This window comes from Andrographis paniculata, unplaced genomic scaffold (genome assembly GCF_009805555.1).
Source record: "Andrographis paniculata isolate CXL003 unplaced genomic scaffold, ASM980555v1 Contig21END, whole genome shotgun sequence".
Lineage (NCBI taxonomy): Eukaryota > Viridiplantae > Streptophyta > Magnoliopsida > Lamiales > Acanthaceae > Andrographis > Andrographis paniculata.
The window spans coordinates 2376567-2448655 of NW_026137502.1; the positions used below are offsets into that span (position 1 = coordinate 2376567).

Sequence of the window (72089 nt, forward strand, 5' to 3'; positions counted from 1 at the left end):
AGTTCATGCAGCTAACGTAATTTCATCCGTAATTCCGTCTCTAATGTCATTAGTAACGGAAAAAGTGGATTTAACGACGAAAAAATCTCGTTACAGAAATGATATTTTTCTTGTAGTGTTTTATGTTCTTGTATGATTATTTCCTATTTTTCTTAAATTTCTAATTTCCGCAACAAATCGTTATCTTGATAAATTTAATTTTAGAGTTGTCACGGCTTCCAATTGTCTTTTCTTGAAGCTATATTGATAATTTATGATATATGTTCAATTTGCTTTTGTAATCCTTACTTTAATGTGAGAGAGGAATGTTACAAATATTTTTTTTTCATAATTATTTATATATATATGTATATCTATAAACATATAAGATGGTTTTATTTGTTTATTTTTACATAAAAAAATATATATATATATATGTACATGTCACAAAAGTCGCCTATTGAATTTATTAGTTTTTGTCCGCATTTATTTATTTTGAAAGTTCATATGTGATTTTTTTTATTAAAAATTTATAAATTAAAAAATGGTATGAACAACTCGATTTAGTCTCTTATTGTAAAACTAATAAAAATATGCACATACTGCCAGCGACGGAACTAACATCTAAATTCCCAGGGCAAAATATTATAATTTATTTATTACTTAACTAATAAATTTAAATAAAAAATAAAAATTTAGATAATTTTGGAGAGGTAAATTGTATATAAACATATAAAAATTAATATTTTTAACACTTAAAAAAATCATACAAAATTGGACTTGAGGTCCAAGCCTTAGTGTAGTTCTATCCCTGCTGCCTCTGTTAGAATTACTTGGGTAATAGAACCAGAAAAAAGAGGCACAATTTTAAGAACTAACCTGGGTATGGAAAAATCTAACATGAACTTTCAAAATTGGCCCCAAAAAATTTCGGGCCAGGCCAACCCAATTGAAAAACCATGTTGGCCTGGGCCTGTACTCTTGGATTTTCAAGAATAAAATATTTCGAAAAATTCAGATATGACCTAGTCCGAAGTATCAAATTTTTAAAACATATATCTTCAATTTAGATAATTTTAAAATAGGGTAATAATAATATAGATATCTTCATTTTATTTCATATAATTTTTAATAAAAATATATTACTTCCTTTTATAAAACTATCATGTTACTATTTATTCAAATCAAAACCAAATATATTTATTTTTTTCAAATATATCATTCTTTATTTATTTTTGTGGGAGAGATGCGATAATTACTATTACTATTATTATTATTATTATTATTATTATTATTATTATTATTTCAACCTCGTGAATCAAAAAAAAAAAAAAAAAAAAACCGAAACAAAACAAAACCATTTTCTGCATTAACAATTCGAGTTAGCCAAATGAGTTAAAGCCTACTCTTGTCAATTGTTGTTCCAGCCGTCATAGTTGTAGAGAGATCAATTGGGTGCAGGGTTTGAGAGAGACCATCGGCTTTCACGCACGCAAGAAAATCGGCAAGCAAGAGAGAATTTCTTTAACTCGGTTCCGATCAACGGTCTCGTCATCTTCGAAAGTTCCTTTTGGTATCGTTGATTTCTCACTATTTGTTTGGATTCGATTTTGAATCTTATTGAGTCGGGTGATAGGCCTAGTGGTTTTTCCTTCGCTTTGAAGGAGTTTTCCACATTAAAAGTTTTGGTGTCTCCTATTATTATTTTCGTTGTTTATTGGTGGTTATCATTCATCGTACTTTGACACAATTGAGAATTGATTAAAGGGAAAGGTTTTGATAAAACAGATTGAACACCTTGCTTAAGCGTGACCACGCTTAAACAGTACGTCGAATCTAATTTTGATTTGCATTTTGTTCTTCTTTCGGTATTCTCCCAACAATAAGAAATCTTTTCGAATTATTAAGTATTAATAAAAATATAATTTATCATAATTTAATCCATTCAAAACTAAAATAATTTATTTTTGAATCAATATTATATAAATTATAAAATTAAACAAAATTTCATTAATAAAATATTATATTAACTCTCCATAAGTAAGTATCAATTTTTTATTTTTTTTTTATATGTCGAACTTTAAATATTACTCTTTTTATCCCATCTTTTTGTCCACTATTTATTTTTGTCTTTCTCACTTCATTTGTCATTTATTTTAGAAAATATAATTATACATTGTAATCACATATATAGTTTTTTAATCTTTATTATACTATTTAGTTATTTTAATTTTAATCTATAATTAATTTTATTATACAATAATTATTTTACTAATACACTGCTTAAGCTTTTAAAGAAATGCATCATTAATTTATTTATTCGCAAACGAAAATCCCAACATAAACCAAAGAGATAGGGCTTTGCAAACAATAATATTAAGCAAAAATTGACACATCACAAGGGAACATGTTACACTTATTCGAAACCTCAAACACTCTCTTGCGCATTCAAAAAATAAACATACAAACACAAAATGAAATTCCAATCCATCAAACCTTTCCATCCCACAACAAGACAATCACACACAAGACACTAAAATTAACAAAAAAAAACAAAAAAAACCCCATTGTAGTAAACGACATTTTTTAGAGCCTAGAGTAGTCTAAAGCCATGATTGTGGAGAGATTGAGGGGTTTCATGTAGTTGTTGTCGCCGGCCATTATCTGGCTAACTATAATCCGGTTCGCCCTTTCGGAGGGATGAAATGGATCCCAAAATGCATAAATGTCCCTATTCGGGCACAAGTTCGATGCCGGTGTGCATAGCCCAACACCATTGTATGGCCCTTGTCCACAACATGCTATCTTAGAAGTGACAAATCCTGATCAAAACAAAACCATTTATATATATATATATATTATTTCTCCTTAACCAATATCAAGGGATGATAGAAAACCCTAATAATGTGTTCTTTTGTGAGTTTTACCGTAAGTTTTTACTATTCAGATTCTTTTTTTTCTTTTAAAAATATCAAATCAAACAATTACTTTTCTTTTTTTTTTTAATATTATACTACAAATTTATTTTACATTCAAAACATCACATCAACCTTTATTTATACCAGATCAAACCACTACTCAACTTTTTACTATTTAAAAATTTAAACCCAAAAACTAAAACCCACAAATAAACAGAGACATAGCTTAATTAATTATTTTAGCTTAGAAAGTAAATATATGAATCCCTAATTCTTGTATAGAAACAAAAGACCTTACCATAAGCTCGAGGGTTTGAAATGAAGTCCATATGCATTTGGTATGTGTTAGCTGCAACAAAGACATGCAAACCTATCTCGTGGTTGAGGTCTTCCAACATTCGCGACAATTGTGGATTGAACATATGGGCTGCCCGTGTTAACTCTACTGCGCATTCTCCAGTCCGGCTATGCTGCGCTAGCTCAGCCGGCACACACCCCATTGGCCCGGTACCCGTTACCAAAACCCTCCTCGCGCCTAAATCGAACAACTTCTGCATTTTACAAGTTAGACAAGGTAGTGATTATAAGTAACAAATAATAGAGAAAAATTATATATGTTGTACCCTTGTTTTAACATAGATGTATAAATACACTCATATAAATTTTACTGCAAAATCTTAATTTTACAGAGTGGTTGAAAGTAGAAAAAGACAATATGTCCCGACATTTTGACTTTGCCACTAATTCTATCTACAGTTTTGGCCTACACAAGGGTGAATAACATCACAAAATTTATAGAGTGTTTTGTACATTTATACGTAAGTACGAGTAAGGAATATATAATTTACCAATTTATAAGACATTGTGTCTTTATTGCAAATCATGTAGCATTACCCTTGTGAAAGGATTATAGCTCAAGTGGTTGAGCTATTCCTTGGTATCCTTAAGATCGAGGTGGATCCTCATTGGACATAATAGTGCGAAAAATAATAATAATAATAATAATAAATTAAAAATTGTGAAAATTAAATAAAAAATATATATATATATATCATTACCCTGAGAATTTTATGATACTCGGAGATGAGGTACTCCACGTAATCCGGGAGTGCAAATTGTCGCGATCTAGCGGAGAATGGGATCAAATAGTAATTGTTGACGAAGTCATTGCCTCCGAGAGTGATGAGCACGAGAGCCTGATTAACGAGTGCCTTAGTGTGCTTGGCTCCTATAAGGCTGCTTACGCGAGTTTGGTACTGTTGGAAGTATTCGAGTTGTTTGTCGATTCGAATAATATTCATCTGCAATGTATTAAAAGATCAGTTTACTAACTACATGATGTGCACAATTTTATTGCTATTGTTTTTATTCTTATTTTTATTTTCTAGTACTACAATAAATGCCTTAACATTTATAAATGAGGCAAAAGGGATTTGGGAAATTATGGTTGTACTTTTTAATATTTATAGTAATCATCTTTTGAACTCAAAAATTATATAAACCATTGGACTAGTATTTTCTCGATCGATAGGTATAACCATTTATAGACTGAATATTAATATTGTTTTGCTCTAATTTTAATTAAGTTTCCTTTGTGAACTACTTTCCTTTTATAGTGTTTACTTGTATCTGGATTTCATGTGGAGGCTCAAACTGTACATTTGTTTAAACATGAAATGAAATCATAAAGATTCAATAAAGATTATAGTTGGCTTACTCGTTATACCTATAAATAAAATAACACTTAAATAGTAACAATAAAATACATAATAGTACTGTTTGCTCACTATAAATTTTTTTCATTATTTTTATTATTCAATCTTTAAATTTTTTTTTAAAGAAAAATATCACATCGAATAAGTACTTCAAAGTAAAAATTATCAGAACAAAAACTGAAGAAAATTTGAGGAACTAAACTCATTGCCTTTTAACATATACTATAGAACATTTAAAAAAAATTAAAATAAATAAGCTAAAATCATATCTGCATACATAATAAGAGGAATTATTTAATTTTTTTTAAAAGAAAAATTCCATGTATCAAATTGAACACTGTAAATAATATATACCCTGAAATTAATGGTTTCTTAAGTTAAGCTAGAGCATAAACAAATAAACTTATAAAAATTAAAGATGCAAGGTTTAGGGTTTGAAATTTAGAGTTACGAACTTACGAACTGGATTCCAGTGTCGTTAAGAATTCCAACCCCCGCCGAAGCAAAGTTAGCCCCAACAAGAAGCTTTTTACCCTTGAGATGTGGGCTCAAGTATGGCATTGTAGGTTCCATCCCAATATGCTCACCTGATGAAATTAATTCAATCGAAAAATAAAATAAAAATAAAGAATTCAAACTTATTTAAATGTATGTGTTAACAATGATTTTTATAGAAATTATTTTTTAATGGAATATAATTATTCGATGAGATTAATTTTTTTTTTTAGGAGTGGAAAAACAAATAGTTTACTATAAAGTATATAGTACGATAACAAAGTTGAAAACATAAATAATATCATAAGAAATAAAGAGAAGTGTCCACATTGCTAACGACGAGAATAGTTATCTTGGCATACTAATGATATCAGCAATGTTGAGGCCATTAGAAAAGCGTCCGGTGGGGCGATGAGACGGATGATCAATGCCATATGGAGGGGCATCAGCTCGCGCGCTAGTGATGAGGTAGTTATTGTTGCCATTGTCGACAAGTGAGTCCCCGAACACAAAAAAAGGTCGCGCCTCAGTTCTTGGAGCAAATGCAAGCAGAGTTAGTGTTAGAAATGAACATAGTGTAGTAGCAGATGTAGCGAAGAAGGATGATGAAGATGCCATAGTCGAAGAAGCTCGACAATGACTGTGAACCATTTAAATCAAGGCTTTAGTGTGGTTTGAGAATTGGCCAAGTGAATAGCTTCTTATATAAGGTCTCTCCAATGGAGTCTACTTGAAAACTAGGGGTCTAAAAAAAGCATTGGTGCAGTTATGATTCACTTCTTCAAAAGGAAAGCAAGTTATGCATCATCACATACAGTTAGGCTGTTGGGATTTCTATATATTTATTCAATTTTTTATTTTCGATGAAATTCCACAATTCGTTTGGTTGCAGTGATTAGTGTTAAATTAACGTGAATGATCGTCTCACTTGAAAGTTTAAACTGTTAGGGATATGTATTAATCTACAAACGGGAGTCCACCAATACACCCCTTCATGTGCAAGGAGATAAACATCACCAAATGAAACTTGCACATGGACAAAACCTAAAACTCTGATACTATGTTAGATTAACGTAAACAATGGTCTCACCTAAAAAAATTTAAACAGTTAGAGATACGTATTAATCTACAAACGAGAGTCCACCAACAATTAGGGTTAAAGATAAATACTTCATCAAATTCATTATTTTCTTCTGGCAATGTGATAAGTTTCAAACATTTTCAAAGTTGGTAGTAGATTTCAAATCTACCTTCTTTAATCTTTCAAAACTCTTAATATTATGACAATTCAAATATTTCTTGTAGACTTATTTATATAAAATCCATTCTCAAATATTCAGATTCATCCAATCAAACATGTCCTAAATTAGAGAAAATAAAGGAGTAAAAAGCACTATAAGGTGTTCTATTGGTTATTTTTGTGTGTGTTTCATATTTTAATATTTATTAAGTTAAATAATTGTCTGATATAATTTGTGCGAAAAAATTAGTTTTACAAGTGATTTTTTTGGGATAATTGTGAGAGATTTCATAATAAAAAATTTGGAAAAGATTTCAGAAAAAAAAAAAAAAAAAAAAATCTTGAAACAATAAATACAATTATACTATGTATAGTAAGAAATATTTTTAAAAATATTTTTTATTATTAACTTTGAAAACATTAAATTCAACACATTCAAAAAAACAATTAAGTTGGTTTTGTATGGATCCATATTCACTGCATTTTTTTTAAAATGACATTTTCGACCAATTGAATTGCATCTTTTCTTTTTGAAAAATCCATCAATTTCCAAATTTTGTTCTTTTCGATATTTTTTATTTTTCATCATCCATAAAATTTCCTCGTATTTTTCTTCTTTCACTACTTCTTTTAAACGCTGTGAATCACAACTAAACAATACAATGTCATATGAATTACATAAATTTTATTAAATAAGAATGGTACCATATTGGTTGATTCTCTTGTTGTGTTGTGAAGTCCACTACAAAAAAGTTAAAATTTAATTACAAAAAAAATTATATCAAAAGGTAATAAATTTGTAGTAAAAAAAAATATTTTCGAGACGAAATGGGTTTCGTCACCTATACCACGTTGAAAATGGAACAAATTTGACTTTTGTAAAGAAAAATAAATTTTTTGCACGGAAAGTTAAGAAAAGAGATACTCTTTTGGTACAAAAATAAAAATTCATAACAAATGAATTTTAACAACAAAAAATTCTTTTTCTATGAAAATGACTGACTCCATTCACGCAACGTTTGTTTTCAAATGGATTGATTTTTATTTTTTTTGTGATATGAAAAATTGTATCAAATATATAAAATATATTATTTTAAATTAAATATTTGACTTTTTATAACGAGTGTTTGAAATTTTTTTTTTTACTTTCTTTATTTTTGTAAAAACAATTCTATTATTTATTATTAGTTTTTGGGAATCGCAGTTTTAAATTTGTGTTGGAAGAACAAATTGAGTATTTTCTAAAAAAAGAATTTTAGTAACAAAATTAATTTTATAGTACATAGTTTATTTTTAGCGACAAAATTATTTTTATTGTTGCATAATACATTTTAACTACAAAAATATTTTCATAGTTAAACTACATTATAGATAATTAGATATTTTTTTTTGTAGTGTTGGGATCTTTTCAAACACTTTGGATCATAGATCAGTAGGGTGTTTACTCAAAATACCTATATATATTTGCTTTACTCTATTTGAAATTAAGATCGAAATATACTAATAAAAATATTTGATTTGATCGCTCTTAAACATGAGTTCGTCAAATTGATAATAGTCTATTGAGGTGATGGCATTGATAAAAGTTGTTCAAGCTCAATAGAAGCTTATGTTGCCAACATCTCTTAAAATTTGATGAAGCTTATATAGTTGATAATATTTTGACTTATCGCTATATTAAATAAAGATTGATGTAACAATGTAACAATGTCTTCTTACTTTTGAGTAGACTCTATAGAAAAAATAAATAAATTATCAAGTCAATTTAAATATATATATATATATATACATATAATTTTGACTAATAAATTGCAAATTTATTTTATCAGTAAAAAAAAATTCAATCAAAATTTTTTTGAATTTTTTTACAATTTGACTGAAAATTTGTAAAAATGTTTGTCAAAAAAATTTTCAGTCATATTTTTTTTTATAATACTCCTTTTTCATTTAGTTTTTTTTTTTTAACAATTTTGACTAATAAATTGTAAAATTTATCAACGATTTTCTTTATTGATAAATTGTTAAAAAAAAATAAAAAAATAAAAATTTTGTCAAAATAAAATTTTAAAATTTGATCAACAAGGCATTGTGACAAGTCCAACACCAGAGGATTATTTTAACGAAAAACTTTTAGTTGCAATACTATTACCGGATCCATTTCTAAAATGATAAGTAGTAATGTTGTGAAACTAAAAAAAAACAGTTCGCTCTCAGTTTTATTTTCAATATTTTTTCTTTCCGGACCCCTCAGCAAGAATTCATTCTTTAAATTTTATAATCGCAACAAAAAAATTCATCCAAGTAAATTTAGTTTTTATTTTTATTTCCACATTATTATTTATATATATAAATGTATATTTTCAAATTTTTGTTCTTTTTTCCAATTACTTGTATTATATTATATGTTATTAAAATTCAAGTAGTATTTTATTTGATATTAATATTTTTATTATTTATGTTTTATTAAAGATAAATTACATTTAATTTTTAGTATAATTTTATATTATTTATATTGTGTTAAAGTTTGCAACTATATTTTATTTACCAATTCAAATTAATTTTTTTATTGTTGATTTATTTAATAAAATCAATTTATATTTATATTTTAAATTTTAAATTAATAAAATATTTAATATGAGTATTATTTTATAAAATATAAAATTTTATAAATTATTTATATACCGCATGAAATACTAAAGTATAGTTATGAGACAATTAAGACATCATGGTAAAAATACAAATATTATCATGTGATAGATTTGTGGTAATCAACCTTCAAATTCTTCTTTTTCGAATATACTTTTGGTCAATGTCGAAGCTTGAAATCGATAAAACATAGAGATGAAACCACCAAGTTTGAGAGCATTTTGGATAATTTCTCTCAATAAAATACCATAAATTAATATTTAAAATATTATTATGAATTAAACATTAAAAATAATAAAATATTGAGTTATACTTGTAAAATTAAAAAATAATATAAAATGATATATAAAAGAGAATATGTATGAAATATTCTTTTGACACTATAAAAAATAGAAGATATAGTTGGAGATGAATAAAAATAGAAAAATATACTGTAAGAGATTGAAGATGGTCTTACAATATAAGAGTATTTTTATTAGGGATAGCAATGGGTAAAGACTCGACCCGAACCTGATCCGAACCTGACTCATTATTTGGGGTGAGTCCAATTATTCGGATATGAGTCGAATATTGCATATCCTTGGTTCGGATTGAGTCTCGGATCTAAGAGTAGACCCTATCCGAACTCAATTAATCTATTAATAATATATCAATTATGAAAAAATAATTTTTAACGATATAAATTATATTAAAATATTTTTTATTTAATATATTTGTTTTTATTATTTTATTATAATATTTTTGAATAAAAAATATATAAATTTTAATATATGCCAAATTCGGGTCTAATAAAAAAAATTAAAATTATAAAGTGTAATAGTTTCTTGTGGGTCTATCGGATTTATCGGATTTTTTGTCGTTTTTTGTCGGGCAATGTTTAAGTTGGATCCGAATATAGTCGAATCTGAGTATAGTCGGGTCTAATTCAGATCTCAAGTTCAATAATATGTGTTTGGATCGGGGCTCCGGTCCGACTAGATTCGAGGCATACCCAACTCATTGATATCACTAATTTTATACTTTTTAGAATTTGATTTTTTTTTTAATAAAATTTTGAAATGACTGCTCCAGTAAAAAATTAAAATTAAATTTATAGAAGAATAGTTTTGTTCTTTCTCTTTTTTCTCTCATGGTGTTTAAAAAATATTAATATACTATAAGCATTCATTATTTATAGGGTAAATTATTTTTTTAGTCCCGTAACTTGACCCCTTATCATTTTAGTCTCGTAAGTGGAGTCTGTCACAAACTAGTATCATAAGTGAAAATTTTTTGTTGTTTTAGTCCTCCGGCTCCAGAAACGCCTGCGTGGCTCGCCGGAAACCACATGTCCGCCAGGTGTCCCGCCAGGTTAACGACATCTGGTGGGCATGTAGATTTTATTTTATTTTATTTGTTTAAATTTTTTTCAATTTGACCAAATAAAAAAAATTAAAAAAGGCAAACAAAATTAAAAATCAATTTTTAAAAAATGAAAAAAAAAATAAAAATAATAAAATCCACGTGTCCGTCAGGTGTCGCTGACGTGGCGGATACGTCGCTTCCGGCGAGCCACGCGGGCATCTCCGGCGCCGAATGACTAAAACAGCGAAAAATTTTCACTTACGAGACTAATTTACAACAGACTTCACTTACATAACTAAAATAATAAGGGATCCAGTTACCGGACTAAAAATAATTTACCCTTGTTTTTATATGATTTCTTACATGATTTCTTATACTTCATATAAAAAACATCTCTTTTTTAATATTCTAACAAAACAAAAAATATTAAAATAAAATAATAGTTAATTTAAAATACTCTACACATATATTTTTATCTTTCAAATATAAAATATTATTTTATTAATTTAATCAACATATAAATAATAGTCAATATATCTATTTTTTATGAATATATTTCAAATTTCTTGTCAAGATCCTCTTTTGGTAATTAAAATAAAAACGAGTTCCACTATAATTCATAGTTAACCAACAGTTTTCTCAGCTCAACCTTATCTTCGATCATGAACAGTCACTATCTTTACCGATTCTTTTAATTGACACGTGAATATTGTGCCCAATTCTTTCATTTATCATTGCTAGAACTTGTTTTTTTTGTGTGTGAATACTCGTTCTTTTTTCCAATATTGTTTTTCAATTGCAATTTTCCAAAAAAAATAATAAAATATACAAAATATATTATACAAAAATCAAAAAAGACTTCAAATAATTATTATAAAAAGTCATTACAAAAAGTCAAAAAGTTAAATATTCAATCTAAAATAATCCTTCATCGGTCCTCCAATTTTTTATGCTAATTTGACACGAGTTTTAAGAGAAATATAAATTTTTACTTTCTAGGATAAAAAAAATAGAAAAAGTTGTATTTTTTACTAAAAAAATAAAACTGAAATAAATTTAGATAACAACCAATAAAATAATTGACACAATTCCATATACCACATACAAAAAATCATTTCATCTAAAAACGATGGGTCAACAGAGGCCGTAAGTAACTAGGCTTGAAAAGTATTATTAAAATGTCATTAAGACATTAGAAAACTATTAACCGATAAATATGTGTGTTTATTATTTGTACTAAAATATACAACAAATTCGACACCCTTTATACGTAAAAAATTTAAATAAACTCTGATGTGTTCACTTGTAGGCTTTTATTCGATTTTTACTATAAAAGATGTCTTAAAAAAAAGATCAAATTAAATACATGTGTTTTATATTTTATATTAGGTCAAAATTCATGCTTATTCAAATTATCAAATTAATACATATTTAATTATATTACATCAAGCAACTTTTTAATTTAAATAATTTTTTTATTCTTAACTCAAAACCCAAAACTTAAATTCCATTAACGAAAAAAGTCTCAACTTTAGTAAAGTTTGATTAAATTTATTTAATGTCACATTGCACTTAAAACATTCTTTGAATGACAAACTACTCCAATAAATGGCGTGATCAACAATGTCGAATTATGATCGAAGTTATTAAGAGTTAAAATATATGCATGCGTGCTTCAACATGTAATGCCTAATCTTTCATCGACATTTAGTAAAATCACATTTTAATTTAATGTTAACTCTTTAATCTTCGTAAAGAAAAGTTCGATATCTCGAATACTTTGGTTAGTTCGAATATCTGACCTTTGAAAACTTACAAAACATGTTACTTAAAATTTTATCCAAAATAAGAGTAAAAATTTAACAAAAGCTCCATTAGAAATAATAATTATTCCTAAACATGTTTTCATACTTTAAAAATATTTAATTATATCATTTATTCATTGTATTTTAATATATATATATACATAATAATTATTATAGTAAATATATACTTGTGTGTTAGTTTTTTTTTTTTTAATTAATTTTATAATGTTAAAATAATTATTGAATTTTATGTCTAGTATAATATAATACTTTTAGATATGTATATAACAAAAAAAAAAAAAAAAAAGAGGTAAATTGAATGATAGAAGAAATGCTTTTTTATAAGTTTTAAAAATAATATCAAAAGGCAACATCACAACAACAACAATTATGATAAACTTACGAACTTATTTTGTAACAATTATGAAAAACCTACTCTCGATTGTCCCCATTCATGATAAACCTATGAATTACACCTACTCTTGATTATGCCATTTTTATTTTAAAAAAAAATAAAAAAATAAAAAAAATAAAAAAATAAAAAAAAAATTGTTAAATTAGTTTAATTGCAAGAAACAAAGAAATAAATGGTAAAATTAGTGCGTTATTATTATTATTATTATTATTATTATTATGTTTTGGTTTTTGTTGTATTTATGTAAATTAATAGTTGAATATGATGTTTTGTATTAAAATAAAAAAAATAAAAAATCATACTATCTTCGTCCTGTTCTAATAGTTTCATTTACTTTTTGCATATTGATCTTTAAAAATTAATTATTATATGAAAAGGCAATACAAATGAAGGGAAAAATGCAAAAATACTATTATAATAACATTTGTACTAAAAGTTATACCAAGATAAGAATATTTTTAATATTAATTACAATGACGCAAAAGGTAAATGTGACCCTTAAAGCCGGACGGAATGAGTATATATATTTTTTTATTGAAAATAAAAAATGGAATTGTTTGGTTTCCATTTCAAATTCAAATGACTATTATTCACTCAAATAGTTTTCAATAAAAATAAATTATTTCCACTCACAAAATATCAAATCAAAATACCCCCTCCATCCAGCTTCAATGTCTCATTTACCTTTTGCGTCATTATACTTAACATTAAAAATATTTTCATATTTGTATAATTATTTTCAAAAATGTCATTATAAGACACTAATTGAAATATTTTTGTTATTTTTCATTGTTTTGTACTGCGTTTTCATATAATAATTAATATTCAAATATAAATTGGACCCTTAAAACCGGACGGAGATAATATTATTTAAATAAAAATTCAAATCACATCTGATTTCAAATCAATTTCAAACTAGAACCAAACAATCCCGAACCATCTTCTTTTCTTGGCTCATAAATAGTAGAAGTACTTTCACCTTCATTTTGTTGCTCATCAATGTAGTAATTAAATCGACTGTTGAAAGTAGGTAATATATAATTAATATATAGTTATTACTACCATAGAAGAACAAAAATGGAGTCTCACATGGCCAACACACGAATTTGCAGAAGTTTTCTACTGCTTTATGGTAACATTTTCCTTACATGCATATATATATATATATATATAATTAAAATTAAACTTAAAATTTAATATGTATAGTTAATAGTTTACTGCTTTTTTCGTCTATGACAAAATTAAAATTTCAGCTTGTATTAATTTTACTTGCATACATTAATAAATAAAGACAGCAACAGTTCACCAAAGTGGTTAATTCTTGCCCCAAAAAGAAGAAAAGAATAAGAGATAAAAGTTGAGAAGATCCATCATCTCCTCGATCACTTCAAAGAAATAAATTTTGAGGAGTAGTTTATTATTTTAGTCACATTGTTTTTTTATTTTTTTCATAATTTGCAAATATGCTGCCGCTACTCAACGATGGCGCTCTGGTAAACTCTCGATCGAATCTAATGGCTTGTAAATGAGGTCCGACAAGATAAGTTGCACTAGACGAACTATGTATAGTAGGCGAGACCTATAGGCGTCGGGGGTTTGAACTCATGACCCTCGCGGTCATGAGTCCACACCCATTATTTATTTTTCTTTAATAACGTGGGACGCGCAGCCGCTACCCGAAAGTGTGCACTGGATAAATCCTCTGCCGAACTCTAATACGCTGTAATTTAGGCTTGACAAAGTAAGTCACACTACACGAATCATGTGTGGCAGGTGAAGTTGGGGTGTGAGTCCAAACCCATTATTCAATGTACAATGTATTGTTTTACTTAAAAAAAAAAAAAAAAAAAAAAGTGTTAAAATCTCACTATCAAAAAAATTAGACATATGTTGCAGTGGTTTCAATATAAATTAGTGGCCTTTTACTTAAAAAAAGTCATAGAAAAAATATAGGACCATTTTTTCTAAATTGATATTATTTTTGATAATTAGTTGATAGCTTTTAACATTCAATTAGTTAGTTTGACTAGTTGATTCAATTAGTTATTTACATTAAAGTATTTGGTAAAATAACTATTTGATATTGTATGTTATGAAATAACGGACATTTACATTATTCTTTTTAAAATATTCGATTGTATTGTTTTGTGTTTAGAAATTGAAAATTTTTGTTATTAATTATTTGAAATTGTAAAAGTGTTATAAAATATTTATTTTTATTATTTTTAGATTTTAAAATAATGATATATTTTTATTGAAATAGTGTAAATTATACAATTATAAAAGTAATTGACAAATTGGATACTATTTACATGCAAATATTACAGGGAAAAGCGTTTTTTAGTACCGTAATGGATATCTTTATCATTTTAGTCTTGTAACCGGAGAATGTATAGAAATCCTCTCGTAGGTGAATTTTTTGGTACAATTGGTCCTCTAGAGATGTGCACGTGGCACCTCCCTAACACGCCGGAGCACACGTATCCGCCAAATAGGCGCCAGCCGGCAGACACATAGAATTTTTTAGTCCTGTAAGTAAGCATCATTATTATTTTAATCATGTGGTCAAATTTTGTTGCACCTACCTGGTGAACACGTGTGCTCCGGCGTGCTAGACGGGTGTCACATGTGTATTTTCGAGCCAGATGACCAATTGTGAAAGGAAAAAAAAAAAATCACTTAGGAGATGATCTTTATACATGTTTCAATTAAGGAACTAAAATGATAAGGATGTCAGTTACGTCCTACATAATTTGTTTCTATTTTCTATTTTTTTTTCGTTTCACATAATTTTTCATTTTTTTTAGAAATAGATTATACATTTTAATCATATTTTAATATTTATAATTTTTTTTAACTTTAATTAAATTATTTAGTTATCTTAATCTTCATTTATAATTACTTTTACTATACAATAATTATTTTTACTAATACAGTTCTTAATTACTTATTAATTATACTTTACGTAAATTATCGTATTTATAGTAATAGCCTCAAATTATTATCTAGGACGGAGGGAGTATTAAACAGGCCCTAAGAAAACCGAGTTGCTTCTTTAAGAGAGTATTAAAATAATATATGATAGGATATTTTAAAATAATTTTTTTTTTTCGAAAAATGCAGAGTCTAAGTATATAAACACGTGGTTTGGGGTAAAAGGAACGAACCCTTCGATACTTTGTGAATAACACTTAAGGTTGTCAATGTTGAATACAACCGAGAATGCAAAACTATTTCATCTCAATATTTTTAGGTTTGGATCTAATTATATAGGATCTTTTAAAAATCAAATCAATTTGAACGTTAAACAAAAATAATTCAAATTGCACTACCAAAAAATTAAGCTATAGTTGCAATAAAAAAAAATCACAGTTTTAATACAAATTGTTTTAATACAAGTTGCACTACCAGAAAATAATTCAAGTTACACTGTCAGAAAATTAATCATTTATGTGGAATTTTGCTGGTGATTTTTTCTTAAGTTGTGACATTTCTGTGACAATAAGTTACAGAATAATACCGTGACTTTATATAGCAACAGAAGCTGCAACAAAATTTCGTGAATATTTTATAATTGTGTGACATTTTCGTGACAATAAGTTTCAAAATAATACCATTACACATCGGTGAATTTATATTAACGAAAGTTGTAACAATTTCGTAACTTTATATTTTTGAAAATATATATATAATTATATTATAATTTTTGTTCAATGCAACCATACACGATTATTTTTATCCGAATTACTTCATACCACACTATTTTTCAACCAATGATTTTATAGTTATTTGTTAATTTAATCTGCAAGTCAAAGGGTTTCGTGCTAGTGACCTTATAGTTATTAAAGACTTATACGACATGTCATGCCAACTTAGCTATCTACTTTAAAGTATTAATTTTTATTTATTATCATATTTTAACTATATAAATTATTGGTTATAAATTTATTTTTTAACAATATATACATATTTCATCATGAATTTTTAACAAAAAAATTAACTTTGTCTATTAATATAAAAAATTAAATTTATTTAACATATAATATTTTTTTATTATCAAGAGTTTTTTAATTTCATCTATAGTCAATAAATTATTTATTTTTATATTTTTAGATTCAATCCTTTCTTTAAAAAAAAACAATCTATCATATAATATTTTAAAATTAACAATATATTTAAAAACATTATCGATATGGTAAATATAAATAGTTAAATATTGGTTTATGTTAATATTTGCAATAACTTAAATCAATATATATTAATCAAATAAAAATTAAATAAAATAAAATTATCTATAATGTAACTCTAAATAGTAGAATTTCTTTATAAAAATAAATATATAATTAAGATATTGCTAATATTTCAATATCATGATTTTAAATAGTGATGAATAGTTAAAAAAAATAAATTATTTAATTAAAATACAAGTAAAAAAAATAAAGATATTGAAAATAATTTTATTATTTTGTTATTACTTTAAATAACTACGAACGATAATAAGAAAAAATTTATAGTTATTTTTGTTACTTATGTTGTGACATTTGATTTTAAAAAGTCACGGAAATTATACTATGACAATATATGTAATAATTTACAATGTTGCAAGTATTTTGGTTATTTTTTCCGCAACTTAAAATAGTCAAAAGATACGGAATAGAAATATCTTTGACATTTTCATTACATGAGCCGTTAGTTTAAATAATCACAAAAAGTTGTTTGTAACTTTTTCTTCAAATATTACTTACGAAATAGTCAAAGCAAAAAATTGTGACATAAATTTGTCACGAAATTACTTTCTGTGACTTTTAATTGTCACGGATTAAAATTGGCGGTAAATTTTCACAATTATCAACCGTCTTTTCTAGTAGTGTTGGATCTGATCGAATTTCAAATTGATCCGATAACCTAAAATGTAGAAATGAGGTCATTGAATGACTAAAAATCTTGATCCGATCCGAATTGTGTCCTGATTCTTACAACCCTAATAATATTCTTTATGTAGTTTCCTTTCCATATATCTGAACATAACTTAAAAGAATTCATATCCTATCATGTTTAAATTTGAAATTTTGAGTTAAAAATCAAGTTTAGATCATATTCTAGATTGTATAATTTCTATTTTACCTGTGACTCAACCCAATATGAATACGCACTTAAAAAAAAATAATCTATTTGTAACGGAATTTCGTCCCTAAAGTTCGCGTAGCTAACGTAATTTCATTTATAATTCCGTTTCTAATATCATTAGTAACAGAAAAAAATAGATTTAGACACAAAAGAATTTTGTTACAAAAATGATTTTTTCTTATAGTGACGATATTTAAAAATAATAACCTCAAGTTTCCATTGATAACATTGGAGGAAATGCTATGACAAAATAATGTATTTACAAAAGAAGGGTACAAACAACTCATCATTGGACATTTTTATGTGTGGCCATTGTAAATATTGTGAGTGATAAAATAAAATTGATGCAAAAGTTGATACCACACTAGATGTGAAGTTCTTTGGCCATTTTTTCCTTTGTAATGTGATTCTAGTAAAAAGAAAATAAAATAAAATAAAAGAGCTAAGAGAAGATTTGTCCCTTTGATAATGGTGTCGACGAGAAAGAATGAAAGAATGTATGTATATATATATATATATGTATGTATACCTCAAGTTTCCATATGTTGTGGAGGATTAAGGAAGATGAAGTCTTCTGAGTTGTAACTAATCAATGTATTCATTAACGAACTATCTCTTGCATCCTCCCGTCCTCGTCGTCGCCGTCGATGTTTTCTCTTTTTTTTTTTCATTAAGATTCGATGTTTTCGGGTATTCTGAATCCACAATGTGTTATCGTCCGTCTGTATTTTCTGCACATTTTTCGTCTATTCAGAATCGGAGTTATGTTCCTCTTCTTCTTCCTCGTCGTCTTCTTCTTCTTCCTCCTCTACTTCTTCTTCTTCCAAAGGTTTGTCTTCTTCTTCGTCGCTACTTGAACCAGAATCGGAATCATGACGCCTCGAATTGCTCGAGCTTAAGCTGCTGCTCCGGCTCTTCTTCGAAACCGACTTATCCTCCTTCTTCTTCATCTTCTTGCTGCTAATTTTATGCTTCGCGCTTGAGCCGAGCCTTTTCGATTTCGGCTTCATTGATTTCTGCTTCTTCTTGCCTTCGTCATCAGAATCTGAATCGTCGGAACTTTCTGCTCTTTCTACTCTGCTAGCAGACACGGCGATCTTTTGCGAGCCATTCTGCTGGCTGATCGAATTCACTCTCGCAGATAATATCGGGGCGAGACGAGCCGGGATTGGCGCTTCCGGTGGAGCCATGGCGAGGAAAGTAAGCGCAGCTGAAATGTCGCTGATCAGAGGTCGCGCCATCGGCTCATCTTGCAGACACATGGCTGTGACTCCGACAGCTTGATTCAAACTCGTCGCAGAAAATCCATTTCGAAGAAGCGGATCAGCCATTTCCGCAAACTTGGTCTGATCCCGGAAATACGGCTGCGCCTGTTTGATCGTCGCCAGAATTTAACTCGTTACACGAAATGAGAAAAATGAAATTACTTGATAAAATTATGGAAACAAGAACGCCCAAATGTACCCATTCGACTAGATTTTGCTCCTCCGTCGGCCTGGAAGGATCCAAAGCTTTGCGACCGGAAATGAGCTCAAGCAAGATCACGCCGAAGCTATAAACATCCGACTTTGCGGATAGCTCGCCATTTTTTTCGTATTCCGGGGCGCAATAGCCATGGCTTATGACCCTCGGCATATGCGTCTTACTTCCTCCCGATTGCAACAAATTGGCGAGACCGTACTCAGATAGTTTCGGCGTGTTGTCTTCAGCGAGAAGGATGTTCGAAGGCTTTAGGTCGCGATATATGATTGGTGGATCCGCAGTCTCGTGCAAGTACTCGAGCCCTTGTGCAACACCTAAAGCGATTTTCATCCTCGTCGACCAATCCAACGCCTTTTTTCCAGAGGGAATTTCTAGAAAGATGGATAACAGCCATTTTCAATTAGTCATTTGCAGAATGGATATAGTCGTAAAGACGGCCTGCGAATGAAATTTACCGAATAGATGAGTCTTGAGAGAGCCCAATGGCAAGTATTCGTACACCAAAAGCCTCTGATCTCCATCGGCGCAATACCCGACCAAATTCACCAGATTCTTGTGTTCGAGCATATTCAACTTTGCGACTTCTAGAATAAAGTCGTGTCCGCCTTGTTGCATTCCGTTCCTGTCCAGCTGCCTAACAGCAACGATCTTTTGACAAAAAACAAGAAAAGAAAATGTGAGATGTAGATATAGATAGAGACTGTGTTCTGTCGACAAGAAACTCATCGGGGAAGAAAATGTGAGTCGAAGAAGTTTCAGTTAGTTCTACCTGTCCATTTTCTTTGAGTGTCCCTTTAAATATTCTTCCGAATCCACCTTCACCGAGCAAACATTCTTGCCGGAAGTTTCTTGTCGCCATGGCAAGCTCGCGGAAAGTGAAATTTTTTGTTTTTCTTTCACTTTCCTCATTGAATGATGGATCTTCCTCCGGTTCATTTTTTCCTGCAAATTAAAGAGTAGAAGCATTGTATTGATAAGTAAATCATAATTTCGAAAGACTGCAATTTCAGTATCCTCAAATAAACTTAAACTACACAAAATTCGACGCATCATCTTGGCACTAGTGCTGCATATCAGCTGATCCATTTCATTAGAAAAACATACATATCGACATGAACTAGGCTTTTTCGATTGATGTTCTTGTATCACTTTCATTGCAAATGTTCTTAGTGTGTTCAAGACAAACCTATCGACCTATATAGAACAAGATCACCATCACCGCCATTGCCATTGCCATTGCCATTGCCATTGCCAACCAACATGAAAAAAGAGGTTTACAAGCTTAAACGTCGAAGAAGATGAATCGTTTATAAACAATTCCTTCAATCAACACAAAAAAAAAAAATCGAATCCTCGGCTGCAAATAAAGGGAAAGCAGCGTTGCATTTTCTGAAAATTTAGGGCACTGCCAATGTAAAAGACATTGATTCCGTGTCCTAAGCAATCTACAACAACTCAACATCGATAAAACCAAATTGGTAATTGCAGTGTCCTAAGTTTCATCCGATACGTTAAAAAGGAAAAATATGGTAAATTAAGAGTGGAATTCATACCAGCAGCAGGAGGAGGCGGCGACGCCGACGACGCCGGCGTTTCTTTAGGCTGAGCTACCGGCAAGTTGTCGTTCCCGTCGGCGCTCTCTTGTTCGTCGTCATTGTTCTGGAAACATGGCAAGCAATTCATTTCTCCAGCCTCCCCAAAATCAGAGTCTCGAAACCAATGCAAACACACAAATGGCTGTCCTCAAGACAAAATATGATCATGTAAAAGCTAATCCCTAAAAATTGGAACAATCAATCGAGCAATCAATGATAGAAATCAATCAATCAAACAAACACAAACACAAAGAAAAGAAAAGAAAAGATTATTAAGACAAATTAGGGCGGGGAACAAGGTTTGAGGGAGGAGGGGATGGTGGAGGTGGGGTGGGGGTGTAGGGTCCTCCAGCGTAATGAAGGACCCCAGATGAGATGACGTTGAAGATGATGGCGGGGCTGTGGAAAGCTGGAGAAAGGGAAAGCATTTGGGAATGAAAGGGAAATGGATCGTTTATGGAGGGAGAGGGAGAACCAGACTTTGCTACCCTGAATTCAATGGGTGGAAATCTTTCCCGCACAAAAAGGGGACTTTTTTTAATGGAGATAAATCAATTATATATAAATATATTTTCTCTTTATTATTATTATTATTATTTATTATTGAACTTGTAGTTGCGACACTTTCGTTTTTTTTTTTTTTTTTTTTTTTTTTTTTGAAAATGTTTGTGAATATAAATTATTTAAATTAGATAACTAAAAGCATGATCATCTTAAGGTGTTTGTTTGAAAGAAATTCCAAAATTTTACTATTCATCAAATTTTTTTCTCTAAAAAATGTTAAAATTAAATACCTATTTTTTATTTTTTATATTATACTAAAATTAATTTTACATTTGAAACATCACATCACTGTCTATCTATTATAATTCAAATTTTTTATTATTCAAATCACAACTTAAAATTAAATACCTATTTTTATTTTTTATATTACACTTAAAAAACTGTTATTATTGGATAAAGGTTGTTACTTTTGTCTTTTTACTTCAATTTAGAGTCATCAATGTTATTTTAATATTTTACTATTATTGGATAAAGGTTGTTACTTTTGTCTTTTTAGGGATTTTTATTAATTGTATATTTATATTATATTATTTTTTAAAAATGATAAAAATTTTAATTAAATATTATTTTGTTTCTCTTATTATATTTATCTTTTCATTTTACTTTATTTCACTTATTTTGTCATTTTTTTGAAAAAAAATTATACATTATAATTTTATTTTAAATTTTAATTTTAATTAAACTCTTAATCTTAATCTATATTATTTTTATTATATGATAATTATTATCACTTATATATTTTTAATCTATAGTAAAACATGTATGATAACGGGGACGGAGGGAGGGAGTAATATTTAATATGTAAATTGACATCTATAATATATAAATAAATATTATGTATTTCTTTAAGTTTAAACTTTTAGAAAAATAGTTATTTAATATCCTTTAATTAATATGGTATGAAATACCAATTATTCGATGAGTTGAAATACATATGAGTTGTATGGTGGTTATTGATAGTGTGGTTAGATATATAAATGTCGGTAGGCCATGTGCCATATGCCCGGACCAAATAATAACACAAGTACACGAGCATGAGTTTTGTCTCCGGCTCAAAGGTCATAGTTGGGAATGTTAGATTTGAAGAAGTCTATTATGTTCCAAAACCAAATTGAAACAACAAAATATTTTGTTGTAGCCTAAGAAAATATATTTTTGTTACTTTTTGTGTAACAAAAATATAACTCAAAAATTTTAATTACATGTATATGTAATAAATGATTATTTAAAATTTAAAAATTCAAATAATATATTTATGACTGAGCGTTACCAATGATAATTAAATTCCAATAAATTTTAACCAGCAAAGTTTCCGCTCTTCCTTAAATATTAAGCCTCCTAAAACAGTACTAGTCCTCTCATTTTAGTTCGTCGGATATCTGAAATATTGGGATGCCACCTAATTCTGAGGACAACGTCGTTTTATCTTTGGAAACATTGCGCCACAAACTGGAGGCACTACCAAGCGTATTCGTTTTTACGGAGAGAAGTTTTGTCTCGACTCGACGTGATTATCGAATTTATTTCGATAAATCATTGTAATTATCGAATTTATTTCGATAAATTATACTGATATCGAATTTTATTTTTTCTAAACAACAAGATCATGTCATGAAAGGCCTAGGAACATAAAGGAGCATCAACCGTGAGGAAGACAACATCGGATCATCCAAAAATCTGCAAAATTCGTATCTTTATCATTTTTCTTTGTTTCTTCTTGTAACTTTTTATTCAATATAATCAATTTCAAAAGACATTATAGTTATGACCCTTTTGTCGGCCTTTTACTTGTCGATATATCATTTTCATTGTCTTTAGTACATATCACCATAAATTTGCATCGAATTGTGTAAGAACTCACCTTTGATCTTCCCCATCGAGACTTTTTAGGCTGGAATCGATTTCTAGATCAATAATAATATACTCTCTCAGTCATTCGATTTTGTTGTCATTTGACCTACCACAAGAATTAAGAAAAATATGTAAATATATAAATTTTTACTTTAAAATACTTGAAAAAATATATATATATATTAAAAAAATATTATTTCTTTTACTAAAAAAACAAAAAGAAAATAAAAATAAATTTGAATAACATAGGGAGTACTCCCTTCATCCCAGTATAAATGATCCATTTTTTCTTTTTTTTTTTCCGATTTTTATTTTTAGTGAATTTATTATCTTAAATATACTTAACAAATATAAATCAATTAAATTAAATTTTGAACTTCTTACGGGTAGGGCAACTCAAAACTCTTTTATTTCTATCTATTTTCAATAAACAAATATTTTTATCTATATTTAAAACTTCTTATTTTTTTATAAAATTGGTTTTAAGTTAATTATAAATAACTATATACTCCCTTCGTCCCAAAAGTATAGTCTTATTGTGTTGGGCACGGGATTTAAGGAATATTGGTAGTTGGTAAAAAGTAAAAAAAAAAATAACTTTTTTGCCCTTGTGAATATATTAGTGTAAAAAGTAGTGACAATTATGTAAAAAACAGTTAGGTAATAATATTTTTATCTATTCTTTAATAAATTTAATTCCTATAATATATCTGTTTTATTTTTTACATATCCTACTTTTACATTAAAGAATTCTAATTTCTTAATTTATGTATCTAAGCGAAGGCATAATTAATCCGAACAGATAAATTATTATTTAGTTTCAATGTCATACTATGGACCAATGTAAAATAAATGTTCTAAAATACATAAGTTAAAATTTTTTTAAAAAAATGTAAAATACTTTAATTGAGATTAAAAGATGAAAACATTAAATAAAAAATAAAATAAAATACTCCTTCCGTCCGGCAAGAAGGGTGGCGTTTGCTTTTTGCACGTAAATTTTTTAATATTAGTATTATATTGTATTGTAGTAAAAAAAGATAAAAATACCCCTATTGGTATGGTGTAATATAAAAGTAATAACATTTGTGTAATATATTGTAAGTTGAAAGGGTATTTATTATGTGAAGTAGATAGGACAATTACTAAATTAGAAAATTGTAATCTTATTTTGGGACGAAAATGAAAAATTGTAACCTTTCAATAGGACGAAGGGAGTAAACAAAGTTATAGAAACTAAAATTGGAATCCAAAATGATTATGCAAAAGGGGGAGAAAAATAAGGAGTCAGAAATAATAATAATAATAATAATAATAATAATAATAATAATTTTTATAATTAATAATTTAATTATAATTAATATAAAAATAATATTCTATAAACTTAAACTCTCATTTAAAATTACAATCCTACCCTGCCTTCTCTTCCTCCCTTTTTCGACTTTTCTTGTCATCTTCTTCATTGTTTTCTCTTTTTTCTCTTTCCTTTTGTTTCTATTTTTATTTTATCTTTTTTATTATATTCTCCTCTTCTATGACCACTTCTGGTTGATGCTACAACCATGTTTATGTAAATTATAATTAGTATATTTAGAAAAATATATATTGGTAAAAATAATAATTATATAATAAAAATAATTATAAATTAAAATTAAAATAGTTAAATAATTTAATTAATATTAAAAAAATTATAAATTATAAAATTTAAAATATATAATTAAAATGTATAATCATATTTTCAGAAAATAACAAATTACATTTGACGGACGAAGATAAAAAAAAAAAATGCTGGAACTTTATATGCTCCAGTGGGAGTATAATAGACTGAACTCCACTCAAAATAATCCAATTAAGATTAAAATTTTTTATAAAATTTAAAATGTTATTAAAGCATATAATTATATTTTAAAACAAAATATGTAGGAATGATGAAAATAAAAAATAAGAAAAAAATTACGTAGGATGGATAAAAATAAAAAATAGAGAAAAATTATGTGGGACCGAAAAATTATTAATTATTATATCGAAATATAGGATAAATTAAAGGAAAATAGCAAAAATACTTATATTAATGTTTTATAATACTAATATAATAATATTTGTATAAAAAATTATACATATATAAGGATATTTTAATATTAAGTATAATGACACAAAATATATATATATAATTCTTGTAGGCGGAGGAGAGATTATATTTTTATATATGATTTAAAATATTTAAAATATATATTTTTAACAAATTAATCATATATTAATTTTTATTTTTAAAATATCATCACTATTCAAATAAAATAAATAAATTAATATCATAAATTACTAACATTAATTTATCGTATCACAAATGAAATATATCTATTATATTTGATCGAGGGAATACAATAATTTTGGAAATCTTTTACTCCACCCGTCCTTGCTATCATGTTCGAATTATTGTAGACACGATAATTTATAATAATTATAATTAATAAATAATTAAAAATGTATTAATGAAAATAATTATATTATAATATAAATAATTATAAATTAAGATTAAGATAACTAAATTAGTCTAATTAAAATTAAAAAATTTAAAATGAAATTAAAGTGTGTAATCATTTTCGAAAATAAGAAAGTAACAAATGTGAGACGAACATAAAGAAACGACAATGTGGACATAATAGGTGGGACAAAATGAGTACTATTTATAAAAAGTGATTTGTTTTATTAAAAAAATATCTCATCAAAATATACCTAGTTTATTACTTTCTCATTCTCAGTTAATTTGTCTCATTTAGCTTAGGCAGAGTTTTAAGTATTGTGTAATTAGTAAATAATTAAAAAATATATTAGTAAAAATAATTACAATTTAATAAAAATCATTATAGGTTAATATTAAGATGACTAAATAGTTTAATTTAAATAAAAAAATTACTCCCTCTGTCCCAAAACTATAGTCTGGGTTGTGTTTGGCACGAGATTTAAGGAATAATTGGTAAACAGTACAGATAAAAGACTTTTTTGTCCTTGTGAGTGTATTAGTATAAAAAGTAGTGACAATCGTGTAATAATAATGAAAAAGTAAGAATAATTTTATAATGATATTGTTATTATGGAAATGAGACTATTGCTTGGGATGAACAAAAAGGGTAAACATGACTTTTGTATTGGAACGAAGAGAGTATAAATTATAAATTTTAAAATGTGATTCAAGTGTATAATTATATTTCAAAAAAAAATGAAAAATTATACAAGATTAAAAAAAAATAAAAATAGACAAATTAAGTGGGACGAGAAAGAATATTAATACTCCCTCTGTCCACAAAAAAAGTATACAATTACTTTTGGCGCGGTGTTTAAGAAATAATAGTATTTTAATTATAGTGAGTAATTAAAAGTAGTGTAATAGCATTTTTGCCCTTGCTTTTTTGTATAAAAGTAATGATGTGATGTAAAGTAGGGGTGTTTGTGGAAAAAAAATAAGGTATTTAATAAAATGTTTACTTTGTAATTGGATATTTCAAAATAAAAATATGTATACTTTCTAGCCGGACAAAAAAGTATTAATTTTTGAAATATTTTTAAAATTGCTTGTGACTACAGTCACGGGTCACACAAACCGTGATGCTATATATTACCGTTGTTGATTTGGGACAAGGGTTTGTTGTTCTTTATTTGACCAAGTACATGAATCATTAATATAGGAGGGTCGATTATTTGGACAGAGTAGTTGAGGTTTGTTTGTTTTATATATATATATATATATATGATGTCCCCAAAAAGGACAGATCAACCATTAATGTCGGAAAAAGACAAAGGTGCCTAATATTAAGCAAGTACAACTCCAACAACCAAAAAAAAATTCAAATTGTACCTCCGTCCACCATGAATTTATTTATTTAACAGTAAAAATATCTTTATATTTCTATAATTTTTTATACAAATATCATTATATTAGTATTATAAAACACTGATATAAATATTTTTATCTTTTTTTCTTGATTTGTACTATGTTTTGATATAATATTTAATATTCAAATATTATCATGCAAAAAGTAAACGGATAGATTGACAGTGGACAGAGGTAGTACTAATTTATAAGTTTATCCTTAAATTGTTTCGGGTGTGTTTACTTGTAAGATTATGATTTTTTGTTTTGGTTTTGAATAATAAATGTTTGAATTAAAATAATTATTTGATCTGATATAATTATGTATTGATGCGATATTTTAAATGTAAAATTTATTTTTAGTATAATAAAATAAATAAATAATTGATATTTGAATTGATATTTTTAGAAGAAAAAAATTGAAATAGTAAAATTATGGATAAAATACCACAAAGTAAGCAAAGCCTACATAATCACTACATACACCTCTTGTTTAGATAGAGATTTTTGGCGGTTTTTGGAAATTTTGCAATTTTGGAAAAAGTAAAAAATTAGTATTTTACTATCTCAGCTACTACTCAAAGTATCTCATTATCATTTTCGTTTGTCTCAATCCAAAGTATTTGTTTTTTATTTTAGTAAAAATAATTATACATCAATATCAAAATACTCTTAATTTTTACCTAAATTACAAATATATCATTACATAACAATTACCTTTTATATAAAGTCAAAGAGTAAAAATGTCAAAATATCTTACACACTTCCACTAATGGATAAAATACTATTATTTCTTAATTTACAATAAATTCCAAATGATCCTTTTAGACCGGAACTGAGGGAGTATTTAATATTTTGTGAAAAAAAATGCGTTTAATGTAATATTTTTTAAGAAATAAATAGTATAAAATTAGTGGAAATTTATAATGTAAATTCAACTCATTCTAGTGTAAGAAAAAAAAGGTGGCTGAGTTAGTATAGTGTTTGGTTGATAATTGCATTCTTAGTTTAGCATGATTATAACTGGGGCCGGAACTACACTAGGCCCCCCAAACCCATATTTTTATAATTTTTTTAGTGTTAAAAATATTAATTTTTATGTACTTATATACTATTTGCCCCCTCTCAAAATAATTTAAATTTATATATAATTCGGTCATTATTTTTTATCTAAATTTATTAATTAAATATTAAATAAATTATACTTTCTCCGTCCTAAATAATATGAAACTATTAATTACTGTAGATACGAGAATTTAGGTAAAGTATAATTAGTAAGTAATTAAGAAATATATTAGTAAAAATAATTATAAATTAAAATTAAAATAATTAAATAATTTAATTAATATTAAAATTTTAAAATATAATTAAAATATATAATTAATTTTATTTTAAAAAAAAAAAAACAAATTAAGTTGGACAGACGAAATTAGAAAATAAAAATAAATTATATGTATAAAAGGGAATATTATTTTGTCCCTCCAAAGTTTTGATGCTAGTTTCGTCGGTGATTATAACCTCCAACATCCTGTCGGGACGACGAGGGAATTTCCTGTCTTTTCTTAAAATCCAACCAAACACGTCCTTTTTCATCCACTCCAATTACAGTAGCAATAACTGCGTCCGTACATCCGTACCCCCTTATTGCCCATCCAATCCACATGCAATATTACAATTCAAAATTCAAAAACCCATCTTCTAATTTGTACTATCCCGCCACCCAAATTAAATTATTGCTGCCCTTCATTATAATTATAATTTTATTTATAATTCCCATAAAAGACATAAATTAATTCTCAACTTCATCCGCATCACAATCACATGCACAATATGATATCATATTGAGGCGGTTATTAGCACGTGCTCCATGAATGGTGGTACAAAATCCTTAATTTGTGGGGTCTATTAATATATATTCTTTCTGTTCCATTACAAAGTATCAATTTTTTTATTTTAGTCCGTCCCATAACAAAGTATTTTTTTTAGTAACTGTACTATCGACTTAGCATTACAAATACCCTCACAACTTACAATATATTATACAAATGTCATTACATTTATATCACACATACTAATAAGATTATTTTAGTCATTTATACTTTATTCCTATTTCTAAAACTACTAGCAAAAAACAAATTGATATTTACTTTGGGACGGAGGGAGTACTTTAAATTAGCAATTTTTTTATTTTTACATTTACTTTTTAGTATTGTAATTTTATTGTTTGTAAAAATATATTATAATTTCTAATATAATACTTCATCGTCCCAAAAATATAGTCTTATTGTGTTGGGCACGAAATTTAAAAAATATTGATATTATATTGGTAACCAGTAGAAAGTAAGGATTAATGATTTTTTTGCCCTTGTGAATATATTAGTGTAAAAAGTAGTGGCAATTGTGTAATAATAATGAAAAAATAAGGATACTTTTATGGTGATATGGTTATTTATGTAAATGAGACTATTATTTTGGGATGGACAAAAATGGTAGATAAGACTATTATATTGGGACAGAGAGAGTATTATATTTAAAATTTAAAATACTTCATCCGCCCTACAACAATAATTTCATTATGTTATTTCTTTTTTTTTTTATCTAAAAATAATAGTCTCATTTTCATTTTTAGTAACCAATTCCCTAATTTTTACAAAATTATCCCCATTTTTTCACAATAATTGCATAAAGTAGAGACATTCTGGTCTTTTAGAAACACTTTTATATCAACTATTGATATAATACTATTATTCTTTAATTCTCGTAGTAATTCCAAATGTCCCTATTGTTTTGTGACGGAGGGAGTAGAAATTTTAAAAAATAGTACTCCCTCCGTCTCGGTCCAAATGGACTATTTGGAGTTTTGTAATAGATTAAGAAATAATAGTATTTTATTAATTAGTGGAAATGTGTAAGAAGTTTTGAAATTTTTGCCCTTTATGTAAAAAATAATTATATGTGTAACGGTATGCTTGCAATTTAGGTAAAAATTAAAAAGTATCTTGGTATTGGTGTATGATTATTTTTACTAAAATAAAAAATAAATACTTTGGAACTAGACAAACGAAAATAGTAAAAAAATTACTTTTAATTGAGCCAGAGAAAATATATTTTAATTTTATAGAACCTATTTTTTATTTTTGCTATGTGGCTAGGTATGATATGATATCTCGCCTATATATATATAAGCCATTTCCCATCGACTCCATATATGACTGAACTATCACCACCACAGCTAGCATACTAAAATCTTCAAGGTTTACGTTCTATTTAATTATATTAATTAGTTATCTTATGATGTATATCATCTGGTGAATTGCTGATTAGTTAATGATAACTACGTATTTTATTATTATTTTATATTTTATTATTAATTTAAAAAAGTCAATACATACAACAATGCATCGTTATTGTTTTCATTTCAAATAAATAATAGTAACAAATTAAATTAAAGCTTCGAATCTTCTTCAATCCAAGGCTGCAGAAGAAAATGCCGTCGGCGATCTCCACTGCGACGTCGCCGGAGTCCCGATCGGTGGCCGTGATCGGCGCCGGCGCCGGCGGGCTCTGCGCGGCCCTGGAGCTCCGCAAAGAAGGGCACAAAGTGGTGGTGTACGAGAGGGGGGACCAGATTGGGGGGCTCTGGGTGTACACACCCGAAGCAGACTCCGACCCGATGAGCCTCGACCCGGCCCGTAAAATAGTCCACTCAAGCCTCTACGCCTCGCTCCGGACCAACCTGCCCCGGGAAGCCATGGGATTCCGGCAGTACCCTTTCGTGGCTGCCCGGAATAAGGCGGGCAGGGACGCCAGGAGGTACCCGTGCCACACTGAGGTGTTGGAGTATTTGAGAGATTTCGCGGGAGCCTTCGGGCTGTGTGATTTGGTCAGGTTCGGGAGGGAGGTTTGGAGCGTGGAGATGGTTCGGGATCAGGCTCGGAAATGGCTCGTGAGTTCGAGAATGAGGGACGGTGGCGATGATGACGTGGACAGGGAGGTGTTCGACGCTGTGGTGGTCTGCGTTGGCCATAATACGGAGCCCCGAATCGCAGAAATACCCGGTAGGCGACCCGACCCGTTCATATTCCTCTTACAAATTTTTACGCATTATTTTAGCACAAGATTATTAACCAGAAAAAATAAATAAATATATACTTATTATAAAATGGAGTGAGTAAATATAAACTATATTTTGGCTAAGCTAAGCTTTGCTTTTATTTTAGTATCTTTCTTCCGAAAATATTATATTAAATATTTATTTGTCATAAAATAGTATATCGAATCACTGTTTTACATCAAAATTTGAAAACGAATAACAAAAAACAAGACAAACATTTGTTGTCCAAAAATAATTATTGCGAATTTATTTTATTTATTTCATTTTTATTAATAAACAAATTTATTAGAGATTTTATTATACTTGTTTTTATAGGGTACAACATTATTCGAGATTTTTTTAAAAGAAAATTAGATTAGAAAATTTACCTAAATTTATAAATAAGACTAGATGAGAAGCCGTCGACATCTTCTATTTTATTTTTTTATTAATATAAGATTATGTTAAAAAATTTATAATATTTATTTTCCATTCAAATTTTATACTAATATGCAATGATTAAAATCTAGAAAATTTTATCAATTTTTTCAATAATAATAATAATAATAAAACTGGCCTACATTTTGTCTTCACAATAAAACAAAAGAGAGAATGAACTCTTTTTTTTTTGTGTGTGTATTTATTCGTCGAAAAATTGTGCTTCGAAAAACACTCATTATTTTTAAGGAATTGAGGTGTGGCCGGGGAAGCAGATCCATAGCCACAATTACCGTGTTCGTGATCCCTTCCGCAATCAAGTATGTTTCTTAAACTTAACCAAATTTATCATACTTTGGTCGTAGAGTCCGACCGATGTTTGTATTAGTTAATTTGGCGCGCGCATAAAGCAATGTTTCGCGAATGTAATTTGAAAATTGTATTTACATCGTTTTGGTTTTGTTATTGCAGATTGTGGTGATAATAGGTGGTCATGTAAGTTCTGATGATATCTCTAGAGATGTTGCGAAAGTTGCGAAAGAAGTTCATATTTCATCAAGATCAGTCGAAATTGATCAACTTGGAAAATTGTCGGGGCATGACAACATATGGCAACATTCCACGGTAAAAAAACCAAACGACTAGTTTCAACTTTGAAAGTTCGTTCATTTTTAATTTATATACGTATTTTTATTATTTATCTCTATATTTTTTGAAAAAAAAAATAATTATTTTTCTCTGACAGAATATCGTATTAAATATTATTTGAATAAAAGATAAAAATCTGATGATCATCGACAATATCTCTAGATCAAAAGTGTTCGTGAAGATGGTACAGTGGCATTCGACGATCAAACTGAAATTTATGCCGATGCTATCATTCACTGCACCGGGTGAGAGCGACGAATATGTCTGAAAATATTTGCTCGGTTCGGGGAAAATTGTTCGATTAGTTTGCCTTTCTCGTTGCAGGTATAAGTATCACTTCCCATTTCTTAAAACCGATGGCGTTGTCAAAGTCGAGGATAATCGAGTTGATCATCTTTATAAGCACATTTTTCCTCCGACCTTAGCTCCATCGCTATCGTTTATTGGCGTGCCATGGAAGGTCGGCGTGGCATTTTTTTTTTTTTTTTTTTTTCACGCGGCGCTTTGTCGTAATTCTTGGTTTACAACTTGTTCATTTATCGCTCGAGTGTTTTTTATTTTCTAGATTGTTCCATTCCCGTTGTACGAGTTTCAATGCAAGTGGATCGCTGGTGTTTTATCTGGTCGAATTCCTCTCCCGTCGACAATGGAAATGATGAGCGAAATCGAAGCCTTTTATGCATCATTGGAAGCATCCGGAATTCCGAAGAGGTATACTCATCGAATGGATGCCAAACAGGTAGGCAAAGTCTTTCCTCTGTCGAGACTATATAGTATACTCATTCTGTCTAGAGTTGTTACACGAATCGAGCCGTTCATGAACTCGACTCGATTCAGCTTGGTTAAAGCTCATTCGCGAACATTAACGAGCCGAGCCGAGCCGAACAACATAAACAGACTCGTTTAGTTAACGAACGAGCCCGAGCTTTGTTCGCAAACATTCGCGTTCGTTTAAATAATATATTTATTATAAATATTATATATACATATAAAATTATAATATATAAATAAATAAAATATTAATTTAAAATATATAAATAAAATAATTTTAAATTTTCTATATAATTTATACAATAAATTTTAAAAAATAAGACAAACGAGCTCAAACGAGCTTAATCGAGTCTAAATGAGCCGAACACGAACACGAGCTTAAACAATAAAAATTCTTAACGAGCCAAGCTCGAACACTAAGAACGAGCTCGAAAGCTTAACAAATGAACAGGAGTCTTGTTCGCGAACATTAACAAACACTTAAAATTTGACTCGGCTCGGATCGTTAACACCTCTAATTCTGTCCACCAGTAAACTTTTCATTTGTCATTTTAATCTCTCTAAATCAAAACTTTTCATTTTCTTTTTTAAAAAGTAATTATAAACTAAATACCTCTACATTTTACTTTTCACATTATATTTCAAAGGTAAAATGAATATTACATTATTTTATTGCACTATGTATTTGTAAATACTAATTTATCTTAATTCGCGTACAAAAGTCAAATGAGAGAAGCTTACTTGTAGACGGAGGAAGTATAATTAATGGTCCATATTTCAACATTTAATCCCAAAAAAAACTATATTTTTATTAACATAAATTTTTAGGTAAGATAGTCATTTAACATGATCAATTCAATTGATGCGTGCATTTCTTGCTATTTAGTTCGAGTACAACAATTGGTTGGCTTCCGAGAGTGGATCGCCGCCGGTGGAAAAATGGAGAGAGCAAATGTATTTGGTGAGTACGCAAAGGAGGAAGATGCCGGAGATGTTTCGCGACCATTACTTTGGCGACCAAGATTTGATCGACGAGGCTCACAAGGACTTCGAGCAATACGGTGCAGCGCCGGACCTTATCTAGCCATGCTTTGCCTTCCTTGTCCTTCATTTGCTTGTTATCGATCGTTTTTATTCAATAAAGCTCCATCGTCGTAACGATTGGATTTTTTAGATTTACATCGATCTACGATAATAAAGAAATAATCTATGATTAGTATATATATTATATTCAAATTATAATATAATAATATTGTATTTTAATTATTAATTTATACATTATATAAATTAAATTTTAAAAGATATAATTGAGAGATTAACTTTTAACAATATAATTTTAATTATGTAGTAAGTAATTTGGTATTTTTAAATATAATTTATAAAGTTTTAAAATAATTTGTAGAGTAATTTAAAATTTACTTAAAGTTAATTATATTTTTAATTTTAATTTTTTAAAAATTAAATATAAAAATACAATTTATTCATAAAATTTAATAAATATATTTTCAATTAAGATGGATAATGTAAAATTTTTAAATATAATTTATAAAATTTGAAATTAACTTAGAAAAGTATAATAAAAAAATATATTTACATAATTATATCCTATTTAGTAATTTTTAACAGTTTAAATACACTCTTAATTTTACAACAATTTTTTTTAAAAATTTGTTTTTATAATATTTTATCCAAATAAAAACTTTAACTGTTCATTTCATACTCCAAGTACTTCTAAAAAACATTTTTTTAAATTAAAAGTTATTTCTATTTTGAGCAAAAACTAGTACAAATAAAAATAACTTTTTTAGAAGGTAAAAGCCGATCCAAATGCCCTTGTGTCCAAATTAGTGTGAACATGCATTATTTGAACAATTATATAAAGGTAAATGAGACGAGGACAAATAATTGAGGCAACTATTTACATGGTTTTTTTTTTTTTTGTTAATGACGTGATAATCCAAAGTCGCTACGAAAGTGCGCACTAAGTAAATTTTTAACGAAATTTAATATCCTGCAAACTAGATTCGATTGACAAATCACACTAGATAAACTATTATTATTATTTTTATGACGTAGAAACCTGCAGTCGCTACAAAAAGTGCGCACTAGGTAAATCCCCAGCGGAACCTAATACCCTACAAACTAAATCCGACAGACAAATCACATTAGACAAACTATTTTTTTTTTTACACATGTTTTTGGTATTACAATAGGAACCATATTATTTTTACATGCATTTTTTTTTTTTTTTTTTTTTTTTTTTTTTTTTTTGTATGACGTGAGAATCCGCAGCGGCTACTCGAAAGTGTGTATTGGGTAAATTTGAACCATGTTTTTGGTATTACAGTAGGAATCAATTACACATAGTATGCCAGGTCCATCCGAATAATTTTTTGCTTGTCAAAGTAAAAGATATTCGTTTTTTCTTTTAAATTTATAATTAGTATTTTTGTTTAGATAAAAATTTTTGGAGATTTTTTTTTTCTTTTTACTTTTAAAAATTTGATATGATACTTTAGAGTAAAAATTATTTTTGATTCCATTCAATATCTTAATTATCAATTTTGGTCCCACTAAAAAAAATTTATCAATTTTGGTCCAACTCAAATGAAAATTTATCAATTTTAGTCCCAAAATAATTGACTGGGACTGAACACGGCCGTGTTGGATGACTCGGAAGGTGACAGGGCGTCTCAGGCAGCCAACACGGCCGTGTTGAGTGTTGGTCTCAACACGGCCGTGTTGATTACCCTGCACTTCTGAACACGGCCGTGTTCCTGCCCGTGTTCTCAACACAACCATGTTCCTGCCCATGTTTCTGCACATGTTCTCAACACAGTCATGTTTTAGGCTATGTTCACAACCATATTTTCAATATAATCATATTGTAGGTCATATTTATTATTATTTTCACTTTTTGGTTAAAATTATTTGGTATATATATTTATAATTCAAAAACAATATTTTTTACAATTATTTTATGATATAAAAAATAATCAACTTTAATATTTTAAAAATATATAAAAAATAATAATATATTAATATATATAATCATCATTATATATATTTAAAAATTTATAGTAAAAATTTCAAAATATTATTTTAAAATAATTATTTTTATAAATTATAAATTAAATTTATTATTCAAAATATTGTTTTAAAATAATACTCCCTCTCTCAAACGTATCTGAGTCAACTGTAGACACGAGAATTTAGGATAAGTATAAATAGTAGATAATTAAGAATGTATTAGTGAAAATAATTATCATATAATATAAATAATTATAAATTAAGATTAAGATAACCCACTTTAATTTTAAAAAATTAAATTAAAAAATAGTGTGTAATTATTTTTCAAAAAAAAAAGAAAGTGACATGTGACGTGGGACGGAAAAAAACAACAATGTGGACATGGTAAGTGGGACGGAGGGAGTATTATTAAAAATATATATTAATATATTATTATTTTTATATATTTTTAAAATATTAAAAATTGATTATTTTTATATTATAAAATAATTGTAAAAAATATTTTTATTGAATTATAAATATATATCAAATAATTTTAACAAAAAAATAAAAATAATAATAAATATGAATTACAATATGATTATATTGAAAACATGGTCGTGAACATGACCTAGAACATGACTATATTGAAAACATGGGTGACCTAGAACATGACTGTATTGAGAACATGAGCATGAACATGAACACGAACAACATGGGCAGAAACATGACTGTGTTGAGAACACAGGCAGGAACACCGCCGTGTTCAGACGTGCAGGGTAATCAACACGGCCGTGTTGAGACCAATACTCAATACGACCGTGTTGGCTGCCAGGGACGCCCTGTCACCTTCTGAGTCATCCAACACGGCTGTATTCAAGCCAACACGGCCGTGTTCAATCCCAATCAACCATCTTATGACTAAAATTGATAAATTTTCATTTAAATGAAACCAAAATTAATAATTTTTTTTAATGAAACTAAAATTGACAATTATAATATTGAATGAAACAAAAATAATTTTTACTCGATACTTTATTTAAATTAAATAGTGTCAAATTAAAATTAAAACAAATTTAAAAGCAATTAATATGAAATATATATATACTTTGGTTTTTCAATGACGTGGAACCGTAGCCACTTTGTTTTCTCTGTCATATAGTCTCCTTATGTATTTTACATTTTACGTAATTTTTAATATAAATTTTATCTGTACTTCATATATGAAAGATACAGTATATAATATTCTCTCCATCTCAAACATCTTATAATATATATATACTTTTTATGCAATATTTTTAAATTAAAAAATAATTAATAATATTTATATATATATATTAATATATATTTTACTTTTATCTCATTATATTATTTAAATAAAAAAAATAATTTTTTTAATCATATCACTTAATATTTAAATTATTTTAAATTATCATATTTATTTCAAATTATCATATTTAATATTTTTTTACCTAAATTCTTCGTGTAAAACTCAAAAATTGGACAATATTTGAGACAGAAGAATATCATTTATTTTATTTTATTTATTTGTTTGTTTTACACCATGATACTGATCAATGCTTGTATAGTACAATTATTGTCAATAAAAATTTACATATTACTCAACAGTTCATATTTATTTATTTATTACTGATGCATATGTGCATAATCATCATATACACTCATTCAGCGGATGAAAAATGAACGGTCAGGATTTAACCTGAGATATCAACAGCTTTCACCTCCGTCTTCTTCACTTCCTCCTTAGGTACGGTCACCGTCAGAACTCCGTTCTCCATCGCCGCCTTCACCTGATCCATTTTCACATTTTCCGGCAGCCTGAACCGCCGGAGAAACTTGCCGCTGCTTCTCTCAACACGGTGCCATTTATCGTTCTTCTCCTCCTTCTCCTTGCTTCTCTCACCGCTAATTTGCAAAATCGCGCCGTCCTCCACCTCCACCTTCACCTCCTCCCTCTTCAATCCAGGAACATCGACCTTGAACACATGAGCTTCCGGCGTCTCCTTCCAGTCGATCCGAGCGCCGGCGATGGCGGTCGCCTCGGAGGAAGGAGCGTTTGCGACGGCGTTGAAAGGAAATCCTTCGAATGGATCCCAAACATCCAGGGAAAACGGATCGAAGACGTTGCTGCGGCGGTTGCCGAAGAAACTCGGAATCAAAGACATTTCTTCTGCGGAAAATTGATTGTAATCACTAAGCGGAGCTTGAGTTATGAGGAGTTGTGGAGATTTGATTTGGTGATGAATTGGGGAAGAAGAAGAAGAAGGGCTGTCTGTTTATAGAGATGAAGAGATGCTTCTCGTGCTTTCATGAGATTCTGAGAAAACGCTTTCGGTTCTCCCAGAATCTTCTCGATCATACCAGAATTATTCAGTTTTTAAATAAATAAATATATATATATATATCTTATACTCCGTAAGTCCTACTTTATACCAATTTTTTATTTTTTATTTTTTATTTTTTATTTTATTTTGTATTAAATTAAAAGATATTTATAATAATATTTTGGTTAGCGGAAGTCTATTAGAAATTTAGATTTTTTATTTTTTTATTTTATTAATAAGTTATTATGTGTAATTGTATGTAATAATTTTTTTTAATTATATAATATCCTCATCTCTTTTACAAAAAAAAAAAAAAAAATTGTATTAAATATTTTATATTTTATTTATTGTGTAAAATTTATTTTATTAATATAAAATTTACAAAAAATATATATTTTTTTTTTAAAATTGATGTTTGATTCTAAATAAAGATCTAAATTAAACAAATTTTATATAAATAAAAAATTTAAAATATTCTAAACACTCCATTCGTCCAAAATCAATAGTTACATTTTGTTATTTTCGTTCATTTAAAAACAATAGTTTCATTTTTATTTTTAGTAACCAACTTCTCTTTTTTTTTTTTTCAAAAGTATCCATATATTTTTCCAATAATTACATGAAGTATGAGCATTTTAATCTTTTAGAAACAATTTTACACTATGTAATACTATTATTCCTTAATTCTCTACTCATTCCAAATGTCCATATTGTTTTGAGACGGAGGGAGTAATTTTTTGAATAAAAGAAATAAATAAATAATTGATCAATCATTTATTTTTATAGTTTTGTAAAAATTAAATAACAATTCGTCTAAAAAAAATTACAAAATGAAGAGTTAATCAATTATTTATTTATTTCTTTTATTAAAAAAATTAGTTAAAATATTATATTTCTTTCATTTGTATAAAACATATATTATTAAATTAATATTTACAATCAAATATCAATTTCAAATGAAAAAAATATTTTGTTCAAATTTTATATTAACACAAATGAATTTCACATAATAAAAAAAATATTTTATTTATTTTTACTAAAAAAAACAAATAGTATTATATAATTTATCTTTTTTTTTATCTAAATTATAAACATATTATTATAAGATAAAAAAACTAATTAGGACTCTCATATAGACCAAGGAGATAGTATATTTTAAATAAGATAAAAATAACCTATATATATATTATTTTTTATTTTTTATTTTTCTTAAAAGAAACCATAAATAATAATCATCTCAAAAACCAACACGCCCACCATTGTTGGTCAGCACCACAAATCCACAAAGACACTTCAATTGGGCATTCGCGCCCTTCCCTTCTTCCCATTGCCAATCCTAATTCCAATCTTCCGCATACAAATTCATGTTACAGCAACCGTTTCCGTCTATGTCATGACTAGAATTTTCAGGTTTCCGTTCAATTTACAGGTTAGTCGGATTGTAAATTGTTTTGCAAGCAACTGGTAGTTCGCCCTAAATTCATTTTGCTTGGAGTCATTGTTTGTTGTGTGAGCACTGCGGCTTAATTAGATTTTGGATAAGATTATTGGTGACACTCTCTGTAAGTTCTATCTCATCGGGCAATCTAGGATTTGTTCAGATGTTGCTGAAATTCTTATGGTTAGTTGTGATTTTATTTTAGCAACTGATAGAGGATATTCGAACTTAGTGATGTTTGCAATGAGAATTGGAATATGAGAATCGGAATGATTTCCATGATTCATGGATGCTGTGAGGTAATTGAAATGTACCTTTTAAAATGATTTAGAAAACTTAGGAATCAAAATCCTTTTGTGGGTGAGTGACTGTGTGAGTGATTAAGGTATCTGAAACATTTCTATTTCCCATTGAAACAAATCGAATAGAATTTGGTTTAGGTTCTGATTAGATTGGTAACTGCTTTCAGATATTACTTAATTTTGGGCATCAAGTTGGGATACTATGCTGTTTATGCATTTCTGTTTTGGGAATTAATTTTAGAACTAGAAGAGTTGATTGATTGTTAGTTGTTTTTTGAGTTTATCTCTTATTATTATATGCAGGCTATTTTCATTTGGCTAGATGGATTTTGCTTTGTTCTTTGTTCTTTGTATTTGATTTTGTTGTTTAGAAGTCGTCATCTACATTGATATGATAGTCTACCATTAATGAATTAAGTACAAAATTCATGAAGTGTGTTGATAATGCTATTGACAGGAACTGGAACCACCTGCTTTTGAAATTAGGAAGCTTTTTGTCCGATAATTCGATTCGTATTCAATCCATTGAATTTGCCATCTAAGCCGAAAAAATGCCCACCCCAATCCAAATCCCTGTCTCCACTATGCCGTCGCCTGTCTCACGATCAGTTGCCGTCATAGGCGCCGGTGCCGCCGGCCTCTGTGCCGCCCTTGAACTTCGCAAAGAAGGACACCAAGTCGTCGTTTACGAGAGGGAAGATCAGATTGGGGGGACCTGGGTGTACACACCAGAAACAGAGTCCGACCCAATGAGCCTCCACCCTGCCCGTAAGCTAGTCCACACAAGTCTCTACGCCTCACTCCGCACCAATCTGCCCCGGGAAGTGATGGGTTTCCGCCAGTACCCCTTCATGGCCAGCAAGAAACCAGGGAGAGACTCGAGGCGGTTCCCGGGCCACGAAGAGGTGTTGGAGTATTTGAAAGATTTTTCCCAAGTGTTTGGACTCGGTGATTTGGTGAGATTCGGGCGAGAGGTTTGGCACGTGGAGTTGGTTGAAGATCGTAAATGGATTGTGAGATCAAGAATTCGAGATGATGGCGGGGATGATGATAGTGAGGTCTATGATGCTGTGGTGATCTGCAATGGCCATTATACAGAGCCCCGAGTTGCCGAACTGCCGGGTATGTTGTTCTATACAATTCAATGTTAAAATTTTATGGTTGATTTCATGTCTTTGATCATATTATCTAATATATAAATAACCATATGCTGTCGAGTTTTCTATGTTGCCTACTCTATCTTGTTTGGATTCGTCGATTATCATCTGCTTATTGTGTATTTCTTCGAAAGCACTGTCTCTTCTGGTTTTTTCGATCAAGAAGTTGGGATTCGGATAACGCTCGTTAATTATTGATCTTTCTGAAGTGTTATCCTACTGCCTTTAGGAATTGATGTCTGGCCGGGGAAGCAGATCCATAGCCACAACTATCGTGTTCCTGATCCCTTTCGCAATCAAGTATGTTTCTGTAAAATCTTGCAACGCATGTTGTTATTACTTTTGGCGTGCGCATAAAGTGATATTTCAACAGACACAATCATGTTACTTACATATCTAATTTTTCATGTATGTAATGTGAAAATCGCGGGGGAGTAAGAATAGTGCAAGTTACTTTATAGGTTTGTATCTTGATTACGAAACAGGACAAAATGTAATTTTGTGCACGAGATTTCAGCTGTATTTACATTCGTTCGGTTTTATTGTCGCAGATTGTGGTGATAATTGGCGGTGCTGCAAGTTCCGACGATATCTCTAGAGATATTTCTAAAGTTGCCAAAGAAGTTCATATTTCATCAAGATCAGTCGAAATTGCTCGCCTCGGAAAATTGTCTGGCCATGACAACATTTGGTTGCATTCGATGGTAAAACACAACTGTTCAAATTTCAACCCCGCATCATTTCGTAATTATCATGGTAATGATCATTCAACAACATCGCCAGATCAAAAGTGTTCACAGAGATGGTACAGTGGCTTTCAATGATCAAACTGAAGTCGGTGCTGATGTTATCATTCATTGCATCGGGTGAGCGTCGAATATTCCAAAATATTTGTTCGGGAAAGCACTGTTTAATTAGTTCACCCTCCTCTTTGCAGGTATAAATATCACTTCCCATTTCTGAAAACCGACGGCATTGTGAACGTGGAGGATAATCGAGTCGGTCCTCTTTATAAGCACGTTTTCCCTCCAACCTTGGCTCCATGGCTGTCATTCGTTGGCTTGCTGTGGAAGGTCAGTCTGGCTATTATTTTGGGCGATTCTTTCTCTCGTTGCACACAATTTATTCAAGGGTACCCTGATTTTTTAAATCTCGAAACTAGATTCCTTTATCGTTTTAGTCCCGTTATTGGAATCTGTCGCAAAGTAGTCCCGTAAGTGAAATCTTTTTGCAATTTTAGTCCTCGCCGGAATGCCTACGTAGCATCCACGTAGCTCGCCTGAAGACACATGTCGGCCAAGTCTGCGATACTTGGCCGATAAGTAGATTTTTTATTTTTTTTATATTTTAATTTTCGAATTTTTTCTAAAAAAGACAATAAATAAATTAAATTTTTTAAAAAAATTTAAAAAATCTAAGGACACATATTCTCCGACGAGCCATGTGAGTCCCATGTAGGCATCTCCGGCGCCAATGACTAAAAGTGCGAAAATTTTTCACTAACGAGACTAGTTTGCGACAGACTTAGTTACGAGATTAAAATGATAAAGGGATCCATGCTAAAAAAAAATTAGTTTACCCTTTATTCAATAATAAATTGACTATTGCTCAAGTTCTTTTTTCTTTTCATCTTCTAGGTTGTTCCATTTCCATTATTCGAGTTTCAGTGCAATTGGATCGCCGGCATTTTATCAGGTCGAATTCCTCTCCCATCGACAACAGAAATGATGAGCGATGTCGAAGCCCTTTACGCATCAATGGAAGCATCCGGAATCCCAAAGAGGTATACTCATCGACTAGACACCGAGCAGGTAATAGCATCCTTATTTTTGCGTACAATGTGAATACTTTCAAACTTTTGACGTCACATTGCATTTTCCATTATATGCTGTTTTTCGCAACGATCAACTTAATTTTTTGTGCTTATAGTTTGAGTACGACGACTGGTTGGGCGCCCAGAGCGGGTTGCCGCCTGTGGAAGAATGGAGAAAGAAAATGTACTGGGCGACTTCCCGGAGGAAGAGGAAGGTTCCAGAAGCGTATCGCGACGAGTTCGGTGAAGACAGAGATTTAATGGCCGAGGCTCACGAAGACTTCAAACAATACTATATAGGTATGGCGCCAGCCCTCCTTTAGCCATGTTTATACTTGCATTTGCATTTGCATTTGATTATATATATGTTTCAATAAAATGCGACGGCTACAACACTGAATTAATAGTATATGCTACAATTATATACAATACACAACAATTGATTTTAGTATATAATAATAATGTGTTATTTATTTTTGTATATAATATGGGTGTTGCAAAGTTTTGAATTTTCCAAATTTAGCACATTACCCATTACCAGACTCTGGTGTATTTACTTGTAAAATTTTGATTTTGGGTTCTGGTTTTAAATAATAAAATAGTTATTTGATGTGATATAAATATTTATTGATGTGATATTTTGAATGTAAAATGAAATTTTTTTATAATATAATAAATAAAATAATAGGCGTTTGATTTGATATTTTTGAAATGAAAAATAAGTTGAAATACTAAAATCAGGTAAAATCCCTACGAGTAAACAGACATTGTTGTATTGTTTAGCCAATTTAAATGAAAATTCACAACTACGTATAGATTACTCAACGGTAATAAAATTTTCAAACAATGCGCCTAGGTAATGTTTGGTTAGCCTTTTGTTCATGGTTTGTACTGTGCTAACAATTTTTCTTTTTTTTTTTTCTCCAAATATCTTTTATAGTGGGTTCATTTTTAATATTTTTGTCTTTATATTTTTTTAATAAATAATATATTCATATATTAAAAAAATTGAATTTATTCTTTTATCATTTCAAATCTAAATCGATATTATTATTTTTTAATAAAAATATATTATTTTTTCACAAAATATTGTTTAAATAAAAATTTGAATCGATAATTTATTTTAAATCAATTTTAAATTACAATCAAATAAATCTTTTTTAAAAAAAAAATTAATTTATGTTAATTATATATTTTTAATTAGTTATTTTATAAAATTTTATTGTCTACACAATAATATTTATAGTAAATATATTTATTACAATAAAAATATTTAAATATATGTTTTAAATTTATTTTAATTATATATTATATAATAAATTAAAATAAAAAGAAAAAAAATTAATTTTGGTCCAAATATAATTAAAATTAATCAATTTTAATCTCAATATAAAAAACTCATCAATTTTGATTCCAATATAAAAAAAACTCATTAATTTTGGTCCCAAAAAAGTCATTTCAATCAATTTTAGTCTCATCGTTGCAAATTCAATGAATTTTGTTGATATTGTTATGTTCTTTTTGTTTTGATCTCTTGTTGTTAATTATAATATAGTATATGAAAATTGGTGTTTGAACATCATTCATTCAGATCTATTGCTAGAAGATTATTCTCATGTTTTAAGTATTTTATAATCTAAATTTTGTTTTACAAGCTCATTGTGTTTGTTTATTTATTCAAATGTTTTATTCATAGTTCGACAACTTATGATGTATTATTTTTATGGTTTCAATATCAAAATGTAAAATTTCATCGATCTTTCTTTTTTCAGTTCAGTCTTTTTTATGCCCCTTAAATGTGAATTTTCTAGTGGAGTTTAAAACCCATTATCCTTTATATTTAACTAGGATTCTCCATCGTCATCCTCGTCGTCTAAATGAATAGAAAATGAAAGCAGTGCAAATGAATTGGTAGTTGGATGCTCCGATGACGACAATCATGTATTGCATTATGTTTTTGAAGAATTTTTAGAAGGCACAGGTGTTCTTTAAATTTATATATTTCATCTTTATATAATATTAAAAAACAAAAACAAAAATCATCCACAATTTTTTTTCCTTCAAATTATAACCATTAAATCTAAATAAATTTCATCCAATGGCTACTAATGAATTCAAAATAATTACCACAATGCAATACAAAACATATATCTATCTATCTATCTATCTATCTTATCTTCCTCAAAGGTATGGCTTTGCCAAACACCTTTTCAATCTCAGAAGCTTCCATTTTGAGGCCATTCAGTATCTCCATCTCTTCTCTGCTCAATTCCCTCAGAAAATAATCTCTGTCCTTAATCAACTCTTTCAATCCATCTCCCAATCTCTCCAACAATGTCATCTCCTTCTTCTTCACCTCCTCCACTTCTTTCGCCACCACCTCCTCCCCCTCCTCCACCGCCCTCTCCAATCTCTCCGCCAGGGGAGGTTCCGGCCCGCAAGTATTGTCTGTCCGGATGAACTTGTTGAAATCCCGGCCGATGCTTTTCGCGGCCTTTTCTAGTCGGGGCACGATGCTTTCGGGCAAAACCGGACTTCTTGTGTAGACCACTGCTCCTCCGTATCCATCCCATGCGTCGTTTCTGCCCCGGTAGTACACGAAGATGTAATCGTCCGGTTGGTTTTCGACCTTTGATGAAATAATGTACCTGCCCAAATCGACTTCCAAGTATTAGTCGAAAAATCGTGTTGCCAAATGCATGCGAACAATAGATTCGACATGGAGGAGTAAGTAACATGTATGTTGGTTGACTATATACTCCCTTCAACACCTAAAATTGTGCTCAAACTTTTAGGCACAAGTTTTAATATTAGCTTATATTTTTTGCTTTTTATAGTAATAAAAATACAAAGAAATAGTACTACCTCCGTTCCCGTAAGAAGAGTACCATGGATTTTTTTTTGTATAGATCTTTGAATATTAATTATTATATCAATACAAAAGCAAAAAAAAAAAAGACAAAAATACCTTTATTAGTCTATTATAATATAAATACAATAATATTTATAGAGTAAATTATACAAATATAAAGATATTTTTAATGTTAATACAATGGCGTAAGCGACAAATGGTTCCCTTTTATAGAATGGAGGCTGTATAAACTTTTATTAATAAAGGAAATCAAAACATTTTGTATGATATATACAAAATGTTTTGATTTCCTTTATTAATAAAAAATTATAAAGATATTTTTAATGTCAATACAATGGCGTAAGCGACAAATGGTTCCCTTTTTATAGAATGAAGGCTGTATAATTTTTTATTAATAAAGGAAATCAAAACATTTTGTATATGAACAAAAAAGAAAAATGAGATTTAAGTAATTAAGTAATGATACATGTCCCTTTAAACTTAAGCTTTTAATAAGCAAAATAGTTTATAACTCTATGATTTGGAATGTCTGTACCATTCTACTAAAAAATATTGCACATAATCACCTAAATATTGTGCAAGATTCCATCGTATTTTGAAAAATATTGCACAAAAATCCTAACACAAAAAGGATTATGTGCAATATTTTCTAAAAAGCGAGTTTCATGCAATTTCTAAATCATGAAAGAGAATGGTACAAAATTTTCAAACCATAGGTGAATTATGAGTAATTTTGCCCATTTAACATGATATCAGATCCCGGACATCTCATGTTCGAGTTCATGGCCAAGTAGCTTCATAACTCATTCTAATATCATGTAAAAATAAAACTGAGTACAAAGCAATCAAAGAGACGAAAAAGTCATGTTACTTTATATGCATCCCCTGCGTTATCTTTCAATCTTTAACTAATATTTCGAATACATAATATTTTTAGCAATCGAATTATAGAAATCTTTTAATGGAAAAACATGTCGGGGGGGCATACGTACCAGTCATCTTGGTAGTGAAGATACTCGTTGTCATGATTGTATAAAATGCCAGGATAGTTTTGATCTTGCACAAATCGCTGGACAGCTGTTCGGGTGAAAAACCCAGAATCGGGTGTCTTTATTCGCCACGACAAGTTCCCAATTAATCTATTCGATTCTGTATGGAATTCGTGTACTTGGCAATCGAAGGTGTCGAACGTAGGATTAAGGCCACTGGTTATATACCACTTCCCGTTGAAATCATTTATGTCGAAATTCTGCACGAGAACAGCTGGATCGGGTGCCGGAAATTCACCTACATCAGATTTACGAGGCACACATTTCTTTCGTGAGACTGCACACTCATTGAATTCATCAACAACACTATTTTCAAACAAGTCTCCGCACTTTATCTGTTAGACAGACGGACCACTCGTCACTAATTTTATTTTAAAAAAAAAAAGACGAACTAGATAGTTATATTCACTGCCTGTACTAAAACTACGAATCAAATGGGATTTACCTGACATTCGGTTTCATCGGGTCTATCATTGCATGTCTGAAGACAGGCAATGTTAGCTGCACACGACGGGTTTGCAGCACACTTTGCAAGCTCCAACCTGTTGATACATTTGTCTCTTACAATGTTAATTCTTCCAAAATCGTTAAGAAAGTAAATGGAACACACTACCTGCACTCCCTGACCAAACAGGTTACGATTTTTAAGGAATCCACAGCTTCAGCTCTCGGAACAATCAATAATGTCAGTGTAAGTAAGATTGCTGCGCTCTTGGCGTAGGTCGAATGATTACGAACAATGAGCCGTAACATCTTTGGGTAGTCAATTTTTTTTATAGCCTACAGAAGATTTGTCCCATAAACTGAAGAAACAGGCAATGAAAAAATTAAGGGCTAAGATTTAAAACATCACCTCAGCTGCAATTGTTTCGATCGAATGGGTAAAAGACTGCTTCTTTCTTGTTCGTGGTAAGAAATTCCGAAATCTTGGCCCTAACTGCCCTGATTTTAGTAATTTCACGCAATGGGAGTTCCATGCTACCGAAGATCTAGTCATTGTTAGACTCCCATTAATAATATCAGACCCCCTTCGTATGAATCTTACATTGTTAGTAAGTTGTTTATTTTGGAAAAGACTAATTTCTGTGTGGTAAAACACCCCTGAATACGCCAAAACAACCATGTTTACTCTTACGACCGGAAAATGCAATGCGAATGTAGCCTACTCCACTCAGATATACTTCAATCGAGAAAGACCTCAAGAACTTTCCAATATTTCAAGAAGTAGCTTCAATGAGTTCTGCCATGGAAACCTAAACAGAAGTAAGATTGCAGGTAGTTTTTGCCCAAGAACACTAGTAATACACATCATAAATCTTTAGACTATCAAATAACGTTCGAAACTCAGGAATTCAACAAGTAGAAAGAAATTGATCTAAGATATAGTGACTTTTTCAGATAAAAAAGAAATTCTAGAAAGAGAATGCAACATCCATCCCAAAAAACAGCTAACGATAGATCAATAAATCATTTCCCAAAATCCAAATGCATAAATAAAAGAGTATAGCCCAATTTGATGATCAAAATTAAGCAATAATTGGAAGTAGTTTATCAAACTGATTAGCAATTCAACAAATATTGCTGCATCCAATTACCTAAAAGTTCAAATTATTCCAATGGGAAATAGAAATGTTTTCAGATACCTTTAATCACTAATACCTGCCCACAAAAGGATTTTGATCCCCAATTTTTTTTTTTTTTTTTTTTTTCTGAAACATTTCCAATTTGTTAACTGCAATTGCCTCAATGCATACATGAATTAATTTTAAATATCAATTGCCAACAGAGAATTAGAACTAATTAGAAGAATTTCTTCACTTTAACATCGTGCTTTCATATTGCGAGCATTTTTCAGTGAAACCCTAAGTTCGCAAATAAATTACCAGATCTAAGATGAACCTCAATTGCATTTAATGGCAGGTTAAAACGGGGACAAATATATGAAAAAAATGGTTCAAAAATAGCTGCTCCACCTCACCCCACCCCACCCCATTTGAACAATCTAGAGTACCTGATTTAGGGCACGCAGAGTGTCACTAAGAATCCAACATCTAATTAAGCCGCATTCTTCATACACACAAAAAAAAAAAGTCGAAGCAGAATTTTGATGAATTCCCAGTGGCTTGCAAAACAAATTAGAATCCGACAAACCTGTAAATTGAAGGGAAACCTGGAAGAATCTGATGAAATGCAGGGAATCTGAGAAAGAGAATATAAGTTTGGGAATTAGGATTGGCGACGCGAAGAAAGGAGTGAAGAGCGACAAGTGTACTTACCGGAAGAACAAACTGGAAAATTGGAGATAAACAGCAATGGATGTCTTCTTCTGTTAGTAATTTTTTTATTTGGATAAACAGGTGGTTTGTTTGTTTTCAATTTAAATAAAAAAATATTATTCCTCTTTCTCTATTTTTTTTTCTATTAAATTTATTAATTTAGCACTATTTTTTTTTTTTTTTCTATCTTACTATTTTTTATTAATTTTTTAATAAAATTTTTATAATAACTCACTTAATTTTTGATCTAGTTTACTATAATATTAAAATATCATTAATCGAAATGGGAGAGAGTATTATTATTTAGTTCAATATAATATATATTTACAAAATATGGTATAAAAATATTATTTAAAAAAATAAATTGAGAATAAAAAAAAAAAAAACTAATTTTTAACTAATAGAAAACTTTCCAACTTTAAACAAACAAATTACAAGTTTGTTTGGACATAGTTTGATGATAGTGATGATAGTAAAAAATTAAATTGAAAATAAAAATTTAACATGATATAAGTAGATAATATTTTACATAAAAAAAAAAATAAATAAATAAAAATTGGAGTGCGTTTGTTCGTGGGTTTGGGTTTGGATTTTTAAATAATAAAAAATTAAATTTAAATAGTTGTTTAATTTAATATAAATAAATATTGATGCAATATTTTAAATTTAAAATATAAAATAATAATAATAATTTGATTTGATATTTTTTTAAAAAAAATAAATAATAAAAATAAGTGATAAAATAAAATGAAAAAAAAACACAACATTGATGCATAATAAAAATATGAGATCTAATTTTGTCTAGTGGGAAACCACTAGGGCATTAATTTAAAAATCATAATTGTCTTATGGGAGACCATGGGGCATTAATCAAAAAATTCATCATAATAGTGACATTCCATTATATAACAACAAACGAAAAATGGTTCATTATTTATTTTAATATAATACTCCCTCCATTCCACATAATTTGTTCCTATTTTCATCCGTCTCACTCACGTAACTTGTTCTTTCTATTTTTGGAAATATATCTACGGTAATACACCCATATTACATGGGACAGAGTGAGTATAATTTTAAAATTTAACAATCATCCATAATATGTACATTTTCAGTTTGAATTGAAAGTACCTTTTTTTTAATTTTTTTTTTTTATTTTTATATATTTCACTTCAAAATATCCCAAAAAATAATTATACATTAATATAAAAGCAAAAATGTATAGAATACTTCTAGTGACCAATAAAATACTATTATATGTTAGTATCTTGACATAATCTCTATAGTTCGATGCCCAAGTGGAGTTCAAATTCAAATTCAAGAACAAATAAATATGTCAGTGTTGTGTACCAAACAAACACTCACTAACTCTAAATTCAAGAATCAAATCTCCCGGAAATCAGAACAAGTGATAAAAATTTTGAAAAAAAATAATAAAATTATTTATTGATCATAAAAAATAAAGAAATATCTAAATCTAACGACAAGAATGCACCAACAAAGATGAACACACATGCCTTTATTTTGAACACACAAGGTCAAGAATGACGCATAAATATGTACAAGTTCTTACGACATATTCTACTCAAGCACTGTGCAAATATACGAACTTACTCAGCCGATTAAGGATGTCCGTCGCTTTCCTCTTCGCCCTCGACGTTCCAGTTCTCACAACCTGAGATAAAATCTCGTACCCGTTCTCGATTCTATCTACATTCCTAAGATTCCTCCGGTTGCTCATACACATAGCGTGGATAATCGCGACACAATTTTCCTTGTTTTGCTCGGTAGTAGAACTCTCTTTCAGTAAATCAAACAGGCAATGCAGTATTCCTATCCCTTCCATATCCTCGACGGCCTTTTGATGCCTCGACAGCATTGCAAGAATGTCGAGCATTTCGTCAATGAGTATCCGGTCTTTGATCATTTCATAAACGGGCATTACAGCACCGTCAGAGATCGCCCGTTCCCTGTTCTGAATCACAGTGCATAAATTGAGAATCGCTAAAGCAGCATCCCTTGAGGAAAAAAGATTCCCCTCCCTGAATCGAAGAACTTCAAATAGAGATGGGAAAACACCCGATTCGCCGATTTTGGTTTTGTATGAATCAACCTTCGATAATTCATTCAGTGCAGCAGCTGCGTGCCTTGACATTTCCACGCTGTTTTCACTTCCCAAGGATGTTATTAGAAAAGAAATCACCGATGCTCCACAATCTGCTACTATCTTATTCCTAACATCCTCATCGGTAGAAATGTTGAATATTATTGCAAGCAGATCTTCCTGCATCATCAGATCATGGTTAATACCAACACTTTGGATCAAACATGGAATAGCACCCTCGATCTTTCCAAAGAGGGTTCGGAAAGAAGGGGATTTGTATGTCAGCTTCCGTATCTGTTCAACTGCATCTCTATCTTGATTATCAGTTGAACAAGATAATCTTCGAAGCAATTCCATCAGATGTTCTTCATTCGAATATGTTGTGTGTTCTTCTTTTTTATCAACAATCGATGCCGGCGTATCTGCACTGTGCAGTTTGTTCCATTCCATGATCATTTTCTTGACTGAAAGATTTGGAATTAGGTCACAATGCGGTAGCTCTTGCTTGGTCATTGGGCATGATCGATCGGTTTCTAGCCATCTTCGAATAGATTTCTCATCTAATGTCTGCAGAATTCCAGCTATAACATCAAAAGAATGCTCACCAAATCAATATGATAATTAAGAAACTCTTAATTTCATTTGAATCTTCGAAATGAGTTAGACAATCCTTCATAAATTCAAGCTCAAAAGTATATTCATTACTTATTTCCAGCAGATTACAGCAACTACTTCCTGATTCACATATTCTACAATTGAATTGCAGTTAAGATGAATGTAATTATGAATGTTTGTTCAAATTATCAACAAATAAGCACAACGATTCGAATCGACACTTGTCACAAGAACAGTGACGAACAACACCAACAGAAATTCCCCAATTGGAACCTACCAGAAGCATATTCGAATTCACCCTAAAATTCGAACAAACAACAAACTAACCAACCAGCAAAAACAGAATCAAGCAAGCAACCTATCGAAATTGAAGAGCATAAAGCGATTCCAACCTGACCAGAGGCGACGACAACAGGAAATTCCATCACAATCCCCGAAAGTGGACACTTAAATTCCTGAGGGGGTTCTGCGAAACCCAGACTCCCGAATTTCGGATATGGTTGGTGATTTTGCATCGATTTCAAGTCCTTGAGAGCGCACAGAGTTCGAATTGCACGCTCAGTGGCCTCCAAGTCGCAATCATCATCATCTTCCTCAACAATGGCTTCCACCGCTCTCTGTAGCTCCTTCTTCATCTTCAAAACCCCCTCGGTTTCCACTCCTTTCCCTGCCGCTTCAGCCATTAATGATTAATCTAGTCACCTTTCAGGAATTCTTGAGTGGGAGAGAAGCTTACGGATTGAATTACAGGGAGATTAATCGAAGATCAATGCGGTTCTCATCATCTCACGCTTTCCATGCTCACTTTCTCTGCCTTTCCCATTTATTTAATTTCAATATTATTATAACTATCTTTTTTGTCTTCCCTTTTTAGGGATTTTTCATTTTTATTTTTCAAAAAATATTTTTATTTTTTTATATTTAACATTTTTACTATTTTTTAAAAAATGATTTAATATATTAATTATTTATATATTTTCTAATAATTTATATTATATATAATTTTATGTTTTTATAGAATAATATATTGAGTATATTTTATTAAAAATATATATATTTTTTAAATTTATTTTAATTATAGATATTAGGTCAAAAATTAATCCAATTTTAGGTAACAATCTCAGCCAATAACCACAATGTCCTAAGGCTTTATTTATTCAATTTTGAATTTTAGTACACCTGCAACAATTTTTTTTTTTTTTACCAAACTCACTCCAATATTTTTAAATTTAATAATAATTAATTATATCTTTATATATATAAATATATTTTTATATTTTTACAAATTATTACATATAAACCAAATAAAATTAACAACATAACTTTTTTTTTTCCACTTGTAATTTATTTTTATAAATAATGAAAATAATTGCTAATTGGACAAAAAAATTAGAAAAGCACAAAAAGGTTTGTAATTTTTATATTCGAATATTAATTATTTAAATGTAATATTTTATAAAAATAATATACTTTTATATAAATTTGTGATAATTATATAATAAAAAATTAGACTCAAATTAAAAGAAGAGAATTTGACTTTAATATTAATTCAATTTAAAAATATACTCTCCAATTGGTAAATTTATGTAGGTTTATTTGAAAAAAATAAAATAAAATAAAAAATAATATTCTAATATTAAAATAAAATAAATAAAAAGTAATATGAAATATTTTTTTAAAAAATTATTAAAATATTAATAAAAAACCAATAGAGTAAATAAAGAAATAGTACGTTAATAAATTAGTTATTACTCACTAAAATATAAATAATAAAATTATGAATAAATAAAATTATTTATTATAAATAAATTATAACAACAACCAACAAAATAGTGATTGATGGACAAAGGAAGTACTAATGTCATCTATTTTATTTATGAAAAATAGGATTTTTATCTTTTTAAAATTTTTTAACTTTAGCAATCAATCTCTCGACTTCACTAAAAATATAAATTACATTTATTGTTATTTTTATATTAAATATTATATTAAAAATTAATTTTATATTTAAAAATATTAAAATCAAGAAGACACAAAAAGAAACAAAAATTATATAATGAAGGTAATAGAAATTATTTATAATTCATTTATTTATTTTTTTAAATAATAATTTGAATATAATAACAAATACTCGTGAGTATTGAATAGTAAAAATTAATAATAAATAAATATTATGTAAACTTATACTCTCTTTGTCCGAAGAATAAACGAATTTATTTTAGTCACAGAAATTTTTAAAAATATTGATACTATAATAATTTGTAAAAGGAAATAAAAAATTTATAAAACTATTATTTAAAGACAAACACAAATTATAAAATAGAACTATTGCATATTTATTATCATAGTTATCATGGCAATATAGATATATTTTTTATTTCATGAAAATAATCTCTATTTTTCCCCTCAAATTTCTCTCTATTTTTCCCCTCAAATTTCTAGTAATGGCTCGAAATGCAACCAAAACTAATAGGATAAATTGTTTTTTTAGTCCGTATCTGATTCACTTTATAATTTTAGAACTTTAAGTGAATCGTGTTTGAAAATAGTCTCGTAAGTAAAAAATTTTCGCTAAAATAGTCCTCCGGTGCCGGAGTCGCCACGCTGGCAGCCGTTGCTGATGTGGCGCTGACGCGGCTGATATGTCATCGCCACGTTGATGCTACATCGGAGGACTATTTTAAGGAAAAAAAATTTACTTGCAGGACTATTTTGAAACATGTTCCACTTAAATATCCTAAAAATGATAAAGTATGTCACGGGACTAAAAAAATAGTTTACAAAGACATTTTTGTAAAAAAAAAATAAAAACATCATGTGTCGCTGACGTGGAATCTATGTGGCGATAAAATGTCAGCTGCGTCAGCACCATATCAGCAGCGGTTGCCCGTGTGGCGACTCCGGCACCGAAGGAACATTTTAGCGAAATTTTTTTTTATTTATAGGACTATTTTCAAACCGGATCCACTTAAAGTTCTAAAATGATAAAGTGGATCAGATACGAAACTAAAAAAATAGTTTATCCAAACTACTATAATATTGCTTGAAATAAAATTAAAATTTCAATTTATCACAATATATTTTTAGTAATAGGGCCAAAAATGGATACTTTTATTAATCTATAGTAATTTTTTTTAAAAAAAATATATATATTTTCTTCGTCTCATTACAAAGTAATCGTTTTTTCATTTTAGTCTGTCCCATAACAAAGTATTCATTTCATTTTTTAGTAACTGTACTATTTACCTAACATTACAAATACTCTTACAACTTACAATATATTACACAAATATCATTACATTTATATCACACATACTAATAAGATTATTTTAGTCATTTCTACTTTATTCCTACTATATCTCAATATAATATTAATATTTCTAAAACTACGTGCAAAAAACAAATGAATATTTAGTTTCGAGACGGAGGGAGTATTTATTTAAACATATTTTTACTTAAAATGTAACACTAATATTATATATTAATGTAATCTAATTAAAATTTATACTACTTTAAAAAAAAAAAAAAAAAGAACATCAAATTACACTCAAGCGAACATAATTAGAATATTTTAAACTTTCTAATGGAGTGTAACAATAATATTGCAGTATTTGGTATTTGAATTTTAAATTTTAAATAAATTTATTTATTTAGACATGCCGACATTTGAATTTAATAATTATTTATATTTCTTTATAAAAGTAATGGTCACCGTCACACTGCCCTACCCTACGCATGGGTTTAGGAATATTATGGGTATGTCGGAATTGGTTCTGGTTTTTATACGCAGGTTCCCACTTTTTTATTTTTATTTTTTTAATATTTTGAATTAGTTTGAATTTGGTACGAAAATAATGTTTGATGTGATATTTTATAAAAAAATATATATTATTTTAAAAAAATGCAGAGTCCAAATAATAAAATTTAGGAAAATTCGGCTAAAAAAACATACCCTAAATCAATATTAATACAGAAAAAAAAATTAAAATAATCAATAAGCATAATATGGATTTTAGAAAATTGAAACTCCGTTAAATTCCCAATAATATTTATTTTTTATTTTCGTAAATATGAATTTGACAATATATTATAAATTAAATATCTTTAAATATATATTTTTTTTCTATAATAAATAAATAAATAACTGTAGCAAATTTGATAGAATTTTATTGTTTTTATACTCTAATTCGCACATAATCGTCACACAATTTAATTTAGTAAAAACTTTGATAAATTAATATTTTCTCGGTTCAAGTTAGAAAATATACAATTATTTTTTTGTGTTAATTTTTTAATATTATATTAAAATATAGTACAAATAAAAGAAAAAAAAGATAACAATACTTCTGTTAGTATTTTATAATACAAATATATTAACAATTGTATAATAAATTATACAAATATAAGAATATTTTTAATATTAAATTCAATAAAACAAAACTAATTGTATATACTTTCTTGTTGGATAAATGGAGTATTTTTTATTTTATTTTATGTATTCCGTCCGTCCCACAAAAAAGATACTATTTTCTATTTTTATCCGTCTTAAAACAAGGTATAATTTCTTAACTTAGTAACGGTAGTACCTACCTAACATAATAAATACCCTTACAATTTACAATATATTACACAAATGCCACCACTTTTATAACACACCATACTAATAGGGGTATTTTTTTCTTTTTTACTACAAATTAATATAATACTAATATTTAAAAATCTACGTGCAAAAAACAAACGGTGTTCTTTTTACGGGACGGGGGGTGTATTATAATTTAAGAAATTTCCACTTAGTGTGTATTTGTTTGGGGGATTTTCTCCAAACTTCACTACTCTTTCAATTTTATTTTTTTTTCCAAAAAAATATAAAATCAAATACATATTTTTTATTTTTTATATTATATTAAAAATTAATTTACATTCAAAACATCAAATCAACACCCATGTTGGACATGGGTCAAAAAACACCTGAAACGTGAAGGAGGCTCAAAGATAAAAGTGAAGTAAGAGCTCATTGGCCATGGAGCCGCTTAACAGCAATGGAGCTTCAAGCCTCGGAGCCAAAGACTGCTGCTTCCACAGAGTCGAAGGCAACAGTTTCCATTGGATTGTGGTGCTTCCGCAGGGCCGAAAGCAACAACCTTCATGGACCTTAGGGTAGCAATTCCTTGGACTATGGCGCTTCCATCCCGGAACAATGTTTCCAAAAGGTCAAAAAGTGTTGTCTCAATTGGGTTGAAAACAACTGCCTCCATTGGACTGCGGTGCTTCCACAAAGCAGAGGAAGGTTGCCTCCACAAGATAGAAAACAACAGCTTCCACAGATCATAGGATAACTACCTTCGTTGGCTCTGGGTTAATAATTTCGTATTTAACATTAGTGGAGGGCCTATACACTTTCATATTTTATTCAAAAAGCTCAATAGAACAAGCCAACAAGAGGAAAACCGAAGATTCCATTTAACTCGAAGCTATTGGGGATACATCCCCGTAAACCGGTTAGGAGTACGATGGAAACAAGTCGGAGTAAGCGGCATATCTTGTCCAGAGACAATGGAAGAAGTTCAGAGCAAGTGGAACCCGATTCAGAGACAATGGAAGCGGTTGAGAGCTGATGAAAGAAGGTTACTAGGGAACTGATGGAAGGAGGTTACTAGACAGTTGGAGGTAGTGGAAAGAGGTTATCAGACAGTTAGAAGTAGTAGTGGGAGGTTACCGGGTGGTTGAGAGTGATGAAGGAATAATTGGAACCGCCCCTTTTAGTGGGAAGAGACAGTTATTCTATCTTAGGATTAAAACTAGGAAAAAACACATCACACACGCACAAGAAAGAAGATGAGCTCGTATTTTTCTCTATTTTCTTTTCATATTTTAGTTTCGTTTTATGCATTTTAATTCGAATTACATGCTTTTTTTTTATCCGCTTTCCAGTAGATTTATCCGAATTCTAGTAGATGTTAGTTTAAATCCATCGAAATCGATGGTTTAGGCTCGAAGTCTCGCTTAGGCTCGAAGCCGTGCAGGCTCCACCGAAGTAGCCGCCCAAAATCCAACGACGGACAGGCTCTTTGGAGTACTTTCGGAACCCACACCGACAAATCGACGAACTGTCTTGGAACCTCCGAATTTTAAGATCCAACAACCTATTTATATCGCATCATACAACTATTTACGTTCAAAATTTTTATTATTCAAATCTCAATCCAAAATCCCAAACAAACAAACCCTTAGTCAATGAGGCAAAATTGCAATTTACCTGAAAGAGTTAAATGACAAAAGTTGCTTCTTCAAACCCCCAAATTTGTCGTCATCTTCAACTTTAAGTGTGTGTTGTTTTTCACAAGCTTTACTAAATTTTTAATATTCATAAAAAAAATTCTTAAAAAATAATTAAATACATTTTTTTATTTTTTATATAATATTAAAAATTAATTTTACATTAAAAAATCACATCAATATTTATTTATATCAATCATACAACTATTCAAATTCAATTTTTTTACCATTCAAATCTCCAAACAAATCCCAAACCCCAAACAAACACATCCTAATATTATCCTATTCAACACGTGAGCCATAAGTCATTCACCAATAAAACCGACATCCACTCATCTTCAACTCTAACTCACAAAACCATTACCATGACATTTTCAGTGTGATGTAAGCTTGAATACTTAAAAAAATATATATATAAACGTAAATAAGACATGGATTTAATTTACGTGGTTCACCAACACCGTATTGGCTGCATCAATGAACAAAAATAAAGAACAAATTTATTGAAAACGACTATGTTACAACTTACATATACAGATTTCATATTTTTAAATCTATTCAAATAAACTAAAAGAATACGTCAGACAACATACTCAGCCTACTCAGGCCAATATCAACAGTAATGTATGTTAGTGTTTATACATATTCTTGTATGTTCATTTGATTGTCTTTTTTTATTACATGTTTGGGGTAGAATTAGAACAAAAATGGAGGATGTGAATATTCCGAATGAATGGACCGGACCCTTTGAGTTGTCAATAAAGTCAGATTATCATTCCCTAACCTTATACTCCCTCCGTCTCAGGTAATACGAGACTATTACTGTAGATATGAAAATTTACGTAAAATTTAATTAGTAAATAATTAAAAAGTGTATTAGTAAAAATAATTATAGATTAAGACAACTAAATAGTTTAATTAAGATTTAAAAAATTATAAAATTTAAAATTTAAAATGGGATAAAAGTGTATAATCATATTTCCAAAAAACGAAATGACAAATTATGTAGGACGAACGAAAATGAAAAATAAAAACAAATTATGTGAGATTGATGAATTAAGATAGAAGCAAAAGAGAAATGGGATGTTGCAAAAAAATAAAAATAAAAATAAAAGTATGTGTATTGCATTTCGGCCATTTTTTTCTCTTACAGTAATATGTTTTTTTTTTTTATGACGTGGAAATCCGCAATCGCTAAATATATATATATATATTTTAAAAATTTGTATAATGAAAAATATAAAAAATACAACAACAATAATAATAATTAGGTGTGAGTATTAGAATTTTGGTTTTGAATTTTGTCAAATTCAAAATTGATTCAAAATTCGGGTTTGAAAAAATCAAATTCAAAATTCGAAATTCAAATTAAAAAATTCAAACCAACTTGCAAAATTCAAAATAATTCAAAATTTTAATTTATTATTATTTTTTAAAATTTTAAGATTTTGTTTAATATTTTATAATTGTTTTATAATCTTAAATACAATGTAATAAATAAAAAATAATTATATTAAAATACAAATAATATTTTGAATTTTTATATTAAAAAAATAATTATATTAAAAATAATTATATAAAAATAAGAAATGGTTGAAGTCAAATCAATCGCACATGCAAATGCAAATACAGATACAAAGAGGTGGAGATTTTGATTGGACCAATTTGAAGTGACTTGGCTGCCTCCGATTTGTCATTTTTCTCTCATTTGTCTTATTATTTATTTATTTATTTTTATGACGTGGGAATCCACAGCCGCTGCTGGGTAAATTTTGACCGAATTTAATACCCTGCAAACCAGGTTCGACGAAAAAGTCACACTAGGCGAATCAGGTGTGTCTTATTATTATTATTATTATTATTATTATTATTGGGGAGGAATATATAATAATTACTCCCTCCGTCCTAATACAATAGTTTTGTTTATCATTTTTATCCATTTTAAAACAATAGTCTCATTTCCATAAATAACAATATCACTATAAAACTATATTTATTTTTTCATTATTATTACACAATTGCCACTACTTTTTACGCTAATACATTCACAAGAGCAAAAAAATATTTTATCCGTACTTTTTATCTACTACTAATATAATATCAATATTTCTTAAATTTCGTGTCAAAGTCAACCCAGACTATACTTTTAGGATGGAGGGAGTATATAATAAGGACCACCTACCTCTAAATAAATCCTATATATAAAATTAATAATCGTGTCTTATAATATGTATGTATTATTTCATTCTTCTATTGATAATCTAATTAAAGATTCGAAGACAAGATAGAAAGTACATTAGGGCTTCTTTATAAAAGTCGACCCAATATGATCGATTTGATATACTAACACACTACAATAATTCATAAATCATACTTCATCTGTCTCAGATACCGTGTGTACTACAACGTAGATACGGTATTTTAGGAGGGGTGTAATTAGTAGATAATTAAGAATGTATTAATGAAAATAATTATCCGATAATATAAATATATAATATTATATATATTATTCATGTTTTGGGATTATTTGTATTTAATCACGTGAAAAAAAAAAAAGAAAACTGTCCACTTCTGCATGTTGCATTCTGTTGTAACAAAATATTTTATATTATTATTTAATTTTTCAAGTCCAAATAAATTAATCAAATAAAATATGGGACAAATTCATTTATTCTTCTTTCACTTTTTTAATTAAATACCTAACAATCCCGTACATAAAAGAGGAAAACGATGACTTAATGAAAGAAAGATCGAATTATGCATAGGATAAATAGGTTTTCCTTTGAAGTTTCCTTTAAGCAGTACAAAGTTTTTACCAATTGTCCAGTGGACATATTATCCTTGAACTGTTTAATTTTCTAGTAAGTGAGTTGCATACCGAACACATAATTTGTGTGTCTAGTTAGGTTCTCATTATTTGGTCTATTTTGGCCATGTAATCCGTCGTATTTTTGCGCGAATTTCTAAAGAACTGAGTTTGAACCGTTATCGTTTGAAGCGGCTCACTTTTCTCTCACATAAGTGATCTTTCTAAGTTTCTTAATGATATATCACTTACCTAGTGATCATTAAAGCAATTATTTGCTATCATTCCTACTTTATCATTTTTCGTTGACATAAATAGGTTGAGACTATTTTAAATTAAGTTTTTTATTTATAAAATATTTTTCCTTAGCAGACTTAAGCTCCATTCCTCTGCCAACCCAAACTGCAATAGAGCATGTCCTTGCAAGATTCGAACCAATATTATGATAATAATTATTAATATTATTATAATATTTTAATAAAATATTAAAATATAATAGCAAATTATTAGCAAATTTTTTGAAAATATAAAATTTTAACTAAAATTTTAAATTAATTCTTATTTTTTTGCATAAACAATATCTAAATTTATTGGAAAATACTTGAACCATATGAAATATTATTCTTTCTCCAAATTCATTTTACCTTATTATCATTTCACATTAAATTTTTCAAAGTAAATATACATATATACGTAATAAAATTATGCTAAAATTCTATTAATTAAAACAAATTAATATATTGTATAATAATTAATAAAAATAAAAAATATTAATATATAAAAATAGTATTATGCTATAGCATAGAATCATAAAATTCAAAACAATAGTCGAAATATTGAGATCACCTTAAGGGAATATTATTCAAACACTACATTATTTATTGCATAGAACCATAAATCTACAACAACAATAGAAATATTATTGGCAACACCTTACGGGTATAATATTATTCAATCAACACTCTTTCTTCAAACGCAACTTCAATATCTTTACTCATCACCCCAATTTGCCACAATGTTGAAGTTAACGTTGTCATAGCTCTTCTCGACTACGTTGTCATTAAAACGTAAGAAAATGACTGAATGATCCTTGTCTTCGTCGGGTATATATGCATTGAATGTCACCTCCCTCACATCAGCATATGCTTTAATGTAATAATTTGTATCAATATTATCTAGCTCTTGTGGACTAGGCTCGCCCCTTGTCAGTTCAAAAACAACCTTACGACCATTATCGGGATACAATTGAATGCATATACGATCGTAACTTTCACCATACATATTATTAAACATGTCGAGGGTAACCGACTGCGACCCCAGCATATTGGTATGAATATGTATTTTTGTATCTATAATTTGAGTATATTATAGGTTAACCAAGGATGTGTATATATAGTGTCAATAATATCTCAACATTAATAAATAATAATCACTTTTTATATTAGTAAATAATTTCTTTTTTCCATTTTTTGGTCTTTTATTTTTATCGATATCTAGTGAAATCTAGGTAGGTATATCTATACTATTTAAATGTTGTGAAAATTTTCACTAGATTAACAAGGAAATTAAATATACATATTTGAAGTAAATTATAATATTGTTATTTTAAAATTGGATAAATAATGTAAATTAGTGTTATTATTTTGGATAATTGGATTGTTAAACAGTTTCTCTAGGAGTTTATACACAAAAACTTGCAGCTAATTTGCACATTATAATAAATAAATAAATAAAAATAGAATTTTATCAAATATTTGACGTTCGTGACAATATGTTTGTAGCAAATAATCATTGTTCTAGTCAAATATGTATATATTTTTTTTATAATATGGGAACCCGCAACTTCTATTCGAAGGTGCGCTCTGGGTAAACCCCAAGTCAAACCTAATAGTCTGTAAATTAAGCCTGAAAAAACAAATCACATTAGGCGAACCATGTGTAACATATAAGACCCGAAGACGTCAGGGTTTGAGCATTTTGTATTTTATTTGTAATGGTTATTTATTTATAGCAATTAGAAAGAGCTATGAATTTTCGCCCTAAAAATAATTATTATACAATTAATACAATAACAAATAGTAAAATTAGTTATTATTTTTTTTAAAAAAAAGAAAAACATGTAATAAATAAAACCAAACAAAAATTGAAACGCGTTTTAGATGGCATAGAATCATGATTCTTACATCTTAGAAAACAATCATACCTTAGGGTACAACGCCATATTAAGTTTAAACGAAAATTTACCTAAAGTGTATTCGAAAAGTAACATACGGAGATTTTCACGTCATAAAATAAATAAAGAAAATCCTGTTGCTCGGATCCTCCCTAGCTGTGGGGTGTTTTTTTTTTTCTTGATATAAAACAACTTATTCAATACTCAATTTTTATTTTTTTTAATTTTTGATAACATGGAAACCCGCACCTGCTACTTGTTGAGTGCGCTCTGGGTAAATTTACAGTCGAATATAATAGCTTGCAAATTAGGCCTGACAAGATAAGTCACATTAAATGAACCATATGTGGCAGGTGGGCCTGTAGGTATCAAGGATTTGAACTCTAAACGCGATTCTTAGGTTGAGAAAGTGTATGGGCGTGATTAAGCTTCGATTTGTTTAGGCTGTGGTTTTTTTGTTTTTTTTTTTTTTGACAACAATGCAATTTTGATTTAAAGTCTTTATTATTTTTTAAATTATTTACGTGAAATTGTTGTTGAGTTTCATGTATAAAATTAGGGTGTGTTCGTTCGTAAGATTTGTGCAAAAATCTTAGTATTCATCCAATTTTTTTATCCTAAAAATATCAAATCAAACACCTATTTTTTATTTTTTATATTATACTAAAAATCAATTTTACATTCAAAACATCACATCAACACCTTTTTATATCACATCGTACAACTATTCAAATTCAAAATTTTTACTATTTAAATCCCAACTCAAAATCCAAACCACCAAACAAACACATCCTTAGTGTATTTTCATTGGGAATGATAACATATGATTAAAAAAGTGTTCTTTTATTTTTATTTTTTGTTTTTTACTATTCAACTATTAGAATTTTTAATTAAAATATATTATTTATTTTTATAAAATATTAAATTAAAATAATATTTGAATAATAAAATAAAATAAAAAATTCAAAGAGAACATACCTGGGTTTGTTTTTTTTTTTTGAGTTTTTATTTAAATAGTATTTTAATATAATATTTTATATATAAATTTACATTTATAAATATATATGCTGAAAAATAAATAATATGTTTTATTTGAAATTAAAAAAACAAAAAAAATTTATAGTTCGCCTAGTGTCACTAGCCTTGTAGGATCTAGTTTTCAGGGTACTAGATTTAGTCGGGGGTTTAACCATTGAACACTTCGTTGACGGCTACGAATTTCCACGTCATAAAAAAAAATTAAAAAACAAAGAAAAAAGAAAAAAGAAGATTATATAGTAATTACTTTAAAAAAGAAGATTATGAACCCCTACTAAGTCACTGCAAATTTATAATTTAACTTTTACCGATCAATAAAAATAAAGTTATTCCAATATTTATTATTTTATTTTGAAATGTAATTTTATTTTTCCTATATGTAACTAGGTAAACTAAAACAAAAATATGATGTTGGTTTGTTTACCCAAAGTTTTTTCCGACGCGATTTCTAAAATATATATATATTATTTTCCATAAAAATTACTATTCAATATAAAATATTATTATTTATATTATCGACACAATTTACTACCTCACATCAAAATAAAAAATTCAAATAAAAATAACCAAAAATATTTTTCTCTCCAATCCAATCTCTTTTTTTTTTTTTTAAAAAAAAAAAAAAAAAACAGTGTTACTCCTTTTAGTACACTTAGCTTCATTCCATTTTTAGAGTTAAATGTTTTATGTAATAAGTCATTATTTTTCGAGATTATTGTATAATTTTTATTATTTTATTGAAAACTAATATATAATTTTATATTTTAAAAAGTGATATATAACTTTATTTATTTTAAAAATTTGATATCTTTTTTTAAAAAAATTATAATATTTTTTATAAAATAAAAAAAATATTTAACTTTTATAAATAAAAAATAAAAAATGTTTTATTTATTATATAAAAAATAATTTTATTTTATTTTTCATTTTTTATTATACAAAAAAAATTATTTTTATTTTTAAAAATTTTTAAAATACATCAATTTTTAAAAATAATAATAATAATAATTCACGTATCCGCCAGATGGCGCTTACTTGACGGACATGTGTTATCCGGCGTGCTACGTGGGTGTCACACAAGTATATCTCCGGCCACCGAAGGACTAAAAATGTGAAAAAATTTCACTTACAAAATTATTTTAAAACAGATTTCAATTACAAGACTAAAGAAAATAAAAAAAAAAATCTAGTTACATGATTAAAAAATAGATTATTTTATTTTTTATTTAAAATGTTGCGTCAATATATATAAAAAATGTTTTTTTTTTTTTAATTCATCAAATTTTTTTAAAACAAAAAACAAAATAAATATTTCACTTGACCGCCAAGTGGTGCTTACTTGGCGGACATGTGTCCTCCGGCGTACGCAGACATCCACGGCGCCGGAGAACTAAAAATGCAAAAAAAAAAATTAATTTTAAAACATACTTCAATTACGAAACTAAAATAATAAATAATCTTTATGGGCAAAAAAACAAATATTACCATAATTTTTATTTAAAATATTAAATCAATATATATCAAGACATGACTCAAACTAAAATAAAAAAATTAAAATAAAATGACAAACTAATGTAACCATATCCATTTTTGTATATCTAAAATATTAATCAACATATATAATATATGTAGTACAAAAAGAAACTCAAATTCATACCAATCCAAACTATAAAAAACAACAATACTAAGTAGTTCGCATAGTTAATTTTACTAAGTGATATTAAAATAAATTAATTTACATTAATCATATCTCCAATTTCTTGATTACTCATGAAACTAAAGTCATAAAGTTAGATATAAATTGATTTATCGTATGATCAATTATTTATTTTATTGAGTATGAACTATATATATATATATATATACACAACGCCAGCATCTTAATTTAAACAATAGAATATACTTAAAAATTATTTTATTGCATAGAATCATAAAATCCAAAACAATAATAGAAACATCGAGATCACCTTAAGGGAATATTATTCAAACACTACATTTATTACATAGAATCATACATCCAAAGCAACAACGGGAAACATTATTGGCAACACCTTAAGGAAATAATATTATTCAATCAACGCTCTTTATTCAAACACAACTTCAATATCTTTACTCAGCACCCCAATTTGCCACAACGTTGAAGTTAACGTTGTCATAGCTCTTCTCGACTACGTTGTCATTAAAACGTAAGTAAATGACTGAATGGTCCTTGTCTTCGTCGGGTATATATGCATTGAATGTCACTTCCCTCACATCAGCATAGGCTTTAATGTAATATTTCGTGTCAATTTTATCTAGCTCTTTTGGACTAAGCTCGCCCCTTTTCAGTTCAAAAACGACCGTACGACCATTATCGGGATACAATTGAATGCATATGTGATTGTATTTTTCACCATACATATTATTGAGCATCTCGAGGGTAACTGACTGGGACCCTGACATATTGGTATGAATATGTATTTTTGTATCTATAATTTGAGTATATTATAGGTTAACCAAGGATGTGTATATATAGTGTCACTCACTATCTCAATCATTAATACAAAATAATCACTTTTTAGATTAGTAAATAATTTTCTTTTCCATTATTTTGTCTTTTGTTTTTATCGATATCTAATGAAATTTAGGTAGATATATCTATACTATTTAAATGTTATGAAAATTTTCACTAGATTAACAAGGAAAGTAAGTATACATAATTGAAGTAAATTATAATATCTATTTTTTTGAAATTGGATAAATTATGTAAATTAGTCTCATCGTGTTGGATAATTGCATTGTTAAACGGTTTTGCTAGAAGTTTATACACAAAAACTTGCAATTAATTTGCACATTATAATAAATAAATAAATATAGGATTTTGTTAGATATTGGCTATCGTGACGATATGTTTGTAGCAAATAATCATTGTTCTAGTCAATTTCTTTTTTTTTTTTAATAATGTGAGAATTCGCAACCGTTATTCGAAATTGCGCTCTGGTAAACCGCAAGCCAAATTTAATAGAACCATGTGTGATAGACAAGAGTTGAAGGCATTAGGCTTTTAGCCTTTTTTATTTTATTTGTAATTATTATTTATTTATAACAATTAGAAAGAGCTACCAATTTTTGCCCTAAAAATAATTATTACATAATTAATAAAATAACAAATAGTAAAATTAATTACTTATTTTAAAAAAATAAACATATATTAAAAACAAATAAATAAAACAAAAAAAAATTGAAACACATTTTAGATGGCATAGAATCACGATTCTTACCTCTTAGAAAATAACCATACCTTACGGTACAACTCCATATTAAGTTCGGATGGCAATTTACCCAAAGTGCATTCGAAAAGTAACAAACGCAGATTCCCACGTCATAAAATAAATAAATAAAATCGCGTTGTTCGCATCCTCCCTAGCTGTGGGTTTTTGTTCTTGTTGTAAAACGATTTATTCATCACTCGATTTTTTTATTATGTTTTATTTTTTATAACGTGGAAATTTGCGGCCGGTATGCTTCGAGTGCGCTTTGGGTAAATCCCTACCGAACCTAATAGCTTGCAAATTAGGTCCGACAAGGCAAGTCACACTAAGCGAACTATGTGTGAGATGAACCTGTAGGCATCGAGGGTTTGAACTCTAAACTCGATTCTTTGGTTGAGAAAGTATGTGGGCGTGAATAAGCTTCGATCTATTACGCTTTGGTATTTTTGCGACAACAATACAATTTTGATTTAAATTTTTTATTACTTTTTTAATTATTTACGTGAAACTGTGGTTAGATGTCATGTATAAAAAATTAATGTATTTTCATTGGGAATGATAACATGTGATTAAAAAAAGTGCTCTTTTTATTTTAATTTTTTTGGTTTTTTACTATTCAACTATTAGAATTTTTAATTAAAATATATTATTTATTCTTATAATATATTAAATTAAAATATTATTTAAATAAAAAATTAAATTAAAAAATATAAAGAAAAATTAAAAAAAAAACACACTTGGGTTTGTTTCGATTTTTGTTTGAATTTTTATTTAAATAGTATTTTAATATAATATATTATATACATAAGTTTACTTTTATAAGTATATATATTTGAAATAAAAAATAAATAAATTTACGGTTCGTCTAGTGTGAATTGTCTTGTTGGGCCTAGTTTGCATGGTATTATATTCGATCGAAAGTTACTTTATGTACACTTCGTTAGCAGCTACGGTTTTCACGTCATTAAAAAAAATAAAAATAAAAATTTAAGATTATATAGTAATTACTTTCAGATGAAGATTATGAAATCCTACTAGCATTATGATAGCTAGTGCAAATCTATAATTAAACTTTTCCCAATCAATTCCAATATGTATTATTTTATTTAGAAATGTAATTTTATTTTGCCTATATGTAAATAGGTAAACTAAAGCAAAAATATACTGTGGATTTGTTTTCTCAAAGTTTTTTTCCAATACAATTTCTAATATATATATACTCCCACCGTCCACAAACTAATATCCTATTTTTCTATTTAAGACGTCCAATAATTATTGTCCTATTTTATTTTTTAAACACAAATTTTACATTTTTACCCTTCATTCATTTATTACTTTTAATATCTACCATACACTTAAAGGCAAATTTGTCCATTCATAACAAAAAGACAATCACCTAAAAAACCGTATAAATATACTTTAGAACAATAGAAAATGGACGGAGTAAGTATTTTTTTTCGTATAAAAATTAATATTAATATAAAATATTTTTATTTATATATTATCAACATGATTTTCTACCTCACATCAAAATAAAAAATTCAAATCAAAATACTAACTCATAATATTTCTCTCTCCAATCCAATCTCATTTTTTTTTATTTTTCATTCCAAAAACAGTGTTATTCCTTGGGTGTGTTTGTTTGGGGGTTTGGATTTTGGATTGGGATTTGAATAGTAAAAATTTTGAATTTGAATAGTTATATGATGTGATATAAATAGGGTTTGATGTGATGTTTTGAATGTAAAATTGATTTTTAGTATAATATAAAAAATGAAAAATAGGTGTTTGATTTGATGTTTTTGGGGGGAAAAAATTGGATGAATAGTGAAAATCCTCCAAAATCCTTCAAACAAACACACCCTTTAGTACACTTAGCTCTATTCCATTTTTAGAGTTAAATGTTTTATATAATTTTATTATTTTTAGAGTGTATTGTATATTTTTTTATTATTTTTTAAAAAATATTATATAATTTTATATTTGATAAAGTGATATGTAATTTTATTTATTTTAAAATTTGATGTTTTTATAAAAAAATAAATATATTTTTTATAAATTTATAAAAAAAATTATTTTTTTATATAAAAATAGTTTTATTATATTTTTCATTTTTTAATATACAAAAAAAAAATTATTTTTATTTTAAAATTTTTTTAAAATACATCTAAATTTTAAAATAATAATTAAAAATAATTCCACGTGTTCGCCAGATGGCGCTTACTTGGCGGACATGTGTCCTCTGGCGTGCTACGCAGGTGTCATGCTGACATCTCCGGCACCAGAGGACTAAAAATGTGAAAAAATTTCACTTACAAAATTATTTTAAAACATATTTCAATTACAAAGACTAAAATAATAAATAAATATAGTTACAAAACTATTAAAAAATAATAATAATAATAAAAAAAAAAAGAGATTATCCTATTTTTATTAAAAATGGTGTTCAAATATATATATCAAGATAGGAACTCAAATTCAAATTGAATAATTGAAACAAAAGTAAAATAAAATCACAAACAAATGTAACCCTATCTTCTTTTTTTGTTTATCTAAAATATTAATCAATATATCTATATATATATATATATAATACAAAAAGAAACTCCAATTCATACCAATCCAAGCTATAAAAACAATCAGTACTAAGTAAAATGTGCTGTTAATTTTACCAAGTGATAATTTTCATTAATCATATCTCCAATTGCTTGAGTACCTCATAAAGTTCTATATAAATTGATTTATCATGATCAATTATTTATTTTATTGAGTAATGAACCATATATATATATATATATGTATATATATTACAATGCTAACATCCTAATTTAAACAATGTAGAATATACTTCAAATAATCGAAAAAAAATTATTTTATTGCATAGAATCATAAAATCCGAAAAAAAAAAAAAAAAATAGAAACATTGAGATTACCTTAAGGTAATATTATTCAAATACTATATTATTTATTGCATAGAATCATAAATCCAAAGCAACAATGGGCAACATTATTGGCAACACCTTAAGGGAATATTATTCAATCAACATTTTTTTCATACACAACTTCAATATCTTTACTCATCACCCCAATTTGTCATAACGTTGAAGTCAATGTTGTCATAGCTCTTCTCGACTACGTTGTCAGTAAAACGTAAGAAAATGACTGAATAGTCACTGTCTTGGTCGGGTATATATGCGTTGAATATCGCTCCCTTCACATCACTATAGACTTTAATGTAATATTTTGTATCAATTTCATCTAGCTTTATTGGATCAAGTCGCTCGCCTCTTGTCAGTTCATAAACGATCTTACTATCATTATATCTACTGGGATAGAATTGAATGTATATAGGATCGTATTCTTCATACATATTATTGAACAATATGAGGGCAACCGACTGTGGCCCCGACATATTGGTATGAATATGTATTTTTGTATCTATAATTTGAGTATATTATAGAATTAACCAAGGATGTGTATATATAGTGTCAAAAATATCTCAATCATCAATACAAAATAATCACTTTTAAAATTAGCAAATAAATTTATTTTTTTTCCATTTTTTTGTCTTTTGTGTTATTGATATCCAGTGAAATTTAGGTAGATATATCTATGCTATTTAAATGTTATGAAATTTTCATTAGATCTCCAAGGAAATTTAATATGCATATTTGAAGTAAATTATAATATCTATTATTTTGAAATTGGATAAATTGTGTAAATTAGTGTTATTATACACATTAACATTATATCACTACAAAATAATAGTATATTTGTAACGGAATTTCGTCCCTAAAGTTCACGTAGCTAACGTAATTTCATCTCTGATTCCGTCTCTAATGTCATTAGTAACGGAAAAATTGGATTTAGAGACCGAAAAACCTTGTTACAAAAATAATATTTTCTTGTAGTGTATATATAATATATATTTTATTCACTCGTAAAATTCAATCTAAAATATTATTTATATGTTTCTCATACCTAATATAAATATATATATATATTCACCTAAAAATACAAAATGATTGCACTTATATAAATTAAATATCATATAGTTGATATGATCACATTATAATATAATTTGTGCTGTTGAATTAAGTTTTGAATTTCATCAATTATTCACACCATATATAGTTTGCTATGAAAAATAGAAATGATTGATTATATATTAAAAATTTTCATAATAATTTTAAAACTATATTTTCCTTGTCGTAAAATTTATGGTTGCATGCAATATTTCAAACAAAGGTTCATTTGCCACAAATATATTAGTCATATACCAAATTTTACAAATTATCGTAACAGCATTAAATTATATTTTCCGACTAATAGATAATATACAATACAAATAATTAAAATCGTACGAAAATAAATATAATTTGCCGACGATGGCAAATAAAATCCATTTACAAATTATGCACATATTCGTCAAAACTAAAATATAATATATTATTAAATAGCATTAATTTTCTCGATCGAAAAAAGACTCTCCTATAAATAACCATCCCAAAGCATCGATAATCATCGCAACTTTACGTATATTTGAAATTTAATTTTTCTACTTTTTCAAT

At 28.2% G+C, this 72089-nt stretch overlaps 7 protein-coding genes across 16 annotated transcripts; 2 read left to right on the forward strand and 5 right to left on the reverse strand.

Moving 5' to 3' along the window:
- Nucleotides 1-2355: 2355 nt before the first annotated feature.
- LOC127244749 (GDSL esterase/lipase LTL1-like) lies at nt 2356-5762 on the reverse strand. Its single transcript, XM_051265230.1, has 5 exons — nt 5470-5762; nt 5072-5199; nt 3956-4198; nt 3196-3448; nt 2356-2801 (listed from the first exon to the last, which is right to left on the reverse strand). Exons 1-5 carry the CDS (start codon nt 5756-5758, stop codon nt 2566-2568), a joined length of 1149 nt encoding a protein of 382 aa, XP_051121187.1. The 5' UTR covers nt 5759-5762; the 3' UTR covers nt 2356-2565.
- Nucleotides 5763-18311: 12549 nt separating this feature from the next.
- Nucleotides 18312-21260, reverse strand: LOC127244740 (probable serine/threonine-protein kinase PBL25). The gene is made up of 5 exons (XM_051265222.1): nt 20720-21260; nt 19936-20108; nt 19622-19814; nt 19149-19537; nt 18312-19054 (listed from the first exon to the last, which is right to left on the reverse strand). Exons 1-5 carry the CDS (start codon nt 20847-20849, stop codon nt 18431-18433), a joined length of 1509 nt encoding a protein of 502 aa, XP_051121179.1. The 5' UTR covers nt 20850-21260; the 3' UTR covers nt 18312-18430.
- A 9000-nt stretch (nt 21261-30260) lies between these two features.
- LOC127244941 (flavin-containing monooxygenase FMO GS-OX-like 2) lies at nt 30261-34173 on the forward strand. 2 transcript variants are annotated; one of them, XM_051265547.1, is made up of 8 exons: nt 30261-30298; nt 30519-31102; nt 31825-31895; nt 32047-32199; nt 32386-32468; nt 32548-32683; nt 32789-32962; nt 33881-34173. In XM_051265547.1, the coding sequence occupies exons 2-8, from the start codon at nt 30532-30534 to the stop codon at nt 34076-34078; spliced, it is 1386 nt and encodes a 461-aa protein (XP_051121504.1). In that variant the 5' UTR covers nt 30261-30298; nt 30519-30531; the 3' UTR covers nt 34079-34173. The 2 variants fall into 2 exon arrangements, with proteins under 2 accessions (XP_051121504.1, XP_051121505.1); XM_051265548.1 differs by having other exon boundaries at nt 30280-30298; nt 30526-31102.
- Nucleotides 34174-37571: 3398 nt separating this feature from the next.
- On the reverse strand, nt 37572-38371 carry LOC127245150 (18.2 kDa class I heat shock protein-like). The gene has a single exon (XM_051265885.1). It carries the CDS (start codon nt 38187-38189, stop codon nt 37719-37721), a length of 471 nt encoding a protein of 156 aa, XP_051121842.1. The 5' UTR covers nt 38190-38371; the 3' UTR covers nt 37572-37718.
- Nucleotides 38372-39592: 1221 nt separating this feature from the next.
- Nucleotides 39593-43549, forward strand: LOC127245133 (flavin-containing monooxygenase FMO GS-OX-like 4). The gene is made up of 8 exons (XM_051265851.1): nt 39593-39777; nt 40546-41210; nt 41475-41545; nt 41797-41949; nt 42029-42111; nt 42183-42318; nt 42883-43056; nt 43175-43549. The coding sequence occupies exons 2-8, from the start codon at nt 40640-40642 to the stop codon at nt 43379-43381; spliced, it is 1395 nt and encodes a 464-aa protein (XP_051121808.1). The 5' UTR covers nt 39593-39777; nt 40546-40639; the 3' UTR covers nt 43382-43549.
- A 1534-nt stretch (nt 43550-45083) lies between these two features.
- Nucleotides 45084-49300, reverse strand: LOC127245146 (violaxanthin de-epoxidase, chloroplastic-like). Of its 8 annotated transcripts, none has more exons than XM_051265878.1 (7): nt 49256-49300; nt 49131-49178; nt 47833-48219; nt 47593-47759; nt 47425-47521; nt 46923-47314; nt 45084-45706 (listed from the first exon to the last, which is right to left on the reverse strand). In XM_051265878.1, the coding sequence occupies exons 3-7, from the start codon at nt 48100-48102 to the stop codon at nt 45226-45228; spliced, it is 1407 nt and encodes a 468-aa protein (XP_051121835.1). In that variant the 5' UTR covers nt 48103-48219; nt 49131-49178; nt 49256-49300; the 3' UTR covers nt 45084-45225. The 8 variants fall into 8 exon arrangements, with proteins under 8 accessions (XP_051121835.1, XP_051121832.1, XP_051121838.1 ...); XM_051265875.1 differs by having other exon boundaries at nt 47833-48232; nt 49256-49288; XM_051265881.1 differs by lacking the exon at nt 49256-49300 and adding an exon at nt 48991-49046 and having other exon boundaries at nt 49131-49245.
- Nucleotides 49301-50671: 1371 nt separating this feature from the next.
- Nucleotides 50672-52790, reverse strand: LOC127244739 (U-box domain-containing protein 9-like). Of its 2 annotated transcripts, XM_051265220.1 has the most exons (3): nt 52711-52790; nt 52367-52641; nt 50672-51926 (listed from the first exon to the last, which is right to left on the reverse strand). In XM_051265220.1, exons 2-3 carry the CDS (start codon nt 52607-52609, stop codon nt 50841-50843), a joined length of 1329 nt encoding a protein of 442 aa, XP_051121177.1. In that variant the 5' UTR covers nt 52610-52641; nt 52711-52790; the 3' UTR covers nt 50672-50840. The 2 variants fall into 2 exon arrangements, with proteins under 2 accessions (XP_051121177.1, XP_051121176.1); XM_051265219.1 differs by having other exon boundaries at nt 50673-51926; nt 52367-52783.
- Nucleotides 52791-72089: the final 19299 nt, after the last annotated feature.

What these genes read in the sequence shown, in the direction of transcription:
- LOC127244740 (XM_051265222.1), bottom strand. Translation starts at nt 20,849, where the DNA reads ATGAATTGCTTGCCATGTTTCCAGAACAATGACGACGAACAAGAGAGC. An exon ending in GCCGCCTCCTCCTGCTGCTG is followed by an intron (nt 20,109 to 20,719) that starts GTATGAATTCCA and finishes TTTAATTTGCAG; the next exon opens with GAAAAAATGAACCGGAGGAA. An exon ending in AGCAAAATCTAGTCGAATGG is followed by an intron (nt 19,055 to 19,148) that starts GTACATTTGGGC and finishes ACGATCAAACAG; the next exon opens with GCGCAGCCGTATTTCCGGGA.
- LOC127244749 (XM_051265230.1), bottom strand. Translation starts at nt 5,758, where the DNA reads ATGGTTCACAGTCATTGTCGAGCTTCTTCGACTATGGCATCTTCATCA. An exon ending in ACGACACTGGAATCCAGTTC is followed by an intron (nt 4,199 to 5,071) that starts GTAAGTTCGTAA and finishes AATACATTGCAG; the next exon opens with ATGAATATTATTCGAATCGA. An exon ending in TTCAAACCCTCGAGCTTATG is followed by an intron (nt 2,802 to 3,195) that starts GTAAGGTCTTTT and finishes TGTTTTGATCAG; the next exon opens with GATTTGTCACTTCTAAGATA.
- LOC127245146 (XM_051265878.1), bottom strand. Translation starts at nt 48,102, where the DNA reads ATGGTTGTTTTGGCGTATTCAGGGGTGTTTTACCACACAGAAATTAGT. An exon ending in TGTTTGGTCAGGGAGTGCAG is followed by an intron (nt 47,522 to 47,592) that starts GTAGTGTGTTCC and finishes ATGTATCAACAG; the next exon opens with GTTGGAGCTTGCAAAGTGTG. An exon ending in CCGATGAAACCGAATGTCAG is followed by an intron (nt 47,315 to 47,424) that starts GTAAATCCCATT and finishes TCTGTCTAACAG; the next exon opens with ATAAAGTGCGGAGACTTGTT.
- LOC127245133 (XM_051265851.1), top strand. Translation starts at nt 40,640, where the DNA reads ATGCCCACCCCAATCCAAATCCCTGTCTCCACTATGCCGTCGCCTGTC. An exon ending in CCGAGTTGCCGAACTGCCGG is followed by an intron (nt 41,211 to 41,474) that starts GTATGTTGTTCT and finishes TACTGCCTTTAG; the next exon opens with GAATTGATGTCTGGCCGGGG. An exon ending in ACATTTGGTTGCATTCGATG is followed by an intron (nt 41,950 to 42,028) that starts GTAAAACACAAC and finishes CAACATCGCCAG; the next exon opens with ATCAAAAGTGTTCACAGAGA.
- LOC127245150 (XM_051265885.1), bottom strand. Translation starts at nt 38,189, where the DNA reads ATGTCTTTGATTCCGAGTTTCTTCGGCAACCGCCGCAGCAACGTCTTC.
- LOC127244941 (XM_051265547.1), top strand. Translation starts at nt 30,532, where the DNA reads ATGCCGTCGGCGATCTCCACTGCGACGTCGCCGGAGTCCCGATCGGTG. An exon ending in ACATATGGCAACATTCCACG is followed by an intron (nt 32,200 to 32,385) that starts GTAAAAAAACCA and finishes CAATATCTCTAG; the next exon opens with ATCAAAAGTGTTCGTGAAGA. An exon ending in TTATTGGCGTGCCATGGAAG is followed by an intron (nt 32,684 to 32,788) that starts GTCGGCGTGGCA and finishes TTTATTTTCTAG; the next exon opens with ATTGTTCCATTCCCGTTGTA.
- LOC127244739 (XM_051265219.1), bottom strand. Translation starts at nt 52,657, where the DNA reads ATGGCTGAAGCGGCAGGGAAAGGAGTGGAAACCGAGGGGGTTTTGAAG. An exon ending in TTGTCGTCGCCTCTGGTCAG is followed by an intron (nt 51,927 to 52,366) that starts GTTGGAATCGCT and finishes GGAATTCTGCAG; the next exon opens with ACATTAGATGAGAAATCTAT.